Below are 71714 nucleotides of genomic sequence, written 5' to 3' on the forward strand. Positions count from 1 at the left end.
TGTATTCATTTAACTCCAGTTACAGGTTTAGCTGCACATAGCTGTTTAGGATAAAGATCCTGTAGCTAGCTCTGAAATTTGGAACATCTGAGAAATCTGATGCAGCCCCATGACAAGCACTACCATCCAACCCCACTGTGGTTGCACAGGATGCAGTTTCAGGATTATCTTGTTTATATCAGATATCACTACATGTACTATATGCTGTAACCTGTGTTACAGACACATCTTAAAATCTTTTACTGACTCAAGTCCATAATAATTTCCCCAAAATTCCAGGAATATGAGGTAGGGTCTGAAAGGCCACATGATGAAAATCAAATACCGTTTGATGGGGGTACAACCTACCAGGAAACTTGGAAACTTCTGTAAGCAGACACCAACCCAACCCAGTGTGTGGCACATGAATTCAACAGGCACACCTTCTGTCCATCCTTTAAGCACCCTTAATCCTTTCCAGTTAGCAAACATGATAATTATGTTGTAGGCATGCCATTTTCTTAAGACATGGATTAAATCAAACTGTCATAAAAGAAGAGAGCAACTGATGGTGCACTCGTAAAGTGCCTTTAACTCATAAGAAGAAAGGTAAAATTAAATACTGGGCCAGCTGAAGGTATATAATTGACAGGAAAAGGAGCCACATAGGATGGAGCACCAGCAGGAGGGAAGGAGTACTGTCACCTGTACTGGGCAGGTGACAAGTCATCTTGGCCGGCTGTGAAAATCCCACAGCAGTTTCTGTCGTCAGAAAGAGCTCCAAGAGGTGATTGCCAAGCCCTGCTTGGAAACAGCAAATGTTTTCTGTGTCAGGGATTCACTAGTAATCATTAATCTCTCACTTGGCACGAAGCCTTTGAAAAGAGTTTGATGTCTCACGATACCCATTTTCGTGGGGAGGTGGGAAGGGACACGAGCAGTGAAGGTGGTCTGGTATCACTCAGCACGGCTGGTTTCCAAGTTGGAGGGAAAGTCAGATTTACTGAGTGCTAAGCCAGACCAACGGCCTAGAACTTCTCCAGAAGGGTAACAAAGTACCTGCTGCGATTTCTGGAGCCCAGGAAAGTTGCCAGTACCGTCTGTCACGTCTGTGTGGCCTTATCCAGTGACCTTATCGAGTGATCATCCACCTAATCTAAAAATATCAAAGCCTCACCTCTGCCTAACACCCCCCTGGAAATGCTCTACTGGGAAAATTTTCCGAAGAAACACAGATCATTTGTTGGCAAATTTTAGGTGCCTTTTGTGAATAATGCATAATAATGAATAATAATCTCGTCTCGTGATAGAAAGCCATGCTCTCCTCTCCCTAAAAGGATCCAAAGAGCAAAACCAAGGCATTGCTTACACTCCCTTTGAGATCTCTTACATGGGATGCTGCAAGTTCCCTCCTCTTTTTTCAGCGCATGCAGGGGAGAAGGAATATGAGCTCTACTGTCTTTGTTATTCAGGTTAATTCCTGCTTATGTTCCTCTGAAGATGCTGATTTGTCACAGAAATTATAATCAATTATTAATTCCACTCCTTTTGTATGATCACCCTACCTGGGCTGGAAATCCTACTGGAACAGTGGCCAGAAGAGTGTTAAATAGCTTTTAGTGTTTAAAATGCATGAGGAGCCACAAGGCAGGAATGGAGAAGTGTTGGGGTTGCAGAGGGAGGTGAGCTGAGGACAAAGACCATAACCTGGGCAAGGAATCCTTTACACTCCTCGTGCCAAGGCCCCACATGCATCACTGGCTTCCACCTCACTGGGGAGCAGGGCCAAAGAAAGGATATTGAAATTCTCCTGCCAAAATAAATTCTAGTTGTTTTTAGTCCGTTTGCAACATCAACTGAAACACCCTCGCTACACTCTCTATTTTAAACCTCCCAGAGAAGCTACACTTGGCACAAGCATCATTCCTGTCCCATTATTGCCTTCAAAACAGTGATATCCACACAGGCACTTGGTGGGGATTTTTTTCTCTTTGTGTGTCACATCATGGCCCATTAAGCTTGCAAAGGTCTCAAGTTAAACTCCTCTCAGGTTTCTTTGGCAAGAGGTGTAAAGTGGGTCATTTTAGTGAAAGCTTTTCCCTTGGGCCTGATTCTAACATTTGAGCAAGGATTTTGGGGCTTGGGTTAAGCATCTGGTGATCACATTCCTAAAGCTGTAGAAATTTGGAAGTATGATCTGAAAAGGTGGTTTCTACCCATCTCATACAGTAGGTGATGGCAGTTTGAGCAATTTTAGTGCAGCTTCCAAGCCTCCCAGCATAATCCCAATGATCACTTTGGACTAAGCTGAGAAGTCTCTTCTCTGACTTTTAGCTGTGACTGTGGACTAACAGACCCCAGTTTTGGCAAAGGGAAACCAGCTATGAAGATCTGTATGAAAAGGGCAATAGAAAACCTAAAACCAGGTAGACAAAGCAACTTCTGGTGTTTTCCATAGGCTTCTGCCATAATCTTTTCCAATGGAAAAGAAAATAAAAGTCAAGCATCCATTTCCCATACCTTTTGCTAGGATCCCACACTAAGAAGAGGCAGAGCCCTATGTTCTGTGTGACATGGCTGAAGTATGGGGGTTGTAAGTCTGGCTTTGGGAAAAAAAACCAACCAAACCTTTACAGGCCCTGTTTCAAGCTGTGTGCTCTTAGAAAACTGGGAACTTCATTTTGGAAGCTGTATCAGTAGCATTTTCTCTCTATACATTGTGTACCACCATTTGGTTTGCAGTTTCCTTGTGCAAACCGTTTTGTGACTACTGCTGATTCTCAAAGTGTACAGGAGGCTCACAGATCCAGGTGCATCCCACAGCCTCCAAAAATTCTGGCTGTTGAAATGCTAATTCTGCTGCCAGCTCTCACTTGCTCTGGGTGATGTGGGAGGGAGAAATGTGGTAACACGAATTTAGAGGTAATACAAAGCACGTGCTAACTAACAAAACATACTGACACATTTGCCTTCAGCCAGTTTGTTTGCAAAGGGGTCTCTCTCAAGAGCAGACAGTGTTTCAAATGACAGCAGGGAGAGGAGAGCACCATGGAAAGGGCACATCTGGCATCACTGTGCTGCTCACCAGGGCCTGCTTAATCCACAGGGCACGTCATCCACGCACCAATAATCAATAATCACTTCATGCTAAAGCACTGAGAACAATGACTAAGTGCTGTGACTGAGGCTTGCTTTGTTAATTTATGCACTCAGCATGTTTTCATAGCAGAAGGTGCCTGGAAACCAGCATGACTGGTTTCGGTAGGAGAAGTAAAGAATTTTCATATCTTGAATTTCTTGGTGTGATCTGTGTTTTTCCTCCTCAAAGAGAAAAAAAAATCCTGAGAGTTACAATTTGCTTCTCAGGTCTGGTAGCACAGCCATTGCCTTTACTCTTCATAATTTCAAAAGTATTGCATGGAACAAGTAGCCTAATACTATTTATTACACATGAACATGGTCCAATTTTTTTTTTTTTTAATATATCTTCATTTTATTTTTGTTTCATAACTTTGTGGCCTGGTATGTATGTGGCAACAGCTTATTGCAAAAGATCCCATGAAGCTTTATTTGTCCCACTAATGAGATACAGCAATGACCAAGCCAAGTGCTAACCTGCAACCTCCATTTTTTTTATTAGTTAGTTTTGAAGGATATGTTTTTGTTTATGATGGAAAACTAAGGGAAAAAGAGTATGGCTAACAAGCTGTGGGGAAAATTCAGATAGTCTCCAGAGTTAGACTTTTCAAATCTTGCCTTGCAGAGCACAAATTCCTTTTCTGTTGTAACAGGGCTACTGTTTTCTCTCTTAAGCTGTGTCACTTCTACATTAGCTATATTACTAGTTTTAATTACAGTTATGGATGTTGCTATGTCTGGTAACTGCCAGGTGGCAAACAATGCTGCATCCTTTAGACCTAATACCTTGTCATAACAGGCCTAATAATCAGCACCTTTAACAGTTGCTGAGGCAGATTCTCAGCAAACCTTGGTCTTAACCTAAGAAAAGGCTTGAAACCTTTAACAGTTCTAAAGACAAGGTATTTGTCTTTCCAACTCTAAGACCAATAGTATGTAGGGAATTATTCTAGAGATAGATATGTACATAGTGAATACTTTCTCTGGCAGAACATCTCCCAGGAGTTATGATGCATTTTGCCCCTTGTCTTGCACACAGTGATCCATCAGCCAGGAAACACCAGGAAGATCCCTTTATATCCACCTATTTACAGAGGTTCCCGTTCTGCAGAGAAACTGGAGACACAGGAAAAGCTGCTCCTTCACCCAGCACCCCCAGAGGCAAAAAGTGGTTAGAACAGTGTGAAACCAACATTTGTAATAAAAGGAAATGACTGTTTGTGTAAACAGAGAGCAGTAAGCTGCTTAGCATGCCTTAGCCCCTTCTTAACATCTGAAAATGCCTAAGAAATTCTAGAGAGGAGATTATGGAGCTGAACATAGGTGAAGATGTTGTCAGCAGAGTGTGTGGGTGGGATGTAAACACACACTGTTGCATAAATATAGGCCTTTGTTAGAGTAGTCCTGGTTCCCTTGATTCTTTAAATACCAGGGATTTGAAAGTCTTGGATTTTTTTCCCCCCTTCCAGTTGGAGAAAGGAAGAAAACAATCCCAAGGAGTTACACCTTGCAGATGGGTAAACCAAGGCAGGGGCTGGGTGACAGAACCACGCAGTGCCAGCACGAGAGGAACAGGGACTTCACACACACAGAGGAGTTTGTGCAGTTTGTCTTGCAAGGCAGAAGATTCCAGTGAGCTTTTGGGCAACACCACCAGCCCAGGCAGTGTGTGCCAGCCCTCTGCCACCCCTGGCTGTGCTCACAGGAGCATCCATGCACAGGGGGCTGGGTGGAGCAGCTACACTGCCAGAAAATACCTTTTTCCCCCCTCTGTTTCCCTCTGGGTTTCTCTACTTAAACCATTATTCTGCTGCTGACCAGCTCCTCACCCACGGAAAAGCTTCCTTACAGCTTATGTAAGCCAGGTGACCTGGGGAAAGGCATTCCCTGGCACGGAGCAGAGGGTGAGGGAAGCTGAGAGGCCCGAGGTGTTTGTGTGCTCCCCATCTTCCCTTATTTCTCCTGCTGCTTCTCTGACCTGGGGCTCAGCCATGAGCTAAATTCCCAAAGCCAAAAGGGAGCAGTTGGTGGGTTAAAAAGCTGAGCTGGCTCAGCAAGGAGCAGGAGAGCAGGTACCAGAGGCAGCCTGTGCCTTTGGGCAGGAGGCAGCTGGTGGGTTGGGTCTGTCTGCAGCCTGAAGATGGGGTCAGGGCAGGGAGGCTCTGGGTGCTGGGGCACATTTCCAAACATCCCGTGACTTGGGGGCAGCCCAGGCTTCCCCCTCCCGGGTGTGCAAGGGAGAGGGCACAGCACAGTGCCAGCCAGAGCTGGTTAGTGGGTCAGACAGACTCTGGCATGGGAAGAGACTGACCTTCATCTCCCCTACCCTCTGCCCTTCCCCAAAAAACAGAGTGCTGCTCGATCTGCCCTCAGTTCTTCCAGAAGCCCAGCCTTTGGCAGGTTCTGTCTCTATTGTGGCAGGAGTGACAAAACGGTGGGGGCTTTTTGGGCTGCCCATTCCCACCCCTCAGCCTGCTCCCTGCATACACCCCAGGCACACATAGATGCCCTCGAGGTGCTTCTGATGTCTGGATGCATTTTCTGAGCAATGCTGCTGCTGAGGACCATGCTGTTTGCAATTTTTAACCATCTTCAGCTGTGTACAAAACAGTAATTGTCATCTTCTCATGCCTTCCATGTACTGGAAAGGCACAAAATCCTTTTCTCCCCTTCCCTAATCCATTCTAATTTACTAATCTAGGCCACCATGTCACACAGCTCACCATTCCCCCCACTTCTTTCCCAGCTGCTGAATGCTGGCTTGCTGTAGGGAATTTGGCTGTGGAATTGTGTCAGTCATCTTGTGAAACAACCAGATTCTGATCTTAAATCCCAGCTGGTAAATTCAGAGAAGTTCTTAACTTCAACTTTACCCACAGTGATGGACTTTTCCCTGACTTGTCACGTGAAGTTAATGTTACTCCAAAAACAGGAGTAAGTACAATGATGGTCTAAATACTAAATGATTAAATACTGACTTTGGTAAACCCAAGAAACAAGGTTTGTTTGATTCAGTCAATTTCAAAAGCAGAGAATAAAAGTTTAATCTCATTGGAGACAAGTTCTGAATAAGAAAATTCCCTCATCCTATTCACCCCTTTTCCAGGGGACCTTGTCCCTGTTTGCCAGCCTGCTGCCCACTGATTTCCCACTGTGCACACACACCCAGGCAAAGAACAGCCCCCGTCACATTTAGCTGGAATTGTGCTCCTCATTTCAGCAAAAGATGATGTTCAGCAGATCAACCCCTTCTTTGCCACCTCTAAAAGGGGATAACATGTATTTTACTGCACAAGAGATGAGGCTAATACTGATTATTCCCCGGATATACACAACGTCACAGGAGGCTGGAAAGGACTGTGATGCGTGCAGGCAGAGGATTCACCCTCCTACAGCAAGTTCTTACTTTCTATTCTCCAAACTCACAGTTTTTTTATCCTATAGACCTGAAGTGTTCCATCATCTCTGTGGAAGGGAGAAGATAATTTACACCAGCTCAGAAGAAAACACCACTGCTTTTTCCTCCCCGCCCCAGACGAGCAGAGTCTACGTGAAGATTAACTGGGAGACTCGGAGGAAGAAAGAATACAGGTAGTTGGGATAAGCAATCTTATCTTTAGATGACCTCTTTTAATCCCATTTGTTGCCAAGATCAACATAAGCCCAAGTTCTGCATATTCAGAAAACAAAAAGAAAATGCACTCGCTAGCGTTAATCTTTATTTTGCATTAAATTTGCCAAGCAGGACTAGAAGCATAGCATGATTTCATGGGGGCATTTCAAAGCTCAGCTAAAGAATTGTGCCTTATACACAGGAATTTTTAATGTATCCTCAGGATAAGCTGTTTCTATAGTCTAATTTGATATTTCTCTACTCACAGACTTGTGTGGCTTTGCCCACCCCTGTTATACCACAAAAAAAAAAAAAAAATATATATATATATATACACACACATAGAGCAACTAACAGCATAAGCACCAAAATACAACTTTAGGTCTTTTGCTGCATTATAGGTTTGTAAATTGAGGTGTTATTCCATCACAAACTTAGAATAAATGATTTAACTACATAGACACACTTGGTGCCTGCTCACATTTTCCAGCCTTTTCATGAGTACCAAGGGAATGCTGTTCAGTGTGGAGCCATGGAAATCCTGGCCCCAAAGAGCAGGATGCACTCTCTGGAAATACCAAGTCTCAGTCATGATTAGCTGCTGTGAATACAACCTGTCTCAGTCCATGCACATCAGCTGTTACGGGCTGGTCACAAAATTTTGGCAAGTCTCAGATCCCCACCTTTGCTATAGACAAGTGTGTAGGAGAACATGCTGCAGCCTACAGCAAGTGTTTCCACACCCACAGCTCTGCAGGCACCCACTTGGTGGTTGCCTTTCACACCTCACAGTTGAGGTATGTCCAGGAACATAATTAAGATTATAATAGGGAACAACAGAACCAAAGGTTCCCCCTTCTATTTGCTGTCCAGACACGACAGGAGGTTCTTTCTTAAAGATGTCCTTGCCATGAAGTCAGAGTTCAGGCACACTGGGGAGCTGGCCTGGGGGTATGTCTGTCAGGGCAAGGCAGCCAAGGGACAGGGTGAGGGGCAGAGACAAGGAGACCAAGCGGGGAGCACTGTCTGGGAGACACCGGGCTCTGCCCTCAGGCTCAGGAACTCACAGGGTGACTCCTCATAACCCCAGCGAGCTGAGCAAGCTGCAGCACCTCCTCAGGAGTCACCTGCTCCTCTCCATGACTCACTACAGTCAACTGGAAGAGAAGGAGACACCACCAGGGCTTCCTCTTCCTGGCATTACAATTGCTTCTGCCTGTCCTTGAATGCCCCCCTTTTCCTTGCCTTTCCTGGAATGCCAGGCCCTTTTCTTTTGCCTCCTGCCCTCTGTAGCAGCAAGCCCCTTGCCCTGTTGCTGTAACACCAGGCAGCACTCCAGCCTTCCTCCAGCACATGCTGCAGCTCTGCCCCCATTAATCTGCCCACCATCTGACATTAGACCTTCTACACTTTTAGGATTCATCAGCTGGACCTTCCCATAAAACTATGGGGGAAGAAAAACTTCCACATGCTCTTTCTGTTGGGCATAGGATTTGAATGGAGATGATATGAAACTCTGTTTTACAAAGTGGTAACTTTAGACTTGGCAAACATGGGACTTTCTCCCACTGTCAGGGCCAAGCCATCTCTTGGCTTAATAAAAAATACCCGTTAGCAAGTGGTCAGGTGTGAAAGCCCAGCCCTTGACATCAACACCCCAAGGGCTGCCTGACCCATGGAAAATTGAAAATCCAGAAAAATACTTTTCATAGGTGCCTTCTTAACGAGGCATTAGGATGTTTATCGAGTTTACAGCTAAAAATATTCTCGTGTAGGTCGCCACCGATGGGTCACCAAAGATTGGTTATAATTCTGTAATTCTTTCAAGGAGCATGGAGAGACAAAGCACTCCTCCTGGATCAGCTTCTAAATTGGTGGGGCAGGGGTGTAGCTACTTTTAAAGGGTCTTTACACAAGTCTAAAGTTACTGGTCACTTTGTAAAACGCTATTTCATACAACCTCCATTCAAATCCCATGTCTGACAGAAAGAGCATGTGGGAATTTTTTTTTTCCCCAGTAGTTTTATGGGAAGGTCCAGCTGTTAATTGCTCGCTGATGAATCCTAAAAGTATAAAAGGTCTAATGTCAGGTGGTGGCCTATTGCACAAACCCTTCCCAGACAGCTCACAAGCACTTTACTCATCCTGAGTTGTAGATTCCTCAGTCGGCTCCCACAGCCCAAGACCTCAAAAAGCCTCTCAAAATGCAAACAAACCCACATTCCTTCAACTCCCAATCTCATGAGTTGGCTGTGATGTCCCCTGCTGAGGGGATGCAACCATTCCCTTCCTTATCTACTGACAGCTTTAGTGAATCCAGAACTTCAATCCCAGTCTTCTGCTTAAACCCACCCCATTGTTCCTTTCCCCTCCCTGAGAAATCCAACCAGACCAAAGCTGTCCTCAAAATTCACCAAGTCTCCTGACTGAATCCATAACATGCTGCTTCCCAGCTCTGAAGAAAGTGGGCAAACTTAGAATTCAGCTGCCTAAAACATCCACAGAAACCATGGAAAGTTGGCCCCACAACTCACTGTGAACTTCCAGTTGCAGTTAAGTGACTCATTCCTCAGATACCCACGTTGCCTTTAAAAAGAGCAACAGATAACTGAATGATAACTTAACTATTTTCCAAAGAAACATAAGAAATTTGTTCACATTCCCATCCTGGTACTACCAACTAAACATTAGACTATAAAATCCTTTTGTTTTTCCCAGAAGGGAACGGATATGAAATTGTCTCCATGTCTGCCAGGATTTCTCTGCTTTTCCCTGTTCTGTGGCCCATCAGCAGTGCACAGACTCCAAGTCAAAGAAACAGTGCCCTGCAGTACCAACAGGAACCCCTTCTATGGTTAAGTTTAATGCACACAAAATATCTGCTTTAATTGAGCTTAAGACATGCTCCTAATCCTGGTGGAAAATTTTCTGTTTAAAAACATTCCTGATGTCAAGTAACCTTTATTAATTTGTAGCTTCCTGGAAAGACAAATATAAGCAACACTGCAAAGCATGACAATGCAACCAAGCTTGCCAAATGTTCATTTCACAATCAGAAGAGGGTACAAACATAGAGAAAGGTTGTATAAAATTACCTTTAAATCTTGAAACAGCTCTTAAAAATATCAGAAAAGAGCTATAGAGGAGACCATTGCATTCAGTAATATAATTTTTATAAATTTTTGAGGCGTGTATCTCAAGTATGTTTGAATCTGCAAGTACAATCTACATAGCATTTAAAAAAAGAATCCTTGCTGCAGCTTATAAGATTCAGTTAAAAATCTCAAAGTTGTTTCACTCACAGTCCATTTTCTGCATTTCAGTTGTTTGATTTCTCTCTGTAACAGCAGATTCAAAGGACCACTGAATGTTACCTCTGTATTCATTATTATTAATATTAATACAATATTATTATATATGTTATATATTATTAGTACAACATCATGTGTAGAAAATATAACCTCTATTTTTCTCATTCTAACTCTTTTGCTTTCCTTCACAGAGAAGGAATAAAAAGCAGAATAAGACCCAACTGTCCACCAAGCTTTGTGCAAACCACAACAAATCATGTATACAAACAGACCTTTTTTCCTTAAGGCTTTGCACTTAAAACTAAGATTTGTTATGATCTAATGGGCAGTATATCACTAGACATTTACAGGATGAAAAGCTCAGTGCTGGAGTATTTATCTGACATAAATTGTCATGGGGCACGAAGTGAATGGCGTTACAGTATTTACAAGTAAATATGTAACAAACAGACCAGTAACTATTGTTTTCACTTAATCCTACAGCTTTTCCTTTATAATTCCAGGGGGAAGAAGCCAAAGACTCCTGGGATGCACTTCTGAAGTTTTCCCTGCTCCTGTCCCCTACACTCTTCTACTCCACAGCTTCCACAGGAATCACGGGGGAGCCTTCACTCCCACCCTGATGACTAAGTCACTGTCCAAGGAGATGGATGACAGGGATTTGTAGCCTTCTCATAAATGTGGTTTTCATCTTTGTTTGCCCCAGATCTTCATGCAGGGTTCTTCAATGTAAACACAAGAAAGGCTCATCTTTGAGCAAATGAGACTTATTTCTGAGGCTTCACATAGTGGGCAGATTCAGACACCTCTGCTTTTGCTCCTGGAATGGTTTCCTGCACAAGCCCCTCAAGAGACTGACTGAACATAACCAGGACAGTTCTGAAACTCCCCAGCCTGCCAATATAGAAGTTATTGAGCAACAGCTTCTTTTTAACAGACTCTTTCCCTAGAACTGCCCTGTGTGTCAGTGCCCAGTACAAACAGATTTCACTTCCTCCAGCAGATTTTAATTATGTGCTCATTGCAGCTGCCTCTCAACTAGAAGTACATTTTCACTCAGCTTTCCTAAGTCACAAAAGCATCTCCCCTGTGCCTTAATTTCTCTTAGTACTCTGATGCCCCTTTCCTGCTTTATATGAACTTCAGTAAACATGTGGGTATCAGTTGTTCCCTAAGTTTGGTACCATTCATTTCACTAGGTGGTCACACATTCACGTCCTGGTGGAAGTCACCAATCTTGCAAGAGAAGACAAGTGAGAGGAATAGGTTATATCAGCCCTGCAAAATCATTGCTGCTGTGCTGTGTAACTGCAGGTGGAACGAGTACGAAGTTTTGGGGATTGCAGCGTGTGGTGGGAAGAACCAGGACCACAGGAAATCTGGAAACACTCTCAAATTTAGCTCAGAAGAGGCTGTCGTAAGGGAGGGAGCTTTAGGAAATCATAGACTCATTCAGGTTGGAAAAGACCTCCAGGATCATCAAGTCCAACCACTAACCCAGCACTCCAAGCCCACCACTAAACCATGTCCATAAGCACCACATCTACATGTTTAAAAGACTCCAAGACAAAGACATCCCCAACATTTTATAAGATCAGAAAGAGGAGGTTTAAGAACTTGAGTGGAAAATAAATTAAACTTCAGAACAATACTCTCTCTCTTGAAGTACATCTGATTTGTACTGCTCCTCTTTTTAGACACTGAACTTATGTCCCTGATTCCCATGATCAGTCCCACAGAAACTAGTGAGAAAAGAGTCAGGACTGAGCATCTAAATTGCAGTATAATGCTTTTGTAACCTTTTTTCTGTTAACTCAGCACTTATGCTTCTTAGCACTCAGTACCTAAACTATGATAATAAAGGTAATTAGAAATAATAGCAGGTTACTCTATCCCAATTATGTTTGGCAAACAAGCAGGCTTGCTGCTGAAGTTACAACGTATGATGTAAGAAAAGCATACATCATTTTCCAGCCTGATTAGTGAGTCTGGCTAAGATAAGTCATATTACATAGGAACATGTGACATACTCTTGAAAGACTGTGACCTCCCTCCTCATTACAGGCCTGCCCACAGGAGATGACTGCAGCCACTTGCAGAAGACACGTTACATCTCAATTATTTTTGGGTGCTTTCATGATGCAGCTGATGATACAATCCAGAATCATCATGCTGCCAGCAGATACTGTACCACAGTCCTTGTGACTGTCTGAAAAACCAAACTGTTAGCTAAAAGTATTAGGATCAGGATGGGGCTAGAGGTGGCCTGGGGCCAAAAAAATTCCCTTAACTTTGCAATGGTCAATATGTGGGTTTAGCAGCTGAAAGATGAAGTGCTTAAATTCCCAAATGCAACTTAAAAAGCCTGCTTTTCCATTTGTGCATCCCTTCAGAACCTGCAGGGCAGAGTGGGCTGGAAGCCTGGCATGTAGTGATGCACAGCAGAGTGTGTTTTGTTCATCTCTGTTGCAGACACCTGAAGGAACACTGCTGTTCTCACAGAACCAGTTGTGGTGCCTCACACACAGGGAAGGTTCAGTGAGTTTTTTCCTAGTCACTCCTGGGTACCTGAGGGTTGCTCTCCCTGTGCCTTTTGCAATCCATGCAGGTGGTGCTGGAGGCATTGCTCACATCCCTGTCTGCTCCCTGCTGAACAGGCTTCTTGTGGTAATGTCCTGGTTTGACCCCAGCCAGCAGCCAACCTCCTCACAGCTGCTTGCTCACTCCCCCACCAGCAGGATCAGGGAGAGGATTGGAAGGCTAAAAGCTGGAAAACTCGTGGGTGGAGAAAAAGACAGTTTAATAGGGAAAGCAACAAGCACACAAGCAGAGCAAAATAAGGAATTAATTCCCTGCTTCCCATGGTTGGGCAGGTGTTCAGCATCTCCAGGAGAGCAGGACCCCATCCCATCTGACTTGGGAAGACAAACACCATCACTCCAAACATCCCTACTTCCTCCTTCTCTCCCCACTTTATACACCTAGCATGATGTCACATGGTCTGGAACATCCCCTTGGTGTCCCCTGTCCTGGCTGTGTCTCCTCCCAGTTTTCCAAGCACTCCCAAATTCTTCACCAGCGTGGCAGCACAAAAAGCAGCAAAGGCCTTGGCTGTGTGCAAGCTCAGCAATAACAACAGCACCCCTGTACTATCACTGTGCTCAGCACAAATCCAAAACACAGCCCCACACCAGCCCCTGGGAAGACAGGGGCAGAACTGCAGAGGTAAGGAGAAGGAGGAGCCTGCCTTCTCCATTCCCATGCCACAGAAACTTTCAGGGAGCAGCAGTCAGGGTTGGAAAGAAGACACTGACACCACTCTCACAAGAAGCCTTAGCAAAGTCTAGGCTGCACTTTCTGCAGTGCCAACAGCTGTTCTGCCTGCTCCCCATTTCCATCGTGAGGAATTCTCTCACACAAGGGATTGAGTAACACATCTCCCTTTGGGCAGTACATGCCTGCTGCTGCACCAGAACCCGGGATAGCTGTGAGGGGGGATTTACTCAGCCCTGGGCTGACCCAGCAGCAGGATCCCAGTGCACAGCTGCAGCTCGTGCCCTCTGCACTGAGAGCTGCAGCAATGACATTTTGGTGCTTTGAGCAACCGTCCTCCTTGAGACATCTGTCATCACACTTCCTTCTGCCTTTCCAAATGCCATAATTTCTCACTGCTGAGTGTTCTGCTAGAACCTAGCAGCTACTTTTCCTCACAGCAGCAACTGGGAGGTGTCCAGGACATCTACACAACAGAGGCTGTCATTTTGGACTGCCTACAACTACAGAAGAGGAAACAGTCCCTTAAAATGTCCTCTTTTTCCACCACACACTTAGGAATCAAATAGTCAAACTCAGACAATAAAAAAAAAAAATAAACAAACCTCAAAGATTTCTCTGAAGATTGAAAAGCAGCACTCCAGTTACATGATAAATATAACAGGTATGACCTGCTTTGTCTTGAGAATGAGAGAGGCACGTTCAGCTGAGGACAGTGTTGGAGGGCAGCCCTGGGTAGTTTAAATTCACAGGTAACATGTACCAGGCACCACCTGCTCCAAAGGTGCTGACCAAAGAAAGGGAAGGAGGATTTTGCATTAATTCTGGGCTGTAAGAATTATATCCTTACAAACAGGTTGTCTACATGACAGACATCTTGCTCAGTGTCTCCCGTAAAGCAGAGGTAGTTCTTCCCCCAGAATGACTCCAGGAGTTAGAAATAAGAAGCAGGAATATTTGTGAGAACAATGTGAGTGGCTCAGTGTCCCAGAAAGAGTGTTTCTCATCACACTTCCTGGGGTGTGTGTCTTGAGGCCTGGGTGATATAACTCACAAAACTGGACTTTCTGGGAATGCCTCTGAGGGTGACTCTAACCTTGCCAACAGGAAGGGCTGAGTGCTCACATGCAGACAGGTTATGAAGTAGAACTTGACAGAGGAACTGTCAGGACTGAGACCAAAAACAACAACTATTTTCTTGATTATCATGGTTATCCTGACTCAAATCTGTTCTGAAACACTACAGGATGACTGGTTAAGTGCATAAGTGTGTGACACATGAACAAAACTTTATGTCAGTTGTGCCACTAATGACATTACTACTATCAGTTCCCACTCAAAGTCTGCACATATAAACACCTTTGTTACTGACACATTTATGCAATAAAGTGTTAAAGCACGTGGTCATTTTAAGTATGTGAACAACCAGATTGATGCTAGTGGGGCTCATGCAATTCAAGGAATGCAATTAAATGTCTGCACCTCGAGTCCTAATCAACACTTAGAGTCGTTTAGTGTGGATCACATTAACATATAAATCTTTCAGGCTCCTTGTCTAGTTTTCTATTTCCCACCCACCTCAATTTCTGTGTCTTAAGCTTCTGAGAGCTTTAATGCTCCTGACTGCAGCAGGCTCAGTGCCAAGCCATCACCCACCCTGCAGCATCCAGACCCCTCCACCTCCATCTGGTAAAGCACCTCCACTCTTCCTTGGCTGCCAACTTTCACACTGCCTTTCTGTGATCATCCTGTCTCTCCTCTGACATTCCAGCTTGTTCATCTCAGTAGCAGATATTTTTCTTTGGTTTTTTTTTTTGTTTGTTTCCTTTCTTTGCTATGACTTTTCCTTGCTTTCTACATCCTCATTATAAAAAATGACTGCATGGCTATGGTAGCTAATTTCCTTTAACACATTTTATTTTTCCCCCTCCCCAGATTTCAAGCCTGGAGGCCAGATTTAAAAAGCTGTAATTGGTAGGAGGTGCTGCTTGGGTATCTGAGTGGTTGGATAAAAGTGCCTGAAGGGTTTGCATTGCAAACCACAGCACAGAGCCCTTGGTCCAACACCATCCCAAGCCTTTAAATCCACACACAGTTGCTCATCTTCACACAGAACACTGAGCTGCTGTCAGGGAGTGAAAGTGGTCTCACTGTTTCTCATCAGGGACAGCTGTATTAGTGCCATTTCTAAAGCTGTAATTGGCTTCAGAAATTAGATTAGAAAAATCAACTTGCTTTGAGGCAGATAAATTCAGAGACATTTAGAAGGAAAAACAACTCTCAGCCTGTAGTGCTAAAGCAGCCACTTCCAGTTCACCTCCTATCAGGCTTCAGTTCTGATGGTGTTGCAACCATAATAACCACAAAACTCCTGCAGAACAGGTTTGATTTGTTTTTTTGGGAACCACTGAGATGTCCACATCAGGCCCCTCAAAAATAAACCAGTTCTATATGAGACAGCTGAGCAATTTAATTATGCAGCAATAAAGAAATATCCAAAGGCCACTCAGTCATCTGCCTTCCCTAACACACTGAGTGCTTGAAAACAAACACACTTGAAAACAAATAATTGCTATAAGGCAAATAATACACAAAAAATACACTTTCAAACAAATAATTACTACAAGAATACAGCAAAAGCCATATAATTACTGCCTGGAAAAAATAACTTGCCTCCAGTGCCCTAATCCTACCAAAGTGACCACTGAAGTTATCCCCAAACTGTTCACATTCAGCTTTAAGGACACAAATAAGGAACAGTAGACTAATAATTATTAAGTACAAATAATTGGTAGGTATAAATATTGATTTGTATTTTCTGCCATGAAGATAAAAATTTGATCAACTGTCAGTCCCTCTTTAAAATGAAGGGTGGCAAAAACTCACCCAACTTCCCCTAGAGAAGAGTTTGCAACAGCATCCAGGTACCCACATCCCAGGACAGCACTGTGCCCACAAGGCCACACTGTGAAAATTTCCAATCAAACCTACAGCAGATCAAGTCAGAAATTCCCTTTCCTTATGGCCCAGTCCCAGCCATAAAGAGCTATGCTACAAAAGCTATCTTAAATTAAAAATGAGCCTGTTTTTTTTTTTTTCTGAATAGAAGTTGCTGTTAAAATAGCCACAAATTCGACATCATGTGAGGATGGAATGAAGATAAAAATGGGCACATTTAGAAATAGCTAAAGCCATCTGCAACCCAGTGGGAAATATTTACAGTGTGGTTATCTAAGCTAGGCAAGGTATCCCACATTTGGGGTTCTGTATCCTGTTCCTGCCCTCATTTCATGCACAGTGTACATGATGCATCCAAGTGATCACATATTTCCTGGTACAGTTTAGGATGATGGTACAGCCAATTGATCCTGTCTGAAAGTCTCGATGTGGCCTTTTGGGAAGGGTCCTGCTAAGGATAAAGATGATACATGATGTCTCTTGGATCATGTTCATGATCCAAGTCTGCTGAATTTGAATCGATGTAGGCTTATAATTTTAGAAACACTGTAAATTTGTGAAAAATATTATACAGCAAGGGCCTGCCTCAGAGTTGTCACACTGAGTGATTGGCATTGCTCCTCAGTGGTGTCCTGCAGTCTGGGACATCAGGGAACTGGCTTTTTCAAGCACCAGTTAACAACATTTTACAGAGAAATACAAACCCTTGCATTATGATCACATCAAATAAATCATGATTTGCATCCAATGTTGCCTCCTAGAAAGACTTCTCATGATGAGAAGCAAGGAATTTACCTTCAGACAGCCCTGTGAGGTGGATTACAGTACTTGCACCCTTTTGATAGGTGGAAATTAAAGCAGAGGGATATTGAGTTAATTAAGGTTACACAGAAATCCTAGCAGAAAAAGGATCACACTCCTTAGCATCCTGGCTATGAGGCCAGAGCATGAACTCCTAGTTCCAGGTGCCAGAAACAGAAAAAAGCTGGTGAGTGCTAATTAACAGCTTAATCCTCAGCCACATTCACAGTAGAGGAATTAAACACTGGGTTAGGACCATGTGCTCAAACCTCACATTTGGGCTGAGCCAGGAAGAAACATTCCTGGAAGTTCACGTGTACTCAGTGAACAAATGTGAATAACCAGCAGACTGTGTTTTACAAACATCCCCCCCTGCACAGCTGTTCACTGCACCAACACAACATCACATGCTGTCACTGGGGTAACACTACATCCACTGGAGCATTTACAGATGTCATGCCTAAAACTAAACTCCAGTTGGCATCCCAGCACGTGCAAACAGTTCAACTGTCTATGAACACTCCCCTCCAGCCTCGGTGCAGGTTGCTGTTGCAGTGGTTCAGCAAAAAGGTAAGGCAAAACACTGCCAGATTTATCATTTTTCCATCAGATGGGTTTTGAGAGCTGAAACTCCACTTCTGTGTCTGCAGCAGTGCACACACATCTCAGGACAGGGACATTCTTTACAGTATCTTCAGCTCCAGGCACATCTGACACCACAGACAGGGAGACACCTCCCAACTCATCAGGAGTACAAAGGCACAGGAGCCCTTTTTGCAGGGACAGACCACAGAAATACAGTCACACCAAAGCAGCAGAGGGACAGACAGGCTGTTCCCAGGGTTAAATCCTACTGCTGCAAATCTGAAGGTGACAACATTTCCCCAAGGCCAGAACTTCATTCTTTTTCTAAAATCTTCTTCTCCTTAGTTTCCTCTTATTCAAATTTTATACAGAGGTGAGTTTAGTGACTTCTGTGAGATTGAGTTGGAAGGGACCCACAAGGACCATCAGCTCCAACCCCTAAGTGAATTGGCCCACACAGGGATCAAACCCACAGCCCTGGTGTTATTTGCCCCATGCTCTGACCAACAGAGCTAATCTCAGGTTAGTCCCAGTTTACATTGTTGTGATAAAATCCAAACTGTTTCACCTACATTTCTTCCTGCTCCTTCATGGGGACACTGAGTACCCTGACATTCTGGAACCAGTTACTTTACAGAACAGCCTGAGTGTCACAGAAAAGACTGAGATACTGTTAATTTTTTCTTTCAAGCACACAAACCCCCAATCTACTGCAAATTCCTTTGCAGGCTATATATTAGGACTCCCTCCACAAGTCCTCTTTAGTTTGAGGGTAAGAGAAACACTCCAGGATGGTTCATCTGTTTAGAGCATATTTGATTTTTATTTAGCTTTAATACCAGATTTACTGCACTTGCAAACACAGGGATGGTCTTTCCAAGTGCAGCTAATCCAGGGCATCTGGCTTCTCAGCCACATTCAGCTCCAGCTGCTCTTCCATTTGAAACATTATAAGGTAAGTGAAAGCATCCAATGCTAAAGAGAGAGCTCCAAATAATTTTGGGTCCCTCATTCTAATGCCTGCCTGGCTTTTTGCTCTATGGAAGCAGATGTTCCACCCTGAGTTATTCCTATTAAAGGGAAAACAGAAACAAATGTTTTCTATTATCAGCACAGCTCCCTCCACTTGATATATTGAGCAAAGACCATAGCTATGCCTGAATTTTATTCTTAAATTAAGAATAAAAGAAGTAGTAACAGAGACTAGAATTCAAGCCTCTCTTTTGTTTGGCATCGTGGTTTAACCCCCAGCTGGCAACTAAGTACCACACAGCCCTTCCCTCACTACCCTGCCCTGGTGAGGAGGAGAAGCAGAAGAGAAAGGTAAACCTCATGGGCTGAAACAGGAACAGTTTAACCATGGAAATAAAATACCCACAACTCTACTTTTCACAGAAAATCACAATTTTGAATTATATTGCTAAGCAAGGAAATGAAAAAAATCAGACCATTTAAAAACCCCACAGGAGAGAAAAGAACAAAATCCCAGCTGCTTCTGAGCTTACAATGTTATGTTAATATACAGAATATCAACTTCACAGTTGCCTGTTATTCTTGTCAGGCTGCTTTTTAGCAAAAATTTATTTTTTTAAAAAATCAGACAAGTTCTATTCGGTGTCACCACAATTCTAATTTCACTGTCTTGAGGAAACAGGCTCAAAACTAAACTTAGTATCACAGGGACCTGAACCTGCATTGTCAAGTTCTAGGACAAGTCTTATAATCAACCCCTGACTAGGAGTAACCTTTATGGTTGTTGGGGTTTCTTTTATTTGTTTGTTTGTTATTGTTTGAGGGTTTTTTTACCAAACACATTCCTGCAAAACATTTCCATTCAATCAAACAATATTTTTGAGGGTAGCTTTTGACATGCTTTTCCCACCTGCTTCAACCCTAGTTTTAATATCTGTAATTTATCATTAGCATGAACAAATATAAGTAAACTACAGTAAAAGCATTGATTTTGGAATGCTGGCAGATAAAGCTATAAAGCCTGAAATCAGTTACTGCCCTCAGCTGTTTCAGCTGCTACTTTTCCTGAGGTTGCTTCTATAAAAGAGGCAGTTCAACAGGACACACAACTTCCAGCTGGTTGCTGTTTACCCTTCAGGAAACTCACTTGAAATTAGCTATAATTTACTCCCTACTACCTAGAAATGTGTACTTTCCATGTAATTGTACCCCTTCCCCTTATTTTGCTGCTTCTTTACGTGCTTATTTTATTTATTTTAAATGTACACCTGCCACAGACACTTTGGAGCTTTTAAAGAATTTCTAGAATGTATTAGCATCATTACAGACAGATACGTAGTTAAACAAAAAATAAAGCAGCTGTTACAAGACTAATAAGGGTAAAATAAACCTAAACTTTTCACTGACCTTTCTGGAACTAACAGAAGTCTTAATTCTGTTGAAATACTTCCAGCTTTTCGTTCCTGCCAGACCAGGCAGCCAAACGACCCCTCATTTCTGTAGCACAAACACATTTTAGAGGAGCTTGGAGGCCTTTTTATACTTTCCCATGAGGCACCAATAGGCCTTAAATACCCTGAACAGCAGCACCTGGGCTGTCTTGTCTATCAACCCAGGTGTGAGTGCTGATGGAGTTGTATCCCAGGTTTCACTGGTGCTGCAGGAGCAGGAAGGAGAAGGAATGAGCAGGCAGAGAGGGCTGTGTCCTCCCTAACCAGACCCCACCAATGTTGGGGATGTTTTCTGCTGCCTAATGGCCACCAAACAAACTATGTTAATGACCCAGCTCTGATGCCAGGCTGGAAGGTCCAAGGCACAAGTTGGAATGGGCAGGGGATATGCTGAGTAGCTGCTGAGACCTGAGGACCCCCCCTCCCCCCCAAAAGACTCCCCAGGCTGTTGTGGAAGCTGTTACCCCACCAGGTACAAAGAGGTGGCATCCAAGAGACTGGGACGAGGGACCAGGATAGAGAGCCTCTTATGTGGAAAACAGGTATGGGTCTGAACACGAGCACTGCAAGGAGCAAATGATTTGTGTTGCTGAACGAGTAGGTGCGTGCCCCCTTCTCACTATCTCACCTCCCCCCACGGGCCCTGCCTGCGCTCGGTGCAAGGGCGGGGACGAGCCCTCGGTGCACCTGGAACCTGCTGCTGCTGCTCGTCCCCCTCCTCTGTGCGTCTCCCCAGCCTCCCCCTGCCCACTCTGGGGCCGAGCCTTGGCGAGGAGAGGGGCTGCGGGGCGGGCGGGCATCCCTCCATCCAACCCGGTATCCCTCCATCCCTGCATCACTCCGCTACCCGCCTGGAGAGGAGAGCAGCGAGGCTGCGGGGCGAGCGAGGCCGGCAGGGCATCCCTTAATCCCTCCATTCCTGCATCCCTCTCCTGCCCAGCTGGAGAGAAGAAGGGCTGCGGCGCGGGCGGGTATCTACCCCTGCATCCCTCCCTGCATCCCCGCATCCCTCCCCTGCCCATCCGAAGACAAGAGGGGCTGCAGGGCGGACGAGGCCGGCAGGGCATCCCCGCATCCCTCCAACCATCCCCGCATCCTTCCCCTGTCCAGCCGGAGACGAGAAGGGCTGCGGGGCGGGCGAGGCCGGCAGGGCATCCCCGCATCCCTCCAACCATCCCCGCATCCCTCCAACCATCCCCGCATCCTTCCCCTGTCCAGCCGGAGAGGAAAGGGGGTGCTGAGCGGGCGGGTATCCCTTCCCGCATCCCTCCCTCCCTGCATCCGTGCCCGCAGCCGCCCATGACATCACCGTGCGCGGAGCCCCCGCCCGTGCGTGCGCGGGGCTGTGCCGGGGGCCGGGGCTGCCGCGCCCGCCGCTCGCCCGCCCCTTTCCCTCCTCTCCGCTCCCCTCCCCTTCCCTTCCTTCCCTCCCTCCCTCCCGCCGGAGCGCCCGCGGCCCCCGCTCCTCGGCCTCCCCCGCGGCCGCAGGGACGAGGATGGCGGAGAGCGAGGCCGAGACCCCGAGCACGCCCTGCGAGTTCGAGAGCAAGTACTTCGAGTACAATGGGGTGCGGCTGCCGCCCTTCTGCCGCGGGAAGATGGAGGAGATCGCCAATTTCCCGGTGAGGGACAGCGACGTCTGGATTGTCACCTACCCCAAATCAGGTAGGCGGGCGGGCGGGGGCTGCCCCGGCCGCTGGGGCGGCTCCTCCTCCGCCGCCTCTCCCTTCCCGCGGCGCAGCCGGCGCCGGGAGCGGGGATGCGGGAGATGCTCCGCGGCGCCGGGAGCGGGGATGCGGGAGATGCTCCGCGGCGCCGGGAGCCGGGGATGCGGGGGATGCGGGAGATGCTCCTCGGCCCCCGCGGGATGTCGGGGCGAGGCCTGAGCCCGTTCGCCGCCCGGGGGCTGATGCCCCTTCGCCCGGGGGCTGACGCCCTGCAGAGGGGGGATGCTGCCCTTTTGCCGTGGGATGATGTCCTGCAGAGGGGGGATGATGCCCCTCTGCCCGGGGGATGATGTCCTGCGCTCGGGGATGATGCCCTGCGGCCTCCGCAGCTCCGCAGAGTTGAGGGACGGCCGATCCCGGTGCCGGAGGGGGGACAGGGCCCCTGTGGAGGACCCCCGGAGCTCAGGCACACACCAGTGCCAAGCTGGTGGTCCCCGCCTGGGTGGTCCCGGTGCCCTCTTGCCGAACCCCTGGAGGATGAAGATGCTGCTCGGGGAGAGGGGAATGTGGAGCGGCAGGAAGGTCTTAGGAATAAATCCCGGTTTCTGGCGCGGTTTGCCGTCTGCTGCCCAGCCTTCCCTCCGTCCTGCGCTCCCGAGGCGGCCGCCCAGACCGTTCTGGGAGAACATGTGCTCCAAGTGCATCCGTGCTGCACTGTCTGAATCACCAGAAACACCCCCCGTTTGCAGTATAAGTGCGTGTTGCTCCAGTAGGCACCTCCTTTGGCTGTTTTATACCATTCGTGTGTCTGCTTTTAATGTCATATTCCTTGACTTCTTATCCTCCCTGTTTCCAAGCAGAAATGTTTGCAGAGAATTAACATGGATGTAGTGCTGCCTGCAAAGAGACAGACAATATGGGAGCCTTCTACCCCACCTGATAAAATCAGATAAACTCTTTCTTATTAAGTGCGTTCTTGAGTGACTTTTTTTTTCCCCTGAAAATAAGATCTCTTTCTAGAAAATTCAGAGTCTGCTGGAGATAACAGGTGTGAGTTCTGTAAATGCCCTTGTGAAATGATGTTTTCAGTACTGTAGGTTTCTGAGTTACTTCACTGTTTGTTGTATGAATGGCTAATGCTTTTCAGTTTCTTGGTGTGCTGCTGCTTCGAGCAGGCACATTTCCTGGGATGTAGCATCTATCATGTTATCGTTTCTCCAACAGTTTCAAGTATTTCTAGTTATGTTTTTTGGTATTTCATTACTCATGATGCTGTTGAAGACTGGCAAGAGCTTGATAGATAATCCGTTAGATAAGGGATAGTTTGTAGATGGATGGCCCCCAAAATACGAGGATTAGGAATAGACAGCTACATTTTAATTGTTCTTTTAAATTGTTCTTAAAAATTTGTAGCATGCATCACAAACAGTGTTTAATTATTTCCATTTTAAGATTCCAGTTTTGAGAATCTCGTGTTTACGATGTTCCTGTGTTAGTATTGCATCCCAACTTCATATTGGCATGTTGTTGAATATCCTCAGCTAACCTGTGTCCAGCAGCCAGCCACAATATCATTAATACATCTGGCAGTAGCTTAATTTTGATGGCTAGACACTTGGCTGTGGGAAGCCAGCTTGCATAGTCGTATTTGATTTGCTGTTTTGTGAATATAGCAACAGAATCTGAGGTCTCTTGTGGCCCCAGATGAGGCCAGTGAGAGGGAGCTGTCCACTTAGAAAGTTAGTGGCAGTGGAACAAGAGGATTTACTGACAATCACTGGGAGAAGGAAAAAAGATTTAGAACTGAGGCACCAAAATTGAAGGTACAGTGTTGTGGGAGGAGCTGGGGGAGCAGCCTTGGGGTCAAAATAGATGCCACAGTGTTTTACTTGACAGGAAAGAGAATACCTGGGTGGTGAGTAATCTGATGTCCTTGTTGTGGGAAATGGGCTCTAGACAATAATAATGTCTTCAAGCTCCACCTTTCTGTAGCCCGAAGTCTGTTAAGACCCTTGGAACTTGTCAGCTGATCCTGTGTGGCTTTACAGCTTATTTAGGGCTCCTGACTGAATTATCGAGGGTCTGCTGACTGGGAGCAGGCACGTCGGTAGGAATTGGGCTGCCCTGGGATTGATTTAGCCAAGGTCATGCAGGAAGTCTCCAGCAAAGCCAGGGTTTAAATCCAGAACTCCAAGCACCTCTGCACTCCCATAACTACAACTTCATCTTCCTGTGTCTCAGGAGCATTGACAAAGACTTTTTCTGTGTACTGGATCTAATCAGAATTGTCATAATGTTGCTGTAATGAAAAAAAAAGTAGGTTTACAAAACAGATTTAATGCCTAAAATGCAATTATTTGGGATGAAATGCTTCGGTTTATTCTGGTAATATTTGGAGGTAAGACATGGTTGGGACTACTTATCTAGGTTCTGTTAATAAATTGCAATTGAACAATATTCCAGGAATGTTTTTGACAGCAGAATTTTAGGATAGGAAATCGAGGTAGTGGTTGGAAATAGTTAGAGTTACTGGTAAATTGGGACTGATCCAGGAAAAAGCTCGTCCAGTAATGGTAGAAAATCAAATATATCAGTGGTCTTACTGGGAATAATGTAATAAGCCTAATGGAAAATGGCTCTGCTTTAATGTGATTTCCACTGGAGGATGGCTGAATAATGATACTCCTTATATCTTTAATTATTCTTAACACCTGTGTCCAGTCAATGGTAACAGCTTTTGGGAGCTGCTGGACTGGGAGAAGCTTTTGCCTAAAACCCAGAGATCCACCCAGACCTGTAAATATGTGAAGGTGCATACTTGGCTTATGCTCTAATCATAGAAAACCTTTTTATCACAATGCATAATTTGAAATCAGGTGTGCTATTGATGTTGCAGAACTGAGTTAAAAGCTTCATGTTTTGTGCAACTTTGTAGTGCAGGATGGACAGGCTGAGATTCACAGGAGCAAATGTAAAGCAGAATGCTGTTGTCTATAGAATTAAATAAGTGGAGCTCACACAACAGATTGCTTCACAAATAAGATACAGATGCACTGCTCACAGCAAACACTGTGCCTCTGTCACAACTTGCCTTGAACCCTCCCAGACTGGGGACTTTTCTTTGCACCCTACTTGAAAATTAAAATTCTCCTCTGTGAACTTAAACTGCAGAATTAATGAATAAGCAAATTCTTTCAGGGTATTCCCTCAGTCACCATGCTTAAGACTTGGATTAGCTGTCTGTGTTAAGGGCAATGATTTCAGTGGAATTAAATCAGTCCCTAAAGTAGATGTAGGATTGAGTTCAGGTTCACTCAGTGTTTTGTTGTGTCTTATGATGCCAGCCCTGACTGTACCTGATCTGTCCATTTGCTTTGCTCACATGTGGTGTAACAGCAGCTCTCTTAACACCATCTTGCATGTGTTCTGAATGAACATGTGCTTTGCATTCTTGGGTCAAAGCCCACAAATTAACGCCTTTTGAAAAACTGGTAATTGGAGAAAGCGAGCTATTTGCATTAATAATGAAGCTCCCTCCCCCGTGTTGGTTATTTTGCCAAGTAATTTCATGGAGTTCTGTGTGGGAAGACGTCAGTTGTTGGGCAAATATCAGCTTCAAGTCCAGCAGTTCATAAGAACTTGCATTTGGTGCCAGACAGTGGGTCAAAAGAGCAAGTGTTGCGTGTGACCTTTACCTGTCTGGTGTCATTTTTCATAGATTTTCAATTTTCCTCACAGAACTGGATTCTTGTACCTGCCCATTGGCTGGTAGGGAACAGGATGGCTGACTCCAGGCCTTTGGCTTAATGAAGTGCCAACAGGGAATTTGCAGATGAGTTCAAGGGCAGCTTTTGTGTGTGTACATTCACAGAATTCTCCTCTTTCAAGTTCTTTCCCACCTTACCTGTGGTGTTACGTGAAATGAACCACGGAAAAAGTTAATTTGAGTTGTCCCTTGTTTGTTTAAAAGATTCTGTGTGTACAAAAGATGCCACTCATTGCCTCTGTCAGTGAAGTGCCTTGCATGCACTGTGTGTTCCCTGGCTGCCCCTGTTCTGTGAGCCTCTCCCACTCCATGCATACCACTCTTTTATCCTCCTTTTATTCCTGCCACTCCTGAATCCAACACTTGCTGGCTTGCCAGTCCCTTTGGCTGATGGAGGAGCTCTGTTCTTCCTCTTTCCTCTGCTACCTGACAGGGGCTCTGTCTGAATTCTTCCATTTCCCTTTACTGTAATCCCTGTTAATCCTTCCAAGCCTGGGGCATTTATGTGCCCCAGGGTTTTCTTCTATTATGAGGAAAAAGTTATTTGATCCACTGACCATCAGAGCCATGACAGTGACAACTGCTGGGCTGTGAACCAGATGCAGAGGGTACAGTGTAAACCCCAGCTTTCTCCTTTGTCTGATTCCCCACTAAAATTGATAGATTTCAGCTCATCAATACCTAAAATATTTACTGATCACACAAGTTAATACACTTCAGGCAAAGGGAGGCTTGAAACACCAGGGATGTGCCTATGAGGTTGGTTTAAGGATTTATTATCTCTGGCCTCTTGTTCCTTCCCCTTCCAATCAGTCCTAGCTGTGGGACCAGGCTATAAAAACACACTGGCAAAATCTCGATTTAAGAAACACATTATAAAGAAAATGTACCAGTTGAGTAAAACAAAGCAGGATTTTGGCAGTCTTTGTGCAATTTTACCATTCCTGTTTCCCCCAGACCATAAAAATCTCTTGGCAGTGGGGTTATATTTACAGATAAGATTGGTGTCCTTGTGCTTCACAGTAATACTCTTATTACTCAATGTAAAGACTATTATTGCTTGACTAAGATTAGGTGCCTGCACATGGCCTTTTGTCGGTATTATTTTGTAACAAGAGTTTTGCAGTTGCAAAAGAGGCAGATTCTGCTATGCTGGATTTATAGTCCTGTTCTCAATGCAGGATTTTGGTGCCTCGAGCTTAAACCATTTTCATTTAAAGAATTAATGCAAATATTACTGGCCCAGAGGCATGCCTCAGGAAATCATGAGGTTGGCTTAAAAATCAAGACATTTTTACACAAGATATGTTTGGGATTCTTTTCCTTCCACCTCTGGTTTTTGAGACAATATTATGCACACCCTCCCCTATGGAATGATAGGAAACCTGTTAGTCTCATGAACAGGGATGAACAACTTAATCTCCTTAAAATCAGAATATAGTATTTAACTTTTTCTCTTTTACAGTAGCAGCACAGTTATTTGGTTTCTTTAAGCAATTTATAAAGCTCAGATGTTGTTCTGTTTTGATGCTGCATGAATGTGCATCAGTTCTCATAGCAGAAAGGATGGAATTTTTCTTCAAACAGAAAGGGATCAGAAAATTGCATTGTGATGGAGATATGTTTTGTGAGCTGTCTGTTTAGGGGCTGGTTTACAGGGTCCATATTTGAACCTGATTTCATGCTTGAAGTCATGTTCCTTCCACCATTTAGGAGAGTAAATACTCCATGGCTTAAACTCACTCCATTCAAGTGCTGAAAGCAACATCTGTGGATAAATATTTCCTGGAATTAGAACCACTGGGTTCCTGTCCTTTGAAAGTCCTTTTGAAATGGGTCTGTCTTTTGTTTTATTCATATATAGCTCAAAATACCCTCAGGTATTGACTCAGTCTTACCTATTGCTAGGCAAAGACATTATAAATAAAACTATCAAATATGAAGTAATTGAAGACAATGTAAAGTTTGCCACTGATGCATTTGACTTGATTTCAGTGCAGGTAGGGTTGAATAGGTCCTTATGTGCCTTTAACAGGAAATCAAGGTGGAAAGGAAAAAATCTGTTGTTAAGGGAAACTGATTTTCATTATTTAGCTGGCAGTGTTTCTCTCACGAGCTTTTTGTCAAACCAGAGGAGAGATGTTACTAGAGGCAGAACAAATGGTTCAGAAGAGGAAGAATTCTCCAGCTACCTCGTGGGTTTTGCTGGGTCTCTTGCAAATGTAGCATAATTGCTTCCCTGCTGTTAAGTAGTGCAAAACTCCAGAATTTGCTTTTTTTGTAAACAGGTTGGGGGGGGGGGGGGGAAGAAAAAAGGCTTTGCTCTGGGTAGAAAGTGTATTCTGGACATGTGATAATGACCTCAAAGACTAAAGAATTAGAAAATGATGTAAATCAGCCAAACCCAGCAGCCAGGGGTTCTCATTTCAGGTTAGTGTTCGTTTGTCACAGGGAAGGCATTAATGAAAGGAAGCAAAATGCTTGAATATTTTTTTAATTCTTATTATGCAGTCTTATTAAATGAAGATATTCTCTTGTTGGGTGCATTAGGGATTCATACACCCTGTGCTGAGGGGAAGGAACTACCCCTTGTGTTGTTTTAGAAGTGATGTGAGGTTTGGTACACTGGGCATGTGACTGGACTTTGTGGCTACAGATTCTGTGACCTTGGGTAAGTCATATTATCTTCTTGCCTGCATTTTCCACTGGAGGCATGTGGCTGTATTTCTTCTCTACCAGAATTTTTCATATATATCTATATATCTATAGATATATAGATATATATATTGAGAAAAGCAATTCCCTTGGACAAAGATGTCACCTCTCATCAATATTTTTTGTAGAGAAACCAGCAAATTACAGCTCTGAAATTGAATTAAGCGTCTGGGTATTAAAACTGAGCACACAATAATGCCTCCCTCAGTGGGAGGGAGCAATGAACAGGGGATTAATAACATGAAGCACCCACTGTCTCAACACTTTGACCTTAATCAGAGGTGCTGCAACACCTTGGAGAGTCCAGGAAGGTGGAGCACCAGAGCTGAAATAGTCATGGTTCTATAAACAAAAGTCTTTCACAGGCTCTGACAAAAGAAATAATCTATTTATGTCCTGTGTTAATCCTGTAATATATTGCAGATTCAGAAGCAAGAGATGTGTGTGGCAGACACGCAGAGGAAATGGTCCATCATTACAATGTCTCAGCCAAATGGGGCTGTGGGGGGTAGGGGAGCTGCTGTGAAGGGGTACTGAGGAACATCAGGAAGGATGCATGTCCTGGAGGTGTAGGTGGGTAGGAGATGTTAAGTCAGAGTGCTGCTGAGCTAGTGAAGGGTAAAAATTTAAAGGAAGGGTGCTGGAGGAACAACTGAGGAGGGGTTTTTGTCACTAAATGCCAAAATCAATCTGCAAATTAAAAAATGAAAGCTAATTTCATCAGCTTTTACCCACCAGGATGTGAAGGCCATCATCCTTTATAGGGCTGTGAGTTCTAGATGATGTGCAGTGACATTAGATCACCATATGGGATACAGACAGTGGTGCTAAATTAGCCCTTCCCTGCATCCACTGCATGAGTAATAAATCCCTCCACAGCAGCAAAATGAGCTGAGTGTGATGCAGGTGGGATGAGGAGTGGCTCCAGAAGGCACCACAGGCTGTACATGGAGCAGTCCAGGTCTGTCACCTCACGGGCTGCTCAGCAGGGTCCTGTGACAGGACCAGTGTGACAGAACCACAGGGTCACCAGAGTTGGAAGAGACCTCCAAGGTCAAGTCCACCCACCAACCATGATCACCCCTGAACCATAATCACCCCTCAGATGCTTCTTGAACACTTCCAGAGACAGTGACTCCAGCACCTACCTGGGCAGCTTATTCCAGCACCTGACCACTCTTCCAGTGAAAAATTGTTTTCTAATATCTAATCTGAACCTTCCCTGAGGCCATTTCCTCTCATCCTGTCTCTTGAGACGTGGCATGAGAGTCTGACCTCCACCTTCCTGCCAGGGAGTTGCAGAGAGTGAGAAGGTCCCTCCTGAGCCTCCTTTTCTCCAGGCTGAGCCCCCCTAGAGTCTCTCAGCTGCTCCTCATGGGACTTGTGCTCCAGACCCTTCCCCAACTCTGTTCCCTTCTCTGGACTCACTCCAGCCCCTCAATGTCTTTCTTGTAGTGAAGGGCCCAAAACTGCCCCCAGGATTTGAGGTGTGGCCTCAGCAGTGCCCAGCACAGGGGGACAATCCCTGCCCTGGTCCTGCTGCCACACTATTCCTGATCCAGGTCAAGATGTCCTTGGCCTTCTTGCCCACCTGTTGGTGCAAGGCAATCATAACCACAGGTTAACCTCCAGTTCAAAGCCTGGTTGTGCTGCTCAGGGTTGCCAGAGGAGCACAGAACAGCTCCAGACATTGCTGCAGTTGGATTACTCTGGACAGGTACAGCTGAAGTGCACATTAATAATGATCAATGTCAGGGCCACCAGTGCTTTCTTTCTCTCAGAAAGAATGTGGTCTCTTCAGTGATTTTGCTGCAGTAATGTAAACCTATGGTGATATAGATTGGCTGATCCCCTTTTATGCTCCCAGTTAGATCTATTTTCATCTCTAATTCTGAAGAGCAGCAATGGAAATGGTCGTAGTTTGCTTAAAACTGCAGTCCATCAGACAGAGGGAATGACTGTGCTGAATATGACTGGGGGTGTAGGTACCTTGTGGAGACTGGTTTTGCTCAGTGCAGCTGTAATTTGAGGGGGATTCTGTGTGAGGCAAAATGTTTTACTCCCTGACCTGAGACAAGCAATAGCTGACTGAACAGGTTGTGTAGAAATTAAATTATAATTCTGGAAATTATGAAGCAAATGTGCTGCCTTTTTTTTTTTTATTTATTGTATAACTCTTACCTGCTGCAGTTGTTTCACATTATACTGTTGGTGTGCTGCCTTCTTGAGATTTAACCACCTAATATATGCAAATGCATATTAATGTGTAGGCAGGTTTTGCCTAACAATTTTCCTGGAAGGGTTTGAAACTGAGGCAGAGAATTGCATTTGAACAGTGACAGACATCTTGTGAAATATGGGTAATTATATATATATATATATAATGGGGAGGGGAGCATGTTCACAGCAAAAGGGATGAGAGCTACCTCAACACAAGTTTCTAATAGAGATGCCCTGTTGTCTCCTGATTTCTGATCCTATGTCAATCAGCAGAGCTGTGTTTACCCACAGACCATATTCTGACTCTGGAGAACAGAAGTGATATAGTTGTCCTGGAAATCATTGGTGCTAAGGGCAACTGTGCAGTTCTTTTCTACACAATGAAGTCCTTGGGAGTGATTTTTAAAAACTTGGCATTGCAGCAAAGTTCTTTTCCGTGGTGTTGTCCTTGGTACAGTGTTTGAAAATGAAGGGGAATTAGACACAGTGGGGAGACATTGTGCTGGAGACTGTGAGCTCCTGCTGGGGTGGTGTTCGGTGCAATTTAGGCATCCTGTTTGATGTGGGCTCTACAAAGTTGGGAGAATGGGGCTGCCAGGGGATGGAGGAGGCCAGGACACAATGAGGAAAGGTTGGCATGAGGGCATGTACCTTATGTGTGTACTCTGCAGAGGAGGTGAGACATGAAAGTTTGCTAATGCAGCTTTTGCCCACTGCTGTGAGGAGGCACCAGTTTACATGGCCAAAGTTTGCCAGGTAATTTTAGATGTTTGAGACAGAATCTGCCCTGTAGCATATATTAACAAATAAAAACCCTCTTCCCCTGTGGATTACTATCCTGTTGGCCAACCCTTTGGTATGATCCTATGTGCTTGCACTACTGTCATGAAAGGCATGGTCTGGGAACTGGGTTATGAGGGTGTTCCATTGAGCCTGGGCAAAGAAGGCAACAGCTTAATGTACTGGGTTGCCCTTAGACCTGATTAATCTTGAATAGTGTGGGAAGGGTGAGAAGAGATGTCATTCTCTCAGATAGTTGGTGAGGGAACAAGCAGAAATCTGTTCTTTTTATGTTCCTGCGTGTTATACATGACATTTTTTGTTTTAGCATGACAGGTGTTGTGCTCTCCTCTACCATGGGACCGTGTTTCACTGGTGAGTAGAAACTGGAAGAGAATTAATTTAAGGGTATGGGTAGATGTCCTCCTTTAAAAGCATCGGTGTTGGTGTCCTCAGCCTCCTGTTTGTCATTTGTCTTAGAAAGACAACCTGCAGAGGATTTTGTGTGGATGGATTCTAGTTTTTCCCAAGCAAAATTTGCGAGGTGAGCTGATGCCCAAAATAGAAACACCTCGAGCTAATTTGGCTGATCTAATTTGGAGTGAATTGGAGCAGTTTGTGTGAAGTTACTCCAGTAGTGATGACACCTGGTGAGCATCCATAGACATGGACAGCCCAGCCAAAGCTTAAAGAGAAAAGTACTTTTCCCTTGGAATATCTGATGACATGAGATGTCAGTTATCAACCAATAGCAGCTGCCTGGGAAGGACCTGTGACAAAATCTGGCCTGGATGTGATGAAATCTTGGAGACACAAGTCATGACTCTTCAATCAGAAGGAAAAACTTGTGGCTTGTTGTTGTTTTTAATACCTAGATCTCGAGCAGTCTGTGGATCTGACTCCCAGTTCTTGGGGCTGTTTGTGCAGTACTTACATGGCCCTTGCTGCAGAGCATGTGAGGATGTTCTGGCTTGTTAACAAGGATAGAAAAGGAACACTTTTTGTCTCAACAAGAGGACCCAGCTACCTTTTGGACCTCTGTCTGCTGGGGCAGGTTGGGGCAGCCGTGGGTTAGATGCAGTGGTTAGAGGGAGTACGTGACTCTTGAGCTATTTTTCTCATGCTTTTATAAAATATAAAGTAGGAAGCGTAGACAATCCACTGGTAAAGTCTAGGCAGAGGCTCTGTCAAGCTGTCATCCCTGCTATTTCCCGGGAGCACATTCCCTGACAGTTTTGCATTTCCACAGGCAGCGTGCTCCCCCCAGCATGGTGTGGGACACAGCTGGAGCCCGGGGCTGTTCCCAGGAAGCGATGGATGGAACTGTCCTCTTTTGGGAATCATCTCTGGGGATGTGGGTTTGGCTGTCCCACAGACCCTCCCAGAGGGCAGGGCCTGGTGTGCTTTATTTACTGGTGTTGCTCCAGTTTTAGGATCCCAGGTGTCAGGAGGTGTTTTCCTGCAGGCTGGTGTTAGGTGTGGAAAATCCTCATCTCCTGCCTTGCCCTGTGGAAGTGGAGATGCCCCAGCATGGAGATGCACTGTGGTCAAGACTGCACTTTTCATCCTGTCCTCTACTGAGCAGTTATTGTGCTAATGGAAGGGGGAATTAGGACTCAGGCCATTTTTTAAAAGATAGTACTAATGCATCAGCCAAAAATAGCACTGCTTTGTAGCCAGCTCATTACAGCAGTGCTTTAGGATGCTCTGTTATACGTAGCACTAATTCTGTGGATAATACATGTGTGTAAACACTTCAGTGACAGCATTTTTACCAAACAGAAAGTAGATTTTTACCCCTAAATAGTTCTCCTAGTTTGCTGTTTGTAGCCTCTGGCAAAACACTTTCAGAACACAACAGAGAATTAATGGACCCATGTCTGCACCCTCTGCTGTGAGTCTGGTGAAAGACAAGCAGAATTTAGCCTGTTGGTTTTGGTTTCAAAGCTGGTAGCTGCAAGTGGAAAAATAAACTGGTTAATAAGTCTAAAAATCTAAGACTGAGCTTACAGAATGTTGCTATAAACTGTGCATTTAATGCCTGTTTTAGATCCAGTCTTAGGTTGTTGCCTTCACTTTTGGAAGATCTGGATTCAGTTTCCTCATGTACCACAGATTCCCTTGACAGGTCACTATTGACTGAGGGGCATTTAAGCCATGTAAAAAGGGACATCAGTCTAAGAGGATTTCGGAAAATTGGGCCCTCTAATACATATTTAACTGTCAGACAAAAATAACGTCAATATAACATCACAATTTCAGTCTTTCTTCTGAATCCCAAGTCTTATTTAGGAACAGAAGAATCAGAAAATATGGCATCAAGGTGTGTACATTACTTTTATTTTTAAAACCCTCATTGTTAATGAAAATCCCTATTCTTAAGCCAGGTGGAATTTGAACATGTAGGAGAACTTCAACATACAGACCTCAAGAGGGGGTATTTTTGTGGTTTGGAAATGATTGTCTTCTCATGGAAAAATCTAATTTTTCCCTCCACTCTTGTAGTGTGAAGATGAATCTGTCATGCTTCCCTGCAGATTTACACTTAAATTAGTGAGGGGGGGAAGGAATTTGCAGGGAATTAAAACAAAAATGTGGGGTTTTGCTGTACAGCCCTTGCTAGACCAATCTGACAGCTTTAGCAGCCCTTATTTTTAATGAGCTCTTGCATCTACCAGTGCTATAAAAAAAATATGAGTCATAATGGATCTGTTGCGTTGTATTAGCTGCAACTTGATCAAACAACAGCAGATCAAAGTACAGCTAATTGGGATTGTGAGGTTATTAATGCTAATATTAGTATTTAGTTTATTTTTCCATGTGGTTTGCAAACAAGGGGTGAGTGGAAGGAATATACCAAAGGCCTTGGCATCCTTGGGCTGCAGGTTTATCCCATCTTAGATGATAGGAGAGGAGAAAGTGAAAGAAATGATATGGGGAAGCAATATTTCACAGGAAATCTTATGGTTTTATATCTGCCACTTCACTTTGAAGAAATCTGTGATGTTCAGTGGCTTTATGGGACCATAAAGGCCAGTGGCCAGAAAACACTGAGAGGAGGCAAAGAACAGCTGCACTAGAGAATATTTCTCCCTCCTAGAGTGGCTGAGTTTGACATTGAGAGACACCTAATGCACAGGAGCAGGAAGGAATGGCTGCAGTGTTTCCAAATTTTGGCTGCCCTGCTGTGCTGTCTGGTTGCTGCTGCAGCAGCTCCTGCAGAAGCAGAGCCAGCGTGGCCATGAACTGACTTTGCTGTTGCTGCTGAGGCTTTGGCCACGAGGAGGGGACAAAGGAAGAGTTCCCAGCCATCAGAGGTGCAAAAGGAATTTTAATGAGTCCTGATTTCTGTGCGTCAGTAGGCAGGTATCACAGGGAAGGTATCACAGGGAAAGGACGGTGCATCCCAACTGGAACACTTTCACCCTGCTGTCATGCCAAGTAGAAATGCAGGTTCACAGATAATTTAAAAGGATCTCCTAAATCCCTGCAGATTCTGGCAGTAACTCATCCCAGCTGTTTCCCATCCCCTCTCTTCCCAGGCAGTGTGTGATAAACTGGAACACTCTGTTCTCTCCCAGGGTGTTTTATTGACATAACAGAAGGACTTGTCAGGGGAGAGCGTTTCTCAGGTACTGGAGTCCCTCAGATGCTGACTGGCTCAATTTTAGTTGGAATTGGATAGATGGAAATGAATCCTACATCTGTTTTGGCAGTATGACCTTGGAGGGTCAGCAGTTTTTTCCTCCAGGATGAAATATGGATCTGCTGCAGGTGGGAGAAGGAAGGCTAGAATTTCTGGGGACTTATCCATGTTGCATCTGGTGCCTCGTGTCCAAAGGCTGACAGATGAATCCTGTTTGTCAGGGACTGCTTACTCTCCTGTGCCATCCCAAGTGAGGTATGCATGTCCATGTGTTCAGCAACACAAGGGGAGAACAGTGGAATATACTGGAGATGCACAAGATCTGTGTTCTCCAGGAAAACCCAGAAATCTTGAGAGTATAAAGAGAAGCTCTGCATCTTTTTCTGTAGCTTCCTCCACCTTCTTCTTCTGTCCAACGAGTATCATAATTTTCCCTTTTACTGAGAAAATTTCTGTGGCATTTAGATCTGACCAGGTTTTGTGATAGACTGGGATTACTGGAGTTTATTCACATACTGAAAATCTCAGTCTCAGCAATTTACCTTCCACATATAAAATGGTAGTTCTTGCACATCTTCAGAGATCAATTGGGTCAAATGTGAGGAGGTCATACATATGTAATTATATGTATAAAGGCTTTTAACTTTTTTTTTTTTTTAATAAGCATGTGATGTTTTAATAAGAAGATGAGGTCTTGGAAGGTTTGTGTGTGATAAGTGATAATTGATTAAGGATGACAAGTTAAAAAAAAACCCACAAACAAAACAGTTCCCTCAAAAGTTAATTCTCTAGTTTTCATTTTTATTGGGACCCTGGAAGTCCTAAGCAGAGTAACTCAAGTGGTAATGTGGAAAAAAGTCAGGCTGATACAGTGAGTGGCAAAAGTGAGAACTAGCACAGAGTTCAAGGGGGAGAGAAATCAGGATCAGTGTAGGGAGGAGAAATTCTAACCTGCTGGATGGCCAGGATTCTAAACTGTCAGTCCTCCCCTTTGTAGAAGAAATATTGCAGAAATTCTCTTTGCTGTGTGAATTGTAATAGGATGCTGGAATATGTGCAGCTCTACAAACATACCATGGGAATTTGTATATGTGCATGGTGATTAATACAAAGAATCAGATTTAAACACTGTTTTAAAGAACATAGAGTTGATGGAGATTTTTATTTTGCTGCCTTGGGTGGCCAGCATTACTCTTCCAATGTGTCACTGTTTTTGGTGGAAACTCATTCAGGTGAAGACTTTTGAGCTTCCAAAGGCCCACTTTGCATGGGAAAATATGTCATTTCCCATCTCTGCTGTGCTCCATGGATCTGCTAGCAGTAAGGTTGAGCAGAAGTAGGTAATGTGGACATGGCTGCTTTTTGCCTGGAGACCAGCTGAGCAATGAGAAAAAATAAAGTCCTGGTGGTGTTGCTTGGCCCCACACAACCGTTTCTTTTCCTTTCTTGGAGCAGGGTTGCTGTAATAGCATTTTTCTTTGCAGGTGGAATTGGAAATACAGAAATAAATTATGGAGAACCAGGGTGTCTCCTGTCAGAAGAAATATTTAATGAGAACAAGGGTTGTGCTCATTCAGAGTCACCAGGACCCATACTGAAGAACTGTATGAATGTTAATTTTAATGTATAAAATATATGCTTGAACTTAAAAATGCAGAGTGAACAGCCTCAGGGGCAAGAGTGTATTAAGTCTGTGACAGTCTCTGTGGGTGATGATAATGTAGAAGTGTCTTTTTATTTCCCCCCCCCCAAACCTTTTTAATTTACCCACCAATCAGTCAGGTAACGGAGGAATTTTAAAGTGCCTGCTCTCCAAAGCAATTCTTGGAGGCATGTGCTGTTTCACATGGTATCCAGGCTGTGCTCACCCTAACCATCAACCTCATTTAACTGTTTCTGTGTCAGATTAAAAACCATCAGAATAACGATACTCTAGTTTTCTTTGTGATCTCTCCCTGCTCTGTTCCTCCACCTCACCAAGAGCTTGTGCCTTTCTCTTCATAAACCTCTGCCAAGTAACTCTATACGTTTGTGTGTTGGGGGGTTTCCTCCCTGCCTGAAGGTAAAGCCATTTGAAAGAGTTTCCCTGTCCAAACTTCCTGCTGGAGTAGCTATTAATTTTCCAGAGTGCAGTCATTAAGGCCATAATATCTGATGGCTGCTTTGTAAATGCCCTCAGACTGGGGAGGGAGATGTAACTGGGGCCTCTGAGGCTTATGACTGACTCACTATTGATGCTTTCAGTGGTTTATCCAGTCCATAACGTGGGGGCATAAATAGACTCTCAAATCATTGCATAACAGGGGCATTGCCTACAATTTAGAAGAAAGGACACTGTCTCAGTGCAGCCACTAATGCATTTTGTGAGCTTGGATGACCTCAGTTTGCCTCTTTTCTTTTTTTTTTTTTTTCCAATTTCTAAAATGGAAATAATAGTATGTTGCCTTGGTAACATTTACAGGGGGGGAAACAACTTTTTGTTAAACGCTTTCTAATTCCCAGGTTAAATGGTTTGGAGACAGAAATGTCCTTAAATTTTATTGAGCTGACATCCTGTGTTAAAACAGTGGTTACAGACCTAGCTCACAGCTGACTGCTGAGGACAAGAGTTACCATTATTTCCCTGTTTAGGTCTCCCTTCCCGTGGTTTTGTTTTGATAAGAACTGTAATACAATCTGTTCTCTCCCATTGTTTGCTTCGTGCAGGCACAGGGCTGCTGCAGGAAGTGGTTTATCTAGTGAGTCAGGGAGCTGATCCAGATGAGATTGGACTAATGAATATAGATGAACAACTTCCAGTCCTAGAGTACCCTCAACCTGGTCTGGACATCATCAAGGTACAATTTATTGCAAAGAAAAGCCTTTCAGCATTTGGATATCTGTTTGCCTCGGTTCCATCTTTTATCACTTCATTTCATCCTGTGTCCTTGTCCTTTTCATCTCTAGACTCGCTCAGTTTTTTGGAATGATTCAGAGCATTATTAGGTTGTTTTAAAATTGCTTTTATTCAGCTTTATTGTACTCTGTTTAATGCTTTAGGTGTTTCTTCGTGTCCTAAGTATCTTGGCACTGGGTTTTCTGAATAAAAGTTCCAGGCCCCTCTTGCTTATGTAAAAACAGAAGCTGCCCAAAGGAGGCCAATTTGCTTTGATTCCTTCCCTGAATTTGTGAAAGAGGAACTACAAACACGGAGATCTATGGATTTGTATTCCCACTGCTCCGAATTTATACATCTAAATCTTTAGATCCACAAATCCTGGATCTCTACAGACTCTCTAGGTGTAATTTGAAGAGTTTGGAATATCCTGCGTGAAATGACTTCCACATTATTAAGAATATTCTGTTTGAAACACATTCACATACTCAGATAAACTTTTGGGCCCAGTTCTGAGGATAAACTAAACTGCAAGGGAAACATCTTGAAGAAGTTAGGAGTAGTGTTTTCAGAACTTCCAATAGTTTTCAAGGGATTTTAGTGGAAGCATCACTGGAAACAAGGTTTGACACCCAAGAATCTTCAACTATTTTATATTGTTTCTGAGAAGGTGCTACAAATGGAGGCACTTTGAAAACAAAGGGGATTGGAAACCCCAAACAACGAAAACCTTAAACAACAAAACCCCTAACATGTTATCCAGCTTTTTTTATGTTTAAAAACCAGGTGTATCTCCCTGACCTAATTTCTAGTCCCAGACTCTTATTAATTGCAGGAGTGAATTTGTGAATGGGACTCAGTGGAGTAAAGGGCTTCAAGTATGACAGTTCAGGGCAGATGTGCCTCATTGGTGCTCAGTAAGGAACTGTTCCCTCTGCTTTATTTCAGGAGCTGACATCTCCTCGCCTCATAAAAAGCCACCTGCCATACCGGTTCTTGCCTTCAGACCTCCACAACGGCAACTCAAAGGTGAAAATTAAATTAAATCCCGTTGGTTTAACTCTATTGTTTAAGTGCTTTGGGGAAAAAAAAAAATCACTCAATAAGGTCTTTTTTTTTCCCCCCCTAAATCACAGGTCATATACATGGCTCGCAACCCCAAAGACCTGGTGGTGTCTTATTACCAGTTCCACCGCTCCCTAAGGACCATGAGCTACAGGGGAACGTTCCAGGAGTTCTGCAGGAGGTTTATGAATGACAAGTGTAAGGAGCTGTTCTCTCTGCACACATTTATTTTCATCTCTGCGTTCCTTCTGCGAGTACAGAAGTGAACTGGATAAAGGTGCATTTGTTTTGCATATACAGCAAGGAGGTTGCCTCACAGGGACTTGAGATTTGTCCATGCAAACCATGGCCATGCCTTTTGTAAATAATTGCCTTGCAGTGTTTGACCCCAGGGGCTCAGCAGTGTTCCACTTAGGTCAGGCAGAACTCTGGCCTGCTCTTCTAAAATTCAGGTTGCAAGGCACCAGGTACCTTATGAAAAATGGTGAATACTCCCAACAGCACTTGATTTCAGTTCTACCTCACTGCTTCTCTGGAGTCTTTCTGTTCCTCAAGTTCGGGAGTTATTTCTCTGGTAATTCCTTTAATATTTAAATTTCGTGCAGAAACTCAAGGTTTGTCCCTTGCAAGGCACCAGTTAACGCACAGAAATTCCTGATTTGCACAAGACTGATGTGGAGTGCATCAGTGAGCTCAAGTGAGACCCTGTAAGGAGGTGGGTGCAGGCTGCTACTGCCTGAAAAATGCAGCTCTGTAGTGAGAACTCTGAAAAATGCAGCCCCGTGGGGAGAATTCTGGAAAAATGCAGCCCTGGGGGGAGAATTCTGGAAAAATGCAGCCCTGGGGGGAGAATTCTGGAAAAATGCAGCCCTGTAGTGAGAACTCTGAAAAATGCAGCCCTGTGGGGAGAATTCTGGAAAAATGCAGCCCTGGGGGGAGAATTCTGGAAAAATGCAGCCCTGTAGTGAGAACTCTGAAAAATGCAGCCCTGTGGGGAGAATTCTGGAAAAATGCAGCCCTGTGGGGAGAATTCTGGAAAAATGCAGCCCTGTGGGGAGAATACAACAACCTGCTTTACAAGAACTCCCTGTAAAGTTTACTCAGTGCACTGTGGTCCCACTCAGGCTGCACTGCCTTGAGTAGGGCTTTGGCTTTTTACCAGTGGATTTCCCAGCTGGAAAGCGTGGCAAAGACAAAAATTCTACTGCCTTTTATTTCTCTATAAAACCTTCTTAATGTGACACTAAGAATTCACCCTGTGCACTGAGAGCAGGGTCTTCTCCAGGTCCAGAGCAGCAAACTGTTCTTCAGCCTGGAGTTTGGAGGAGTTGGTGCTGAAGGAGCTTTATAATAGTAAAGGGGAGAAAAAAATCAAGCCTGGAGGGTATTTAACAGGCCTTAAAAACCTTTCTCCTGCAAGGGAGGATTAATGTTCTCCTCCCATTCCAGCCCACCTTCATTTTTTTCCTTTACAATCCCTAAAAATGCAATGATTCCCTGTAGCCCCTGATCAGGAACTTCTAGACCAGAGACATAAGAAAAAAGCATTAGAAGGTCTTCTAAGACAGGGGAAAGGTTGGGTGCCCTTTTGCATGTAAGAATCCCAGGAGTTATTTATACCTTCATCCTGTAGCAGCTGATTTATCACAACCTCCCAGAGCCAATAAAACACCACAGCATGTTCTGTGGCCATGATTGTGCAAATGGAGTGCTAGTAATACAGTAAATTTAGCATTTAACTAAATGTTTGCATCTCGTGGAAGCAATGCAGCAGAATTCTGGTGACTGGAACACTTTCAATGGACAAAGAGGTTCAGTTTCCTAGGGAAAGAATTTTAATCAACTGACTCATTTTCAGTTTTTATAAAGGCACTGGAAAAATTCCATTTTTGCTCTTCCAGTTAAGAAATTCACACGTGAAGTCAACACACCAGTGTTCCAGTGACCAGAGTTAAGCAATTCTTTTAAAAAGGGAAAAAGGTGGCTTGAAAATACAAACCTGAGAAGTTGGGGTTTTTTAAATATTTTTTTCTATCTGCTGAAAAGATAAAATTGACCAAAAAAAAAAAATACTGGGAAAGAATGTGAAAGACTGCTTATCATATTTGCTTAACTCCTGCCTTGATTATATGAGGTGCTTTGCAGGAATTTATCACTGGTAACAAAGAAATATGTAGAATGGATTGTCTTTCTAATAATATTGGCAACAAAGGCATTCTCTAGGTTGTAAGTACCAACCACCAGTGACTGAACCTCTGGAAGGCACACAAAAATTGACTCAAATCAGTGCAAGTGTGGAGTTAATCAGAGAAGTGGAAAAAAAAACGGGTAAAATGTTGGGGTGAAGGTCAAGGCTTCCAGTAACCTCAGCAGTGCTGGGAGCAGGAGCCCTCCCAGATTTTGGGGAGCACTCAGCACCTCATGGGCATCAGTAATCTGAATTTATTGTGTAATTGAGAGAACCAGTAACACTGTAAATAAAACTGTTCTACAGAAGTTGTGTGGAAGTGTTCAGAAAATAACAATAGAGGAGAATAAGTCCCAGGCTGTAGTAGAGGGTCAGAACATGTAGTGATAAATAATTCTGTCAGTCCATCCTGTGTTTTTGGGAGTGATCACAAAGCATTTTTATGGGTCTGTGTCCTCAATGCTTGTTTAAAAAAGTCTAAGTGGTTGTTAGCAATTAGTGGATGCCCTGTGGAACTTGCCATGAGTGCTGTGTCAAGCTTACCAATGAAGGAAGCTACAGTGGGATATGTTCATTGCAGGAATTCATGCAGCTTGGAGCCACTGGAATTTTGCCTTCTGCAAGGCTATCTGTGTAATCTTTATTTTGGCTCAATTTCTGTTATTAATACTGAGCTCCAGGAGGTTCATCACGAAATATGGTGGCGTTTGCAGCTGAATGTTTTATCCTCACGCTAAATCAGTGCTTTTGAAAATTCCAAACTGATAGAAAAACTCTTTTTAAATGAAGTTCCTTGCTGTACATGGCAATGGGTCAAAACTAGACACTGGTATGAACCACTTCAGTTGATTTATTTTTCTCCTATTTTTTTTCCTTTTTGAAAATTCTTAATAACAAAAGTGTTAATTTTCCTCATGCCAATCATAATGTCTTTGTAGTAGGATATGGGTCGTGGTTTGAACACGTGCAAGAGTTTTGGGAACATCACATGGATGCCAATGTACTTTTTCTCAAGTATGAAGATATGCACAAGGTAGGTTAGATGTAGCAAAATGATATTTTAATTACATTTAGCACCCCAGTGTTTAAAATATATAAAGCACAAAGTCTGCTTCTTCTGTCCATAATTGGGACTCTCTAAGTCTGATGCCATTTTTAAAGCACTGGCATTCAGTAGCTTCTTCATATACATATTAATTTACTCAGGAGTCTGACTCACCCACAGGCACCAAACTACTTGCAGAGAAGGCAGTGAAGTGAAACTGTTCAGCACTTGCTATACTCAGCCCTGAGCATATATTAGAAGAAATGTCTTGCTGTATGTGCTGTATAAGTTGGGGAAAAAAATTATGTAATCTGTATTTTTTCCTGTATATTTGGCATTTATTCAGATTATTTTGTTCTTACTGCTTTGTGTGAAACTGTTGAAAACAATTAGATGTGATCACGTAGCATAAGGTGAACATAATTATTGTTACAGTGTGCTGGCTAATAAATCCAATTTAATCAGAAATCTAGTGGAAATACCACACAGAACGTTGATTTCCATTTCTTATTGCAGTGTGATATTTTTGAGGATTAACGAAAATATTTCAAGATGTTTATTTGGCTGGAAAACTAATGGAAATATAGGGAAAACCCACGCTGTAAAGAGGCAAAGTCAGGGCAGAACTCCAGAAGGCTGGGTAAATTATACTTCTGATGGAGTGGGGTGCTGAAATAAATAAATAAACTAATAAAATCAGAGTATGTAAAGTTTAGTCGGAATTATTTCAAACCCATGGTTTTTAATGATTGTATATTCCCGGCTGTGCTCACTGCTGGATGCTGCTGGAAGCTGGTGTCTTTCTGCTTCCTGATAAATATTACTGTTTTGTCCTTGCAGCTCCAGAGGTCTTACTCATACTAAGGAACCCTGGAATTCTAGAGGTGCAAATGAATGACTGATTAATGCAAATTAATTCTCAGAGGCCACCCCACTAGATCCTTTCCATCTCCATGAGTGTGGCCCCAGAAGCTGGCAGTGAAAGAAGGGATGTTCTAACCTTTGTGATCATTTACTTTACCAAGATCAAAATCAGAGCAGCTTGTAATTCCTCCAAAAAGCACTTTGGAATTCCAAAGTGATCAGTTAAGGGTGTGGTTCCCTGAAGTGGGAAGCGTCGCAGTTACTTTGAATTCCCCATTCTAATATTTGAAGAAGTTCCATACTTGAAGGCTGTGGTCTCTGCCAACGTGTTTCACCCTCATTCCTTGGAATGTGTTTGTTTCCAGCAAATGTGAAGGTGGCAAAAATTTCGAGGCAGTGCTGTTTCTACAACTTCTGCACTCGTGTTTTTCACGCTCGTCGGGATAAAACTCACTTGAAATATTTAAACTCACTGAGGAAAAAAAAAAATTTAAAATATTTTAAGTAAACTGGGGTTTAAATATTCTCTTACAGGACCTTGCAACGATGGTTGAGCAGCTGGTGAGGTTCTTAGGAGTTTCTTATGACAAAGCCCAGCTGGAATCCATGGTGGAACACTGCCATCAGCTCATTGACCAGTGCTGTAACGCAGAAGCTCTTCCTGTTGGCAGGGGTATGTTCCAAACCCACAGTAAAACCCTCCCTGGAGAAGTTGCAAGAAGCAACTGCACGACTTAGTGACCTCCAGGGTGGGTTAAGATGTTGGTGAAATATTGCTGTACATGATAGAAATGATGCTGTAAATATTGCTGTGAAAATGGTGGGAGGTAACTGCCTCTGGGTGCAGCTTGGGGGTTAGTTTGGTTGGAAATAAAGTGAGGTGGGAGTGACTGAAAAGGGTGAAAAAATCCAAGGTTGACAGTGTATATTCACACTGTGATGTGAATATGCACTGCTCCTTCTGACCTTTGCCAAGCCAAAGCCCATGCAATTCCATACAGTTTATCCTGGCCTAAACCCTTGGTTTTTAAGTATATCAGGTTTTCTAGAATAGCAGATATTCCTAATTTTAGTTTCTAAAATCACCAGGAGCTGTAGATTCCCTTCCCTTACGAGCTTTTCCTTTTCAGTGCCTCCCTCAGCTGTTCAAGGTGTGTTCAGCTTCCAGGTGTTCATTCTGGTGAGACCTTTCTTTAGGAACCTGAAGGTGCCATTTGATCTGTTGATACATCTGGCCTTTGATAGTCTCAAGAAATCAAGTCCTTCCTCAGTTGTCTTTGAGAAGCATGAAAGAGTGAACTTAGGCTCCCTCTAATTATTTTCTGTAGGTTGTTTTATAGCACTCAAGGGCTTTTTTTAGAAGTGAGAGAATAAGATCAAGATGGTCAGTTCCTATGTCAGCCTCACATCTGCCTTGTCCAAACATAAAATCACTTCATACACTAGTTTAACCCAGTTTTATTTGGAACTCTCTCTTCTTTGTCCACCCATAGCCATGTTAGCACTTTTTGCATCAGCATCAGACACCATGTGTCTATCCTGATCACAAAGTCTTTCAGAGGAATTAATGTCCAGGTTATTATCCCTTACCCAGGGCTTTGCTCTCAGATTTCTACCTGTAAGAGCCATTTCCACACCACCTCCCTCAGCCAACCTTTGTGTGACCTGCAGATCTTATCAGCTGTCATTTTTATGCTTATTTTCAAAACTCTCATAAAAAATATCAAGTATCCTCAGCCCCTCTTGGCTGCTGATCCTGCATTAGCCAGTTATTTATCCCTTTATCGTGCATTTCATTCACACTGTGGAGTTCTGTTAAAAACCCACTGAAATCACACACCTTACAAAAGCCAAATTGTAGTTTTACCAACACTCAGGTTTGTCTGAGGGCAAGTTTGCTTTGCCATGAAAGCAGGTTCTCTGGGATTCTGTACTACCTTTGTGTCTTTCTTGTGGAGTCCTTCACCAGTTCCTCAGCTCAGACTCTTTGTCAGAGTAACTTGTCCCGTTTGTGTGTTGGCACAAACATTTCCCAGTGCCATACTTGGACAAAAGCCATTCCTCACACCTCCCTGCTTTTATCTGAGGAGGCTTCATTTTGCCATAGAGGAGGAAGGGAGCTACAGCAGTTAATGTGATATTTTGTCATTTGTTCACTGTGTGCTTTTCAGTAAAAATATCCTTATTTTGAATTTCTTTTCTTTGCTGTCTCTGGCTTTTACAGTATTTTGTTACTTCAGAATGCAGCTTCATTAGCAGTGCTTTGTTCCCTCTGTTTGTTTCTGTGACAAAGAATGGTGGCAATAACATGACAGCTTATTGTAATTTGTTTCAGATATCTTTAATTTGTCATTAGTTACATTTACTTTATTATTTTGCTTTATTTTAGTTCTTCATATTTTTTTTTCTTTTAGCACATTGATCTTTACTCTGAAGATAACCCTGAACTGCTGTGAAAGCAGAGCAGTGATTAGATATGTTACTTGTATTTGACTCTTATCACATCCTAATTTACGCAGTTGCATGGTTCAAATCAGAAACCAGGTGGGTGACTTTTTGACAAGCTATCACTTCATATGGTAAAAAAAACCAAACCGAAACTAAAGATGTTGCAAATAATCCACTGTGTGTGTCCTTTGTAAAACTTGTCATTTGTCTGTACGTGTTGTTAGGGAGATTCAGAAATAAAAGGTGTTTCTTTACCCAGCAGAGGAAGAAAGTATTTTATTGTTATAATTGTTTGAAGTTTCATTTTTCATGCTGTACTTTATGCAGTTATAGTTGCCAGAGCAAAATTTAAGGCAGAATGAGATGTCTATGCTTGCAAGCATTTTCTTAATATTTTTCTTTTTTTTAAATACAGGAGAAATTTGGTAAAAACAGTAAATAGCATTTGCAGTTTCAGGTTATTTTGATCTTTGGATCCTGAAACAAAACCAGGATATTATCATACCTACAGGAGTTATAGAAAAGTCCTGGTTTCATAAAACAGCCCTTGCCACATGTCATATTAACATGTAATATGCAGATGTTTTGTCTCTGGACTCAATTATGAAGTTGCTGCATAAAAGCAATGGTAATTGAATTAAATGGGTATTCTTCTTATGCATCAAGTGCATAATTAAGCTCCCTGCATGTAGCTTTGTTCTTGCTGTTATGATTAAACTCTCTGGTAGCACAGTCCCAATTCTCCTTTCATTTATTCCAGTCGAACAAGCCTGGATTTTGTCTTTATATCCAACAAAAATGAGACAAGAATTGGGCCTCTCACTCTGGTTACTCCACGGGGGCTTATTCAGCCACACGTAACCCTGGCTGACTTTGAGTTAAATAAATTTTGGACTGCACTGGAACAGTTGTTGAGGGGTCAGGAGTGTCACCTGGTTGTGTTACTGTTTGAGTCCAGCAGAGTGGATAAATACTTTGTACAAGGAAGGAGTTCAGTGTCCATGTTGCATCCACCCAAAGCTTCCTGTTGTTCAAAATTAAAATTTAAGTGGCACAGACTTGGTGTGTGGCACTTGTTGTCTTTCATAGATAGGAACTAGGCACTGATATTTAACAAACAAACCTCTCCATATGGAGGAATGTAAATTCAACTGTTGAACTTACCTCTAGACACAAAATAATAGAAATTAGCAATGAAAATACCACACTTCAGTAATCAGTTTAATACTCCACATTCTGTGTACCTTTTGGATACTTCCCTAACCAGTGTGTGCTGGAGGCACAGTGATTTAGAAATGTATTATTAGCTGTTGGAATTATTCAACAGGCACAGTTTGCACTGAAACCAGAAATCCACCTTTAAATGAATACCCAGCCCCAGGTCTGTGTTCGTTTCTGATTAAGGCTAAAGTCTCACACAGAACTGAATTATTCCTGGATAATGCTGGGCTGGTGCAGATGATGAGGGGTATGGTATTTATTTAAAGGGTTGTAGCAGGATAATTGGGTAAGACAATGAACAGCCTTTGGTCTCATTAAGCTTTCAATGAAAGCCAAGGCCAAGACTGATTAGAATCTCCCAGATGATACTTGGTGCACAATTAGACTGTAGATATTCAGGGTCCTGTTACATCCACTCTCTGACTCGTGTTCCTTCTCTGTGTTTCAGGACGAGTTGGGCTATGGAAAGACATCTTCACTGTTTCAATGAATGAGAAATTTGATTTAGTTTATAAACAGAAGATGGGAAAATGTGACCTCACATTCGATTTTTATTTATAAAAAATGCATGCCTGTGATATCCAGATATAGCTAGAAGTGCTTTATGCATTCGTTTATTACCTGCTGGACAAACTACTGTAGCTATTATGTGTAATAAAATTTAAAGAAAGAAAAAAACCAATCCAAGTAAACCATATCAGATACAATTTATCTTTGATCCTAAGCAGCTGTTTATCTTCTGGTATTTAAATCCTGTGTCCACATGCAAGAACTTGCCAGGCAATACTAGAACATTCAGCTGTTACGGAATGTATTATATACGTATAAGGTATGTACCATATATGCAACTAGAATGTACACCTTTTCAGCCCCACATTGATTATTTAATGTGTTTTATAAAAGCTTGTCACTAGAACCTAAATAAATGTCCATAGACCAAATAAAAATAAAATAATAATGATTTCTGAGGGAAACAAGTAACAGGCCAAAATATTCTGTTAGAACGATCTCAGGGGTTAATTGTCACATTTATTTTTATAGCAGGTATAGCAAGTATAAATAAATCCCATCCCAAAACAGTAACTGATCCAAGTGGGGTTCACATTAGGTTCTGCACACCCTTATCTGTGTGCCCTGAGTAGGTTTTCTGTGCACTGGCATATTCTGCAGGACAGGGCTTGTTGTGTTGTGCAGCTGTGCCTGTCAGCCTGATCCCAGAACCCACCCCTGCTTTCATGGATGGCAGCTCACAGCTGAGCAGTTCAGCTCCACGGGGAGGGTCAGCAAACAGAAGATCCTTAAGCCCTCAAGTCTAGTTCAGTCCCACAAAACTGGGCTTAAAATCAAGGCATCTGGTGCAGGGGCTTTCTTGAAGGATCAGTCTCTGACCTGTATTGCTTTCCTGTGTAGATCTGGATTTCTCCCATTAGGAGCAGAGAATTTCTCCTGCTGGAAGAGAGAAGCTGAGGTGCTGGGTAGCCTCTGGTTCCACTAAAAGGTGAGGGCACTTAGCTCTGTTTGTGGCTGGTGCTCCTGGACTCCACCAGCCCTAAGGGGAAGGTGAATCTCCGTGCCAGTGTAAAGCAGGCAGAGGGAACCGCAGCATCCGAGGAAGAGAGTTGGTGGATGTGCCAGCAGGTGGGAGTATTGCACAAATATCCGTGCAGAACACAGTTCCAGGAATTGTTAGCCATGACTGGTCTGGATTATAATCAGGATTCAAGTTTCTTTCTGTATCTTTTCCTTTCGATCTCCACGACAGGTACTCAAACGGCCTGAAGCAGGCTACTATCACTATAGAATCTCCCAAATTATTTTATTTGTTCCATTATGTAATGACATCCATGCTTTTTAGGTTCTCAGCTGCAGGAGGCCCGTTTTTGCTAGTCAAATGTTCAGGCTCACCAAAAAACCGTGAGGAAAGGACTAGCTTTTAGTGTTTCAGTTCTGTTGGGAAACTGTCAGTTCAGCAACTGGCAAGTGGTGTAGCATGATGTGGCTTGACAGCACTTTTCCTTGTATATTTGTGAGTGAAAATGCTTTCAGTGAAATTTTATTTCTATTTTTATATTTTTAGTACTGTATGAATATTAAGCACTACACATTATACTTCTGTGCTTGCTTGCTTACTGAATAAAAGATGTGTTCCATGCCTTGTGGTTGCTCATTTTCTACACCTGCTCAGGGCCAGGTGGTCTTTGTGAGAGCCTTGGATCCTCTCTCCTACCCACAGCTCCTCCCTGGAGACAGAGGAACCACAGAAATTGGGTCAGATAAGCACCTGATCCATGAGCTGTGTCTGACAGCACCTCAAAACAAACCCCTGTGCAAGAGACAAATACCCACAAACTCCAGCGAGCTGCAAGAACACAGGAGTAGGAGAATTCCCTCTTGCTACAGGGGAAGGAAAAATCCTTCACCGTTCCTGTGGATTAGAGTCAGAAGAAAATTTCATTAGCACCAAAAATCTACTTAAATCACTTAATCCTGAAGATGCATGAGCAATACAACTTTACTGACTGCCTAAAGGGCTTCTCACATTCCTGGAGAAACCAGGGAATCCTGCTGTGGTTCCCAGGCACAGCCACTCTGCTATGGCTGATGTCCAGCCCCAGCCTCCAAAGCCAAGACTGTTCCACAGCCACGTTTTTAACAGCCAGGTCTCTTCACAGGTTGTTTCCAAGCTGAGCCTCTGCAGAGGGCCACCAGCTACCAGGCTGGAGGGGGCGCAGCTGGTTTGGCCAAACCCCTGTTTTCTAGTCATAAAGAGCAGTAGTTGGTGTGACAACCTGACAAAGTCTGGTCAAAGCCCTTTCCCACGTAAGCTGTGCTGAAATTCCACCTGTGGGTCTCTGGTCCTTGGCATTTCAATTTTTCTATTTAAATCCATAGGTGGTAAGTCCCTCCCTCTTTTGACAACTTGAACTTTCAGGACTTGGCCAAATGTCACCAAACACAGACACCCCTTGGCCCCGTGCCCCAAATTGTCTCTGGAGAGAAATCCTCTTTGGTACAAATGCACTGCAAGTGAAGAACAAAACCGGCAGAAAACCAAGAGAATTATCTTTTTTTCCTGCCCTCAACTAATCTAGGCAAGAAATCTTTGCAGAGTTTTGTATACAAAAGGATCAGGTGTTCATTGCAGTGAAGCTGGGCAGGAAAGAGGAAAGACAAGAAGGCTAATGAGTAACCACTAAAGATTCTCTGCATTTTGTACAAGCTTCACGACACAACATGGCTCCAATAGTTCTGGCAATAATTATAAAGATTTATAGGCCTGAGTCACCATTATTATAGGCCATTCAGTCATGCCTGGACTATAAATAACACCACTTAGTAGCTACCAGCAAAGGTTTAAAGGGAGGATTAAGGAACCACATTTGCTGCTTCAGTCAAAAGGAAAAGGCTAAACAGAGATTCAGATGAATCAAATAATATTAACAAAAAAAACTCTCAAGCCCAGTGACCACATTTGTAGGAAGGACACAGCACAGCAATGATGATGTGTAGTCTCACTCCAAAATCCATCTGATTTCTTTACTACAGGATCTGCAGACTGGTGTCCTCTAGTGTTTGAATCATAAAACATATGCAGATGAGTCGTGGTGTGTATCACACAGAACAGAAATAAGTGTAACCAATAATCAGCTTCATCCTGGCAGTGGAAAGAGAGTGGAAAATGAGCGTCTTCTTTTAAAAATAAAGCATACCCAGATTTTGGCATAATGAGGCTTAGACCTCAAGTGCCAAGTCATAGCCTAGTAGAAACTGCTGGTTTATCTTCAGAGGGTGGTAAGGAAGTAAAGAACACTAATGCCACTCAGCTCTGGTCTATCAGCCTAAAACCCAGCCCTTTAAAAGATGGGAGAGTGATGGCAAATCCTACAAGCTGACTGGAACAACAACCCCTTACAGCTCTCAGGCTTGAGTCATGTTTGGGTGCATGTAACATCCAGTGTCCTTCTGGAAGCATCTGAGCTGTATGGGCTTCCAAACTGAATGCGAGGGAAGTTCACAAAAACACTGGGCAAGTCTTTGTGCTTTAGAACCCCAACGTGTGGGAATCACTATTACATGTGGGAATTCCTATTACACGTGGGAATTCCTATTACATGTGGGAATTCCTATTAGCAGCTCAGGACCATAAACTGGTTTCAGGAAGAGTGAAGCTGTTTGCACCAACTGAACAGAGAGCAGAAAGGAGAAGCCTTTGTACTCCCTGCTGATGCAGGAACCTCCACGAGGTTGTTTTGGTGAGCTGTGCTGTGCCAGCACCATTGTTCTGGATTTTGCCACTTCATCAACGGGCAGAATTGTAAAGCCACACAACAACCTCTGCTGGAGCCCTGGCTGTGCACAGATGACAAGCCCTGGCAGTGCACACTGGAGCAGTTTTAGGAGCTGCCACCTCCAGCTGTCCACACTGCCCCTGTGCCAGGAATGGCCACTGTGGGAGAGAGGGAGCAAAGGGCAATGTGTGCTGGCTCCACAGCTTCTGTGGTTCACAGGCTGCCACACTAACTCACACTGACAGGGATGGTGGCTTCAGAAAACAGGCTGGTTTGTGAACTGCAGCTGCAAAGAGCCAAAGCACGTCCTCAGGCGCTGCCCTGGCTTGGAGGTGTCCTCCCAGCTCCTTGTCAGAGCTCCTCTATGGATTTTCTTTCACAGATTTCACCTGTGAAAGATTGTCTGTAAAGGTGGAATCGTGTCCTTCAGCAAGAAGGAGAGAGAGCTCCATGCTGCCACATGGAGTGTGTTAACTAAAAGCTGCCTTTGGGAGGAATATTGTGCTGCAGGAGGCAGTGCTGCAGTGAGACATGCTGTGTGACAGCAAGCAGGATGCAGAAAGAATGGTGAAGCAATGGCAGCTGACTGCTCACACTGATCCCAATCACAACCACTAATATGCCTGACTTGCTTGATGTGTGTGGTACGAGTGATATTCCAAATGACTGCCATCCAGACAGTTAAATGCACTGTCACCATCTCTGTCACACCCCCAGCTTTTGCCAGCACTGAAGGCAAGATGACAATTTAATCCTCACATGCAGATAACAGCAGCTCAGCTGCTGTAACAGTGTGCTGAGACTTCAGCCCTCCCAGGCCTTACATCTGCTTTCTCATGGCTTTGGGAAAGAGTCTCCCACAAAATATGTGAGAGATCCAAGGTCTCAGAACCAATTGGAACAGGGAAAACGTTTAGATTTCAAGCTCCACGGGGAAGACACTCTTTTATTTCAAAAGAAAACAACAACAACTTTTGCCAGGTACCATTCTTGTTTGCTTGTGTCCCCTAATTGTTTCTGGTGCTGCAATTCCCCCCCCAACAGGCAGCTCTAACTCTACTGAGATAATCCTGGAAATGCTGCAGGAGACTTTCAGTACCTGGGATTGCCACCAATCCATAGCTGGTAGGATTTAAGCCCACAAAGGAAGATCCACAGTGAGTTTCCAGATCCAGTTCTTTAACCACACTGCTTCAGCTTAGGGGTTGGTCTCTCTTGACAGCCAGACCCTTTTGGACATGTTCCCTCAGTAAATACCAGTGAGATTAGAGACTAAAACTGGTTCTGACTTTGTTTTTAGTATTAAAGATCTGTGTAAACCTATGTACTCTAAACAGGATGAAAAGGAATATAAACAAATATATGATGTAGGTGAATTCAAGCTGTAAACATTTGGTTTTTAACCAGCTATGGATCATTTGGTCACTCTTTTTTTACTCAGTAATCTGCAGCAATTTACATTAAGCCTTTGAAATGAAGAAGTCATTTCCAAACTATTCTTTTTCTAGCAATAACTATGTTGCTGTGTGCAGCCATTACATCCCTGCAATCCTACTACATATTTCTGCCCAAGTCATTGTCTCTGAATGAACTCTATCTCTGAATTCAAAGGGACCACATGAAAGGTAAGTTACACAAGCAAACATTTGTGGCAATCAAAGTTTTGATGTGCCCTGTGGGTCATTAATCTGTGTCAGGAACTACTGAAATACTGAACTTGTTCAAGGATGTTTGAAAACAGCATTATTGGATGTGTGCTGGGGCGTCTGGATCCTGCAAGACACTGTATTTTTTCCCAAAAAATGCCTATAATTTCCAACAAATCTTCAATTTATTAAAAAAATACATCAAACCTTAGGGGCAGACATAGAATAAGGCCTTTTTTTCATGTTGGACTGCAGTAATTTATGTAGTCCTTTGGAATTAACAAAAAGGCCACCAGTGCTGGGCTTTGGGTGATCCCAGTTCCCCACTTGAATGGCTGGAAGTTCAGGGCAGTATAGGAGGCAGCCTTTTTGTTATTAAACTCCTTTATTTGATGTGTTGTATGTTGGCTTTAACTTTGGGAGAATTTCTGCCTTTGGGACACAGTCCCTGAGTTCATAATATACAAAATTTTATTTTTCTTGAGTATAAACCACACATGCTGTAGGTTATTTCAGTCTTTTGCATTACTCATCAGAATTGAGTCTTGGAGTAGAAATTTCCGTGTTTGCTGAATCATCTGCTGGAGCAAGAAGGTTATTGCCATTATTAGAGGGGTGGCAGGGCCCTGCCTGGTTGGTTGGAGGTTTATTTCCAGCTGTACCCCCTTTTTTGGTAAACAGAGGAACACAGCCACTTATATGACATCAGACCTTTTAGTGGGCAGGGCTCCTGGAGGGGTTTTGTCCCGTGCTGGAATCCAGAAAGCTCTGTCACACAGGGACAGAGGGAACCTGGCATCTGTGGGATTGTTCATTCTTTCTAGGGAGAGCTTTCATGTTTATTTGCTTCCATTTTGGGTGTTCCACAAAGCAAGTGCTACTACTGTTTTCCCTGGATTGTGTGAAGCAAGGAGAAAACTTCCTTGGCCATGCTCTGAGCGGGGCAAAGGCTGGCTGGAGGTAGTTAGTAATTCTAGAATGAGCCTGGAAAGAGGGAAAAGTAGCAGACTGAGAGCATACTGATTAAAGATTTCACAGCTGGGGTCAGGGAGGTGACAAAAGGAAGGCAATGAGAAGACACTGTTTTTACAGTGGGTGGTCTGTGGTTTGTTTTTTTGCACCCCAGAATTTTTTCCCTGGCTGATAAACACAGGCAAAGGTGCTGCAGGCCTGGGAGACAGAGCTCCAGGAAGGAACCTCTGCTTTCCCCATCCTTTGGGTTTCAGGGTGACCTGCCCTGTGTTTGTGGGTGTTCCTAGTGGTGGGCTGCAGGGACAGCCTCTGTGAGGAGAGGGCAGGGGCTGGACACAGCCAGACCCAGCTGCTTCCAGGGCTCCACTGCAGGGCACAGGTGAGCCCAGCAGCTCTGGAACACCTGTGAAAGCATATTTAGGGAAAAAAAAAAAAAGCAGGCAAGAAGCACAGCTGTGTTGAGAGAGAGAGAGGGGAAGGAAGGAAGGAAGGAAAAGAAAGGAAGGAAAAGAAAGGAAGGAAGGAGAAGGAAGGAAAAGAAAGGAAGGAAGGAGAAGGAAGGAAAAGGAAGGAAGGAAGGGAAATAAAGCTGTGTGAGAAACTGTCCTGCAGGCACCAAAGTCAGAGAGGAAGAGGTGGTGGTGCTCTGGGCACTGAAGCAGAGATCCCCCCGGAGGACACTGAGATTGCAGCAAAGCAGATGTTCCACCATGAAGAGGACCATATATCCCCTCTGCAGCCCCCCAGGGACCTCACCTCAGAGCAGGTAACCAGGAGCTGCAGCCTCTGGAGGCCCCAGGCTGGGGCAGCTCCTGGCAGGAGCTGTCTGAGAAGACTGTAGCTGGTGGGAAGGGGAAAAGTGTGAGGATGAAGGACTGTCAGAGAGGAGCAGTTATGGGCTGACTGCAACTTCCCCGCTCTGCTCTGGAGGAGGGAGTAAAAGAGTTGGGAATTGAAGTGAAGTGGAGTCAGGGAGGAGTATTGAGGAGGTTTTTTAAGGTTTTTGTCTCTGTTTCTTGCCATTCTATTCAATCTCTTATTGGCAGTCAAATTAATTTTCCCTCTATTGATTTTATCTTGCTTGTGATGGTAATTGGAGAGCGATTTTTCTTGTCTTTATCTCAGTCCCTGAGCTTTTCCACTTAACTTTTTCCTCCATCCTGTTGAGGAGAGGATGGGACATCAGCTGGCAGCCAGTCTAGGTCCACCCACCCACCGTGGAAGCTTCTGGTAGCCCATTTCAGATCACACAGGAACTTAGTCTGATGTAGCTCTGCTTGCTACAACCTCATCATGGGAACAACAAATTTTACTAGAGCCACAAACTCAATCTGTATGGGGATTTCTCAGCCTTAATTTTTCTCCAACAATTTCAGAGGCTAACAGTCTTTCAAGGGAAATAAAATTTAAAAAAGGACAGGGTTACAGTGATCCTTTTACTCTAGTTTGCATAAAATAAAATGTGTTAGGCTTAAAAAAAATAGAAAGAAAATGAAGATGAACTTTCTATCTGTCTTGCTTAACAGAATAAAAAATAGTGAAACTTTCAGGAACAAATAGAAAAGGTTTTCTATTCTAAAGCTTTGTTTATTCTTCTAAGTCCCGTGGTTCTAACTGGAACACTGTAACAGTTCCTCATTATTCTGTTAGTTAGAAACTGTCTTCTACCTTTTTATCTAAACTGATCAGAAATACAACATTTGCAAGATCCATCCATCTTGTAACTGTAGTGAAACCTGCCTCAGCTGCAGGTACTTGCTGTATGGGCACTGGGGAAACTCTTATCAATTAAATTATTGAAATGAGAGCCAAATCCCTCAGTGCCTATAAGTGCTGTAATTCTTCTTAAGATAGGAAAGCAAGCAGAGCTATTCTGATTTATGATAACTGAGGATCTTGCCCTAATACTAGTAGGAATGTACTCAAAAATATAAGCAATGGATCTTATTTGTGACTCTTTATGCACTGGTGTGAATTCCAGGTGACATATAAATCAAGAGCTATTCAGTGCAGGTGAGTTATTCCTGATGCATGCACTGATATTTTGCAGGTATAGAGGCAATCTAAGTGAGAAGAGAACCAGGCTGGGTATTTGGTGAAACTTTAAATTTGTTTGCTCTGTACCAGTAAAGTTTGACTTCTTGTGGAATATGAACTATTTCTGAAGGGTCTGTGAGAAAGGCAAACTGTGAGAAAAGCACATATACTTCCACCAGAAAACGTGTAGAGTCCAGAAAAATGCCAGTTGATTTTTACAGGAGTGTTTTGGAGCTCCATTCTGATTTTTCTGAAGTCAAAGAAAGCTCTGCTAATGACTTGATCCCCAGCAGGATGTTCTTGTTGTAGCCTAATTACCGAGTTACATTGCTGCCTTAGTTGTTTGAGCATCCTTTTGTAAACAGATTGGTTAAAATGTGTCTGTTGATGTTGTAAAAAGGGCTGAGTAGTATTGAAAGGCCTGTGATTTTCCCTCTGGCTCTGGCTGGTTCAGCCTCTCCAGTGTCAGCCCCCCAGTACCCCAGATAGTTTTCTTGTGGCAACAGCAGAATAATCTGGTGTTTGTTGCTTCATATATTGTTATTATATGCCTGAGTTTATGATGGGGTAGATCTTGCAGGCAGAACCTGTTCCTTAGAGTTCTTGGACCTTCCCTGCTCATATTTTTTAGAGCCCACTTACTGCAAGTGTATGAGCCAAGTGACTGTGGAGATGATGGCACTTAACCATGAATCATGTGAAGAAGAAAATGTTGCTTTCCACCTCAGTGGTGGAGGAAGAATGCTTGGAGGTTGACTTCTCTTAATGAATGTCTGCAGAGCCAGGACATCTGCCAGGGGTTGCTGCTGCAGATGGGCTGAGCTGGGAGGTTGAGTGTGCTCGTGACTCTCTGGGCACTGAGGGGGACTGGCACAACAGGGCCCTTTCCAGACTGTCAAACACTTCTGACCCTCTGAAACAGGATGGCTGCCTCTTGGGGATGGTTCCTTATCAAATGAACTCCTGAAACGTGCCCAGGAAGCTGTGTGACCCAAACTCGGGCCAAAATGCAGTGGGAGATGATTGCAACGATTTGAGCATGCAGAGGATGAAGGTGCAGCACCCAGCACACACCTCACGTGCTGCATGTTGAGCAGTGGGGGTGCTCTAATCACAGCTACTTGATTTGTTTGATAACATGAAGATTGCTTAAATTGCCAGGTGTTGTCTTCTCTTCCTTCCCATTTCATTCTCCCTAATAGTCCAAAGTACTGAGCTAGATAATGACAACTTAAACTGTCCTGGTTTTGTTGGTTTATTCGCTTTTGATGCCTTTCTTTTGGGCAGGGTGGGAGGCAGAAGGGCTTTTCTACCCGTGTAAAATGCTGTATTTTTGCTAGATGACTAGTGAGTCTTGCTCTGGTCCTGCAGTTTTTACCTTGGCTGTGCAACATCTGCTTTTTTTCCCCACTTCTCATCTCCCTTTTCAGAGAATTGACTGAGTCTTTCTGGTGGTAGTGGAATGGCAGGAGCAAGGAGCAGTTGATTACAACATATCTCCTCCTCTCTCTGATATATGCCAATCTCTCACTGCCACTCAGTTCAGGGAAACCCCAAGTTTCTGATTTCTTTAAATTACACTTGTAATAGAGGGAACAGGGTCTTACCTTATTTCCTTTGAAGTCTGATTTGGTTACCTTTAAGTATTAAGAGAACTAACCTGTGATCCAGTGCATAAGACTGTCAATATTTGAAAACATTTTTGTGACTAATGACAATAAAACAGTATGGAAGAGACTGGGTGATGGCACCATCATGGGGCTCACCCTTATTTTATTGGCACTTAAAACCCATTCCACACAGGCCAAGACAAATGCCTCATTGTACCTGAATAAGCTCCAGGGTGGCAGGGCTGTGTCTGATTATTTTCCCAGTTTCTGTTTGTGCTTAGTGTAGTTTGCCTCAGATTTCTTGCTGAGGAAAATTAACAATAGCTCTTGATAAAACAATAATTAGTGTAATGAGCTTGTGTCTGGTATGTGCATTTTTCTCCTGCAAAACCTTAAAAGTCAAGATAAACATCTAAGCAACTGTGTTGCTTAATTAAATAGGAGGATTTCTTGGCTAAAAGGGGGTGTTTTGAAATATTTTTAGAGTGCTTTAATGTGCATAGCCTTCAAGATAATGGCCAGAACATTTCTAGGTATAGTTCTGTGTCATTGGGTAAAGGAGTTAATGTACCACCCTAGCCTCTGAAAAAGAGGGTGGAAGGGACTCCTTTCACCCAACTCTCATTGCTCCTGCTTGTATGTGAAGAGCAAGGTCTTTATTTTCTTCCCTTCTCTGGAGTCCACTGAAACTTGGGAGAGATGCCTCCTTTGGAGCACTGTCCCACTTCTGCTCTGATATCGCCCCAGGTTCACTGGTTCCAATTATAACGTGTTCCCAGGTCTGATATACACCCCTTCCTTTGGGAACTCATTTGGAAGGACTGCACACTTACCACAGAAAGCTCATTTTCTGGAGAAGGAAGATTTATAGTTGGCTCCAATCAAGTATGAATTTGCTGTTAATCCCAATGTGGACGTTTCGCTTGCAAGTAATTTTTAATTATTATCTTGCAAGGCTCCCTCCATCATGGTTCATGTCACTTTTCCTCCTCTCCTTGCCATGTAGCTTTAGATTTAGGGTGAGAATTTGTTGTAGGAGTAAGCTGTGACAGCTCTATTGATTTCACTGGAGCTGGAGTTTGCTTCCTTTTGTCAGAATGGCTGGAAGTCGAAATGAAATGTGCCAGGTTTCCATGATTGTACACCTGCATTTTAAGGAAGGGATGAGCATAAGAAAAAAATTGGCTCTCATGAAACTGCAGCAAAGCTGTAAATAACAGAAAAAAGCTGTATTTTGCCATCTTGCTCTTTGTAAACAAAAGCTTCTTCTGAAGGCAGTTATGTTTTGTTTAAGAGCAGATCCTAAGCTTGGAAAAAACATAAATAGCTACGAACTAGTCCCAGTGTTCTGATTTGTGTACAAAACTTCCTTTGATTCAAGTAGAAGGTAAATAAATGCTCACAGCTCATCTGAATTTGGCTCATTATAAATCCAGAAGAAATATCAGGCCAAATCCTTTGGTCCTTTAGTTCTTGTTCCAGTCCAACAAGAGCCAGAGGTGTCTCAAGTAGCATAAAATGTCCCTGTGCAGGTACTTTCACTCTCCATTGCTGGTTGTGTTTTTAGAGGGGAAAGGAGCTGGAATTTGCTCAAATATGTACCAGCCACAGACCCGAAATACAGATAATGAATTTATAATTATTACATGACATCTCTACCCAAAGCTCAGCAACTGAATAAAGTCTCTAAATTTTACAGGGCATAGAGCTCCTCTCTGTAGTTTGAAGTGGGAGTTCTGCTCTAATGGAACACAGCTATGCACTCTCTTTAAAATTTTTTAACTTTTAAAACTTAAAACAGTAAGTTGAAACATACACTTGTGTGTAGCATCAGAAAGAGAAACCCTAGAACCTTTTTCTTTAAATGCTTACAGTTGTGTTTGGCTATTTATTGCTTTCAAAGCAGTGGACAAACAATAACTGATTTACTTACAGAATTATAGAAGTGAACTGATTGATATTGAATTCTCAGAAAAGAAATATGTGATTTTTGCCAAATTTAGGAGTATCTGGATGACTGCCTAATATATTTTACAGCTACACCTGTGAGCTGTGTCCCAGATCCCACATTACTCTCCTGGGACATGGGGCAGATCTTACTTCAAAAGAAAGCTGACAAAGAAGATGAACTGGGAAAGAAAAGCATTTCAGATGCTTGATGTTGGTCAGACTGACAGTCACAAAGGGGGAATTCAGGAGGGTGGTTGGAACCTTTCTGTCCAACAGAAGCTCAGTGTGAGGCTGTGCTGGCAGAGCTTTGCTGTTGACAATTATTTAGAGGCTGTTCCTGTTTGTGTCAAGAGCAAAATTTTAACTGGGAGCAGGTTCCAGACCAATATTATCAAAAAGATGCTGGACATGCTCAAAACCTGTTCAAGGGAAAGTTTTGGAAAACTTGCAAAAGTAATGTGATGTGAATTTGACAATTGTTGTGTTTCCAGGAGGTTTTGTCTGTATAGTGTGTCTCGCTATTTGAAAGGGTTGCAGTTTGCAAGCAAGTTTGTTTTTTTTTTATTTAAAAGAAGATCTCACAGCTTAAATTCATATACATGCAGTGTTATGAATATGCAGAGGTTAGACTGTGAACTCTGAGGCAGAGTTTTGTGTCTGCACAGAGAGTTTCTCTGCTCACCTTTGGAATTTATCACCTTATAAACCACCAGACTGGACTTGGAGGAACGCTGAGGGTTTATATAATATCATGACTGATGCTTATCAAAATAGAGGAGGATTCTGATGCACAGTCTGCACCAGCATTGCTGTACACTCAGATTTCTGTCCTGAAAGTGGAGGTGACTAAGTTTTGTGTGGTTTTTTTCCTGAAGTACTTTTGGTTTTTTATTTAATTTGGGTGAACTGATCTGTTCCATTTTCATTTTAAACTATTCAGTATATAATGGGTTAAGCCCATCTCATCTAAGGTTGATGTTGATTTCTTTGCTAATACTAAATTATCAATAGGGGGACACCTCTACTCCTGAAACACATGAAATAGTATTTTGGGACAAGAGAATGATGCATCAGTGAGATTGAGAATGAAAATTCCTTCATATATGCATATGAAAGATCATAGAGATAAAGCATTGAGAAATCTTTATTTCACATGATGGAAAGACTTGTTTTTCATAGGGATTTACCAGATATTAAATTAATGCTCTGCCTAATTCTAGACAAGTTGATGAGAAGTAGTAATGTGTAATGTGCAAAACAAAATCAAACTATAGGATAAATTTATTGTTGCTGTTTAGGGAATAAGTAACACAAATGAAGTATTTAAAAAATCTGATATCAATGCAGGTCTTATCCATGTGTATTAAAATACAGATCCCAAATAACAGCAAAGTTATTGTGCCATATCTTCCTAAGTTCCTTAAAAATAAAAATATGAACCTTTAAGACCAATCTGTCTGTTCTGTAAATTAGGGTTGTGTAGGGAAGAAATTAGAACTGGTTCAATTTAATAGTGATTTGAATATGTGCCACTCAGCTTGGCATGTCTTTAGGTGAAACATGGAAGTTAAGCCAAGGGACCCAGTAATGAGAAAGTTTATAATGTTTCAGGATTCAAGACTTCAGTAGTAAATAACTCAACATGCATCTTAATTTCCAGTGCAAGTAATTTTCCAGTAATAAAGTTGAGAAGACACCAGCTGTGTGTGAACTGGGATTTAGTCTTGATTCTTACCTTCAATGAAGTAAAATGTAAAGTGGAGTCATACTCTGTGTAAAAATAAAACCCCCAAACAAATCTGTGCTCTCACAGTAGCTTTCTTAGTGGAGCACTGAATATTTTTCAGCCCACCTCCCCCAGTGGAATATAAAGGGTGAAATTCTGCAAAGGGGGGCTGCAGGGAAATTCCTTTTCCTTCAGTTTGTCCTCTGGGTTTTTATGATCTGGCCTTCAATAAAGAGTCGCCTCAAAATATTCTGTAAATTCCAGCCCAACTTTGTTCCCAGCGAGTGCAAAGCTAAGGAGAGTCTCAGACAAAGAGAGAATGAGGGGGTGTAATACTGAGGATACAAAAATGGGATTAGGACTTTGAAAGGAAGCAGGAGGAAGAAGAGGAGCAGTAAAAGAAAAGAAGAAAAAGGGAGGGACCTAAGCCACTTTCTCCCAGAGAGACAGGGGAGCTTAAAAAATTCTAATTAATTAGTGAAAACTAATTAAATAACAAATCACAGATCTTTCCTGGAATAAAAGGTTAATCTTTTCTTTATTACGTGCAATATAATAAAATGGGAAAGCTTTTTGTGCGCTTGGGGTTGGATTTTCTTCCAGCGTTCAAGGAGAATATATGCAACTCTTGGCTTCCTTTTAAACTCATTAAAACGTGGAAAGCAAGGATTGTGCCTGAATCTTGGTCTTTTGGCCTGCTAGTTTGTTAGGGAACTTCTCTGAGACTGCCTGCAGTGTACAGGAGCCCAAATACTGGTTAGGGAGGTTGGTTTGAGCTGTCGGGCACAGATCGGTGGGATTTCCACGGGAGGGCACTGCAGGTGCTGTTTTCCAGGAGTTTGGCCAGGAGGAATTTTCGGAGCTGCTTTCTCCCTCTGCTTTAAAGCTCAAGCAACTCTGATAAATTCAGGGGCTGAACTGAGGGCAGAGCTCGACTTCCAGGGCTTCACCCCACAAACAGCAGTATGAGCAAACCTGCACAAGGCTTTTCAGGAGCAGCTGAGGCTGGAAATAAAGAATGAAGGGCAGAGAGTGCACTTTGGCATGTGTAGAGCCCCTTAGTGAAAGCAGACTTGGCTGGTAGTTGACTCTGGAAATGACCTGCTACGGTGCTTGATGCAAGTCAGCAGGATGAGGAAACAGGAGGAAAAGTGAAATGATGTACTGGGGAATTTTAGAGGAATTTTAGAGGAATTTTAGAGGAATTTTAGAGGAATTTTAGAGGAATTTTAGAGGAATTTTAGAGGAATTTTAGAGGAATTTTAGAGGAATTTTAGAGGAATTTTAGAGGAATTTTAGAGGAATTTTAGAGGAATTTTAGAGGAATTTTAGAGGAATTTTAGAGGAATTTTAGAAGTATGTGCTGGGGAGAAGACATGCTTGTTGTTCTCTGAACACCTGATGGGAGCTGAGGAGGGATGAGAACTGGTGCTGTAACTTTCTTGACCTCAGGACTCATGAGTGCTGTCATTCCACAGGTCAGATGAAGGTGCAGATACCCCTTTGTGTTCTCCATGGCAACCAAAAAAAAAATCCCTCAAGAAAAAGTATTTTACACTGACAATCATCACACTTGTGGTAGAGGAGCAGCTCCCACACCTCTGTTTTCTCAGGGATTCAGAGTTGTGGTGATTTTTCTCCCAAAGCAGTGCAGAGCTGGGAAGAACAGCCACAACAAAGGCAGGATCAAGCCACTCTCTCTTGCATTTTTAGTTGTTCACATCTTAAAACAGAATTCTCCCATCGATGTCCTCCCAGTGGTCACCACAGAGCTGTGATGCACTCGTGGTTTGTGTTGTTCCAGTGTTTTTATTATATTTATTTCCAGCCCCAGCTGCCAAACAGTGACATGAAGTCAGCTGGAATCCCTGCTCAAGGAGAAAGTTTGTTGAGCAGGGTAATAACAGAAACCACATTCTGGGGTAGTAATTCATTCCAGATAAGTTGATGTACTGGTATCAGTTTAGCAACATGTTTAAAAAAGCGTTGCCCTGTTGTATCATGAAGAGCTGGTCATACTTATTGTTATTATTTGAGGGGGGTTTATTATGCTGAAGTACTAAATAGTATTTCAGAAGCCTCCCTAATCCACACCGTGGATCCCTTTTTAGCATCCAACCCCTAAGAACTCTTCTCTTTCAAGCAGTGTTGCTACAAATCTCTGGTGTAGGACTGGTGTAGTCCCACTGTGATTTATTTCTTAGTTACTATGTGGCTTGAGCAAAGATGTTTGAATTTTTTAAGAGATCAGCCTTCTCCATAGCAGTACAATTTCTATAATTGCTCAGCCCTTTGCAGGGCTTGTGTAAAACAGGCTGTCACATCAGAAGAATGGTGTTTTAACCATTTTGTTCTCTTTTTAGATATCCAGGTACCTGAGAGCTCAGTCCACTTAAACCTCAATACAAATTGGAACAGCATAAACCTGCTGTTTTAAGTCGAGGAGGAGGTGGTGGTGTGACTATGGGAAAGCTACATTTTTATTGTCTTATTTTTGCACAAACTGAGCCACGAAAATTTGTTGATAAACATAATGATAATTTAGTATACTTGAGCATTTACAAGTTCACCTAGTGTCACATATCACACCTAATAATAGTTATTATTTACAGGGACACAGCAGAGTATTCCATGCCTTCCACAGCACTGTGTGACAGTCTGTTGGCTCTACCCTAAGACTGCTCACAGAAGAAGAAATACATTAAACATAACCTGATGTAAATTCCAAGGAAAATCCAACCTCCTGCTGTGCTTGGCATGGACTTGGCCTGTAATTTGGTAGGAGGAAATAAAATCTTTCTGATTTCACAGCTGTTATTGCACCTCAGGGCTGCAGCAGTATTTGCAACCCATTTGCTTGCCTTGCACTGAGCGGGACATCTGAATATATCCTCACTCTAGTCTGAATAAAATATTAACATATCGCAGGGCTGGTAGCACAGATTGTATCCAAGACAATCTTTTCTCACTGTAGAAAAGCCTATCAATCATATCTGGCTATAGTTGTTATTAATGCCATAGCTTTTATTCCTTTGGCTATATGCAGCTGACTGAGGAGCAACGTTTACATTTTCATGTGGAGCGTCTCCTACCACAAAAGAAACTGCTGAAATACCTTCTCATTACAGAATTTATGAATTGAAAATACCCTCCAAAGTCCTAATTAGAGCTGGATTTAGTTTACAAGGTTCTACAGTGTTGGGTTTTTTTTAAAGCATTGTGAAATGGAGGTGTTGTGTGTATTTTAGTACATTAACAGAAAGCATTATTGACTTCAGGCAAGGTTGCTGCCACATATATATCCCAAGAACAATTCAGCTGAAGAAGTACTGCAAGGTATGTAAATGAATGATGTACACAGATAGCTATTCAGATACACTGAAGAGTTCATATACTCTTAAATATTTATCTGTATTTATCACAGTGGTTATTCTGCTTCTGTTTGGATTCACATCATCAGTCAAGGATACACTTACATCTGTAACTCTTGTTGGGGTTTTAATTTGTATGTGCATGTTTAAAAAAAAAAAAAAAGAAAACCAAAACCAAAACCCTACAAAAAAACCAAAATCCAAAAGAAAGGTTCCTAATATTCTCAATAAAATATGGACATCATAGAAAGGAGCCTCAATTTCAATTACATGGTGTTCCTGAATATTAAAATAAACCCCTGCTTTTCAAAAGGAGCTTGGAACAGTTTGGGGTGTTTTTTTAATGCCAGTAAAGAGACTCTCCTGAAGTGAGTCAGTTCCTCCAAATGATAGTCTCCTTGAGAAAAGAATCCAGCTATTATGAAAAAAGAAACAACTAAACCTCAGTTTGTCAGAGCACAAAGATGGCTCTGGACTGCATGTGCATATCCATTTAATCTGGAGGTCCTTCTCTCAGAGCTGGCTAGAGGGAGTGGGAATATTGTATTGGCCAAGTTCAGACCCCAACTGTTCCTATTTAAAGATTACTGGGCTACTGTGATTGATTCACATTTACAGCAAGGCTGTTCATGTAAAGCAGAAGGTAGAAAGGACTGAAAATTGATTTATTTTGTGTACTCACCACACAAACTTCAAGGTCTCTAAAAATTGCTGATGGGTTGTAAAGGACTATCAATATGAACAAGCATCAGACCCACATATTCTATTCACTCCCCCTGCTCCTATCTCCCCTCCCCCATTAATTTTTGATTTTATGTTTATGAGGATCTGAAAATAGTCTAATTCTTTTCTATCTGGTTTGGGCCTATCTTTACCAGCTGGTAAATAGGAAATGTTCACTGTAGGAAGCCAATACTCTGCAGAGTGTAAACAGATGGAATCAATATAAAGTGACAAGTTAGACTGTGCTACTGAGAATACAGAGCCAAAACTAAGAGCATAACAGTCACGATACTTATTTTGTTCCAATTCATTTGGTACTGAATAGCACTTCATATATGCACAGCTGTGTCCTTCCTTTTTTTACTTTCTTTCTTCTGCTTTGATGATGACAATTTCAAAGAAAAACTTTAATTAAAGATTTTACACAGAATGGCCCAAAGTAGAATACAGAGAAAATGAGCACTGATGTGTTTATAGCAAGGGAGGAATATTTTTCAGGCGTTTATTTTCTTCCTTTCTTTTTTTAAACAAAACAAACAGAATCTGATGTGTGTATCTCCCTGTGTGTGATGTGCTGGATTGATAGATCTCTGCAGATTGAAATCTTGCATTTGGAGGTGGGGACTTTTCTACCCCCAGTGCCTGTTGGAGAAAGGTGCTGTGAAGGGCAGGAAATCTAAGTGTACATCCCTGGCTGAAGGGAAGGGGACAGTCAGACACAGACTGCCACAAACTGCTCTCAGAGCATCCTGGGAGTGACTGAGGGCCTTCCTTCTCTTGCCCTGGCCAGCTCCTGCGCTCAGGAAGAGTGTTTTGGACACTGTGGATCCACTGTAGGGTCCCTTCTGAGGCAGCTCATGGGATGCTGAGCTTCCAAGCTGTCCTGTTTGCAGGCTCTGCCTTGAGAGCACATCTGAGCATCAGTCCTTTTGCCAGAGAGAGTGCCAGGTGTTGTAGTATGGGCTTTTCTTTACTAATTTATGCATTTTTGACACGTTTTCCTGAGAATGGAGGAAGGCAGCATGTTCCACCGCTCTGTCCCCAGCTCATTCCTTGCAGCATATTTCTTGAAGCTGCCATTGGAATTTTGCTATTTTTGCTTTCTTGGCAGATAATAACCCCAGATTGCCCATATGTTGTTTATTAGGGTGGCTGCATGGCTTTAATGAGGGGCAGCAACCACAAGTTTGAACACAGATTTTTGCTCCTGATCCTCGTGTCAAGGGCAAGCAGCTTTTGTTTCCTTCAGAAGAAACAGTGGGTCTGTCCTGTCTCCTCTGTGCACACCCCTCTAAATAGGCAAGAGCATCTGCAAAACTTCTTTGCCTCTCCATCCTTCTCTGCAAACCACAGTTCTCATCCTGACTACGATGCTATAGGCCTTTTTGTCCCAGAGGTTCCTTAAAATGAGTCCTTTCAGACTCATCCAACATCAGAAATAAGAACTAGACAGCCACTGAGATGATAAAGATTTGTTTTTAAGTTATGTTGAAAAGTTTTGTTGTAAAAATCTTGACAAAACCAAGCTATTTATGCTCCAAGTGGGGGTTGGTCTGTTCTCCCAGGTAACAAGAAACAGGATAACAGAAAATGGCCTCAAGTTGCACCAGGGGAGGTTTAGATTGGATATGAGGAAAAACCTGTCGAGCACTGGCACAGGCTGTCCAGGTGAGCGGTGGAATCCCCACCCCTTATTTAAAGGCCATGTAGATGAGGCACTTACAGACATGGTTTAGTGGTGGACTTGGCCATGCTGGGTATGTGTTACTGGAGGCAGAAATGGGGAGTTTGGGTGATGGGAATGCATGAAAGCCCCTTTCCAGATCTCCTTGCCAAATGCCCCGAGCCATCAAGAAAGTTCCATGGAAGCAGGGAGAGGGAAGCAACACACCCAGATCCACTGGAGAGACAGTTGCTAAGGAAAATGCCGTGACATACAGTGATTAGAAATACCTGTGTGGGTAGCAAGATGAACTTCAGTGATTTGTGGCAGGGAATCACCTCCCATCCAGCTGCAGTGGGGCACGAGGGAGCGTCTGGAAGCTCCTCCCACTGAGGTGCCTGCAGGGGCTGTGTTCTCCAAGGATATCCAACATGCTCCCGAAGAACAAGAAAATACTTAAAATATTAATTGTCTCCCCCCTTCCCGAGGGATCCCTGAGTGCTTTCTGTGCATAAATGCTGCTGAAATGCAGTCGCTGCTGGGGCGGGGAGCAGCAGCCAAGCTGGCACGTGCCAGCGACAACAGAGCACGCCGTGCCAAAGGCACTGTGGCAGGGCCTTGTGCTTGCTAGAAGTGCTCTGATATCACTGGCACTCCAGGGAACAAGCAGGAAAGCTGCTCCCAGTGTCCCTGCTCAGAGCAGGAACCGGTGGGTACGTGGCTTTTCTGACCTGTGAGGACAAATGGTTGCATCGAGCTGGTGGAAAAATGTACCCCTGGTGCCAGGCACCCCAGAGGGCAACCCTGTGCCTCACTCATTAAACAGCACATTTTGGGTAAATCTGATTACAGGGAGAAAGGAATCGAGATTGCCGTGTTTGTTTCTCCATGAAAAGCTTGGATTTGTGGTGGAAATGTCTTGCCAGTCGTGGCAAGGAGAAATCCTGGCCCGCTCTGGTGAAGCTTAATCCTTCCTTTGAATTTGAATGTCCTTTGTTGTTCCATATCTATAGGAACTATAGAGACAGATTCCTAGAGAATTACAGGAGCTATAGATACAGATTCCTCTAGGATTCTAGGAAAAGACTTTTTTAATGAATAAAAGCTGGTTTTCTGTCTTCATGTCTTTACCCAGATAAAAAGCTTTATCCTCTTCCACCCTGTTTTGCCATGCATTTTTTATTTTGTCCCATGTATGCATTTCCTTTCAACCTCTAGATCTTCTTGATTTTGGTAATTTTTGAAGAAGTGTAAAAAAAAATGCCTTGGTATATGTAGAACAAATAATTCACTAGTATTCTGGAGATATTAGAATAGAGATTAAAGTATCTCACTGATACTTTGGAAAATGTACTGCAGAATTTGAATTTGTACTCCTAGCCTGATCTTTAGTTTCCAGCAAATCTGTAGATTTCAGTACTGAAGGAAGATCATCCTCTACCTGCTGTTTAAAATATATGAATTTTATCTAAAAGTCATTGTTTTGACTAAAAGTCTGGATGTTTACCAGTGCCATTTGAAGAGGAATTTGCCTTAGATGTTGAATAAGTGAAAAACACTCATTTCTCATGGAATGTTTTTGCAACACTTTCTACTGTGCCAGAGAAGGTTGTCCTGTATTATCAAAATAGATATAAAATGGCATTTTGTATTATATGTTAGCAAATCTTTCCAGTGCTTGCATTTGTCAGTTGTGATATGGATTTTTTGTTCGTTGAAATCACCTGTAATTTGTAGGTTGCACAGAATGTGGAAAATATGGTCAGGTGCTGCAGAGTTTTTGACTGGAGCCAGGCAAGATGGATACAGAGGCACATGACCTGTTTTAGGATGAAGGACTTAGAATTTGAAAGTAAGTAAAGAAACAGCCATGGGTTTGGTGGGTTTTTTTTCTGTGCAAGCAAAAATAACACTAAATGATGGGGCCTTTGTGATCTTCTGAGTGACAGTGGCTGCAGGCTGCTTGCAGCAGGATAATTTTCCAGTTTATCTTCTGTATACAGGTTGCAGCCTTCAGCCTTTCTCTAATGGATGCAAGAGTATGCAAGAATAAACACGTTGGGAATTCATTCCAAAGACATGAGTCCTGCATCAGATTTAATCTCAAAAATCCTGATTTTTTTTCAGGATGGGGGTGAAGATTCTGGAGTGACCGTGTGTGATTCCCTTTGCCTGCAGTCTCAGAGTGGCACTGAGGATGGATATGCTTGGCCTCAGATCCAGGACAGAGTTGGGAAGTCTGTGTGGCAATGCTGGTGCCTACTCCACCCTGAAAGCTGCACAGAAGAGATAGTGAGAACCCCAGAGGCTCTTCCAGAGGAAGAAGTAGTGAAAAGAAGAAAAGTTTCCTTATTCTGTTTGTAGGAGTAAGGAGAACCTTTTGCTTCACTCCTTTGGTTTCTTTGTCTGACACAGGATGTACAAAGGATGTGTTTTTTTTTAATATTCTTGAGCAGAATCAATATATCAAGAGGACAGAGTGTGTAGGACAGACCTCCAGGAGCCAGGGTCCTGTCCCCTTCACAGCTGATTTGAAGTTGGTGGTTTCTGAATGAGGAAGTGGCTCCCCACTCCTGCTGAGATCAGTGAGTGGAGAAAGCCAAGAGCCACTGCTTCTCCATGGAAAAAAAGGTCCTGATGACCAGATGGTTAGTGAAATCTTGCCTTTGGAAAAAAGGAAACATCTCTTATCAGCTGTGTTTCGTGCTTTTCCTGAATGGTGGTTGGAATATGGCTGGTTTTTTCCCCATGGGGTAGAGGAATGCTGTTATTTGAAATAAAGTGGTACCACTGCACATCTTCACTCCCTGTGAACTTTGAGGTGGGGAACAGCTATGAGGAAAGGCTGAGAGCATTGGGATTGTTCAGCCTGGAGAAGAGAAGGCTCTGGGGTGACCTAATTGTGGTTTTCCAGCACCTGAAGGCAGCCACAGGAAAGATGGAGAGAGACAATTTCCAAGGGCCTGGAGTGACAGGACAAGGGGGAATGGGTTCAAATTAAAAGAAAGTAGGTTTAGATTGGATATTAAGAAAAAATTCCTCCCTGGTGGGGTGGGGAGGCCCTGGCACAGGTTGCCCAGAGAAGCTGTGGCTGCCCCATCCCTGGAAGTGTCCCAGGCCAGGTTGGACAGGGCTTGGAGCAACCTGGGATAGTGGAAGGTGTCCCTGCCCATGACATGGAAAGAGATGATCTTTAAAGTCCCTTCCAACCCAAACCATTCTGTGATTCCGTGTTGTGTTGCAGCAAGTCCAGAGGAGGCCACTGAGATGAGTTTAGTTTAGTTTAGTATCTTATGACTTTGACTTTCTGTGGGGTTTAGAATCTATGAAATCCATCAGGAAATACCACTGGAGATAGTATTTCTGGATAGGGACCTCAAAGAAAATGAAGCAAATTAGGGTGGTACTTTATTGCTTGATTTTTTTTTTGTTATTTCTTTTTTAATTTGGATATTTATTTAGTTGTGAGCAACTTCCAAAATATTTTTTTCTCATTTCATATTGCCTGGCTACACTATTTCACTTTGTGTGGTTTTTTTTTTCTGGTTGGGATACTTCCCAGAATTAGATATCAACAAAACCAGTTAAATAATTTGGTACAGGCAATTATAGAGCAGAAGCAATACTATTCTAAAGCAGGCAATCAAAAAACCAAAAAGATGCTTTATTTGACAATAAACCTTGTGTTTGGCACTGCAATCTGAGAGGCAATAAATCTATAAAAATGTTACTACGTCTCGTAAGTGCTGAATAATAAAAAAGAACATAAATTTTCATTTGGGGGATTTAAAGCTCTAAAATAATGAATTTTTACCAGAAAAAAATTCTGAAGCTTAACAGATAAAAATAATGGTCCTGAGTCACCTCTGTATGAAACAAGAGAATATGAGAAATAATATAGAGATAAAATGTAATATTTATCTTATTTTCTTACTGATAGGCTTCTTCAAAAGTCCGATATTCCATATAAGTTTGAGAATGTTTAAATATACCCAAATTATGCCTGAATTTCTTCTTATGGATGAACCTTAAAGCAACTCAAAGTGTATTCTCTTCTCAAAATACAAGTTGCAAGGCAGTTAATAGGATATTAATGCCCAAGTTAAAGGAGTAATATGGGGGGGGGTTGTTGGGGGTTTGGAGGTTTTTTTGCTGGTTTGGTTTGGGTTGGGTTTTTTTCTCTGTTCTTGTTTGATTGGAGGTTTTTTTTTTCAAAGTGTGTTTAAAATGGTGGATCAAATTCACCCTTGTACTGCTAATTTTGCACGAGTCCAGTTGAATCTCAAGGTCAAGATAAAACAGATGAGTGTGCTCTGCTCCTCTGTCTGCATATTTATCAATGCACAAAAACTCTTTTTTTCTGCAATCATCATGCCCTAAAGGAACACTGTCCAACTGAGCACTTCAGGTCATGTTGTCTGGAATTATTTTGTCTGTATCAGAGATGGAGAGGCACAGGCAAGTCAAGAACTTCAACTCTAAGTGGCTTTTGCTGTTTCAAGTACATCCATGTCTCCCTCTGAATTCCTGATAAACTGGGGAAGGACAATACTTTTTTTTTGTATGTTGGGAACCTTACGGAGTCACTTGACTGCTCTGAGAAAGCTGCCCTGCTGACAGTAGCTGATAATGGCTGAGACACTGGAAAAATCCAATGGGAACACAGAAAATATGTGCTCATTTGGCTGCCAGACCATGTTTCTTTGCTATGATTGTCTATCCCATTTCTCTGGACAGTGCCTTTCATGGCATGGACCTGTGGCTGTGACTTTTAGAGAAAATGCTTCTTATTTGGTGGGGCCTGGGCTCCTGCTGTTCCTGACATTTCTAGTTTTGAATTAGAGTGTAATATAATCCACTTAAAATGCTTATTTCTGCATTGATCTGTTATTAAAAAAATCCCCACCAAACAAAAAAATTTAAACCTAATATTGTTCTTTGGTCCAAGTTCTGTCAGCAGCTTTCTTCCTGCTGCCCCTTCATAGAGTGGTGTCCTGAATTGATTTCTGCTTTTGGACTCTACAGCTGTTTCTGATTCAAGCCAGAGCCTCCTAAATATTTGCATTGGATGGATCAACAAGTATTTTTTCCCATAATCCTGTTATGGTTGTTCTGGGACGCAGGGTCGAGTCTCTCAATTAACTTT

The 71714-nt window shown here is 43.1% G+C and overlaps 1 protein-coding gene and 1 long non-coding RNA gene across 3 annotated transcripts; both read left to right on the forward strand.

The window, feature by feature from the left end:
• Positions 1 to 6137: 6137 nt before the first annotated feature.
• On the forward strand, positions 6138 to 11208 carry LOC135413951 (uncharacterized). Its single transcript, XR_010430514.1, has 2 exons — positions 6138 to 6708; positions 10545 to 11208. It is a non-coding gene; the product is annotated as an uncharacterized LOC135413951 (long non-coding RNA).
• A 10211-nt stretch (positions 11209 to 21419) lies between these two features.
• SULT4A1 (sulfotransferase family 4A member 1) lies at positions 21420 to 48733 on the forward strand. 2 transcript variants are annotated; one of them, XM_064654096.1, is made up of 7 exons: positions 21420 to 21746; positions 37582 to 37712; positions 38699 to 38779; positions 38887 to 39013; positions 41942 to 42036; positions 43447 to 43585; positions 47030 to 48733. In XM_064654096.1, exons 1-7 carry the CDS (start codon positions 21578 to 21580, stop codon positions 47140 to 47142), a joined length of 855 nt encoding a protein of 284 aa, XP_064510166.1. In that variant the 5' UTR covers positions 21420 to 21577; the 3' UTR covers positions 47143 to 48733. The 2 variants fall into 2 exon arrangements, with proteins under 2 accessions (XP_064510166.1, XP_064510165.1); XM_064654095.1 differs by lacking the exon at positions 47030 to 48733 and adding an exon at positions 45327 to 45456 and having other exon boundaries at positions 21482 to 21746.
• Positions 48734 to 71714: the final 22981 nt, after the last annotated feature.

The sequence above is a fragment of the Pseudopipra pipra genome, chromosome 5, assembly GCF_036250125.1.
Source record: "Pseudopipra pipra isolate bDixPip1 chromosome 5, bDixPip1.hap1, whole genome shotgun sequence".
NCBI lineage: Eukaryota > Metazoa > Chordata > Aves > Passeriformes > Pipridae > Pseudopipra > Pseudopipra pipra.

What these genes read in the sequence shown, in the direction of transcription:
- SULT4A1 (XM_064654096.1), top strand. Translation starts at nt 21,578, where the DNA reads ATGGCGGAGAGCGAGGCCGAGACCCCGAGCACGCCCTGCGAGTTCGAG. An exon ending in TGTCACCTACCCCAAATCAG is followed by an intron (nt 21,747 to 37,581) that starts GTAGGCGGGCGG and finishes TGCTTCGTGCAG; the next exon opens with GCACAGGGCTGCTGCAGGAA. An exon ending in AGCTCTTCCTGTTGGCAGGG is followed by an intron (nt 43,586 to 47,029) that starts GTATGTTCCAAA and finishes TCTGTGTTTCAG; the next exon opens with GACGAGTTGGGCTATGGAAA.